Below are 72,089 nucleotides of genomic sequence, written 5' to 3'. Positions count from 1 at the left end.
ATCTTCACAAAAACAACCAGCTTAGTAGCAGATTGGTCTTCATAGCCATCTGAATTTCCCACACTGGGGTTCTTTTACTGGCAAGAAATTATGATTAGTATTATCAAAAATATCAGCCCCTAATTTAGATGACTTTAAAATGAATTGTGCTGTGGTCTTTAGAAATGCTGTGAATGAAAATACAGTGAATGAAAAATATCAGCAAAATCCAGCCACTGACATCCTGAGCACTTTAAGTCAGTCAGCAAACCTCTGCCTCAATGTAGGCATTTAACAGACAGAAGTATGTAGAGAACTAATTGTGAATGTATTGTTGGAAATGATGTAAAGTTACTTTAGTAAGAACATTTTTACAAAGAGCAAATGTTTCTGTTAATCTAAATAACTATCATTTAACTTAGTCCTAAGTCACAATAGTGCCTCCCCTCACTTCTCTGGCTTTCTGAGTCTTTGTTTCTAGCTGCTCATCGTTGGTTTGTCTTCTAAGTAAAACATTTTAATGATTTGCTGGCCATCTCTCAGAAAATACCTTGTCCCGTTTTCTATCTAGAGAACTAACCAAAACAAGATGGAGTAGGGGACCTCACAATTGCATAGTCAGAGTTGGGTCTTAGAATACAGAAAGAAATATCCAAAACCTTAGGAGTGCATGAGACAGAGAAGTTCAGAGTTGAAAATTCTTGAATTTTGTGTACAGAACTGCTATAGAACTGAAGCTATTTGATGAATAATGCAAGTTCTGCTTGCATTAATGCAACTAAAGACATCTGTAAACAGTGTTAAAAATTCCTCCTGAGAAGATGGCCTTGTTGGGCATCATTGGAACAAGAAGCCCTTAGGTCTGAGGGTGCTGATGCCATACTGTAGGGGAGTGGGTGAGTGGGCAGGGGGAATCGTCATAGAGGAAGAGGGAAGCCATAGGATAGAGGGTTTCAGAAGGGGAAACCTAGAAAAGGGAAAATATTTGAAATGTAAATAAAGAAAATATACAATGGGGGAAAAAGGGAACACACACACACACAAAATAAGAATTCTGCCTGAAATTCTTATGTTACATGAACCATCTATCTAACAAATACTGCATTGGTAGCAGAAAAAATGGAACTAAAAAAATTAATGTCGCCCATTTTATTAAAATATATCATCCACTCCAGAAAGCAATTCTATACCCTTTGTCATTATTCAAATCTGTAGCAAACAAAAGTCCCATATCACATGTATCACCAAGATTTTGAAGACTATAGACCTGCTATAACACAAGTACACTGCGAGGAAATTGCATGTATATTTGCACTGCCGGGAGGTCACCCTGAGGAGAGCTTCAGGGGGATATCTAGGCTGATGAGACAGCCCAGAGGGTAAAGGCACTCACTGCCAAGAATGATAACTTAAGTTCAGTCCCTGGGCCCTGCTTGCTGGAAGGAGGAGAGAACTGAATGTCCCACATTGTCTTCTGTCTGACTTCCACATCAGTGTCATAGCATACACGCCCACCTCCAAATAAGTAAATAAGAAGAGAGACCGCATTAGAAATCAACATTACTGAAGAGATTTTCACTAGCAAAGTGTAAAAAAAAAGGAGAGAATTTTTTTATCTGTGTCGTAAAAGAAAAACAGGACAAATCAAATTCTCGCAAGCCAAAGATGACTTCTCTTGAAAAAGCTATTTGTAAATGGGAAACATTAAATGCTATTTTTATTTATTACTGATACTTTACAGTTTTGAGACTTGGCCATTGTCATAAGCATCAAAACAAGCATACTTAAATTTTCATCTTTTTTCATCGTCAGATCAACAGAAAAACTCAACAGGAGAAAACAAACTCGCCAAAAGTAGATGTTCTTTTTTGATTAAGTTTCAACATGAAATACCAATACTATAGAAAAGTAGTAACACAAGTTACATGAACATGAGTTACATGCTCAGCATTCCAGCAACCACCACAACTGAAAATACCCAGCTCACCAAATCCTGAATATTCTCATATACAAAAAAAAAAAAAAAAAAAAGCCCACGGAATGCCAGCTGTCATTGTCTTGGCAGAGATTGTATTGCTTTTTCTCCTGCCAAGCCCACACACCTCCTATGCCTCTCTTGGTTGTTTGTACAAGTGAACCAACCTTCCCTACAATTCTCCCTGCTGTCTATGGGGTAGAATTCTTATGAATATTCCTACCTATCTGTGCTTCTGTGAAAATAACCTAAAATTATCCCTAAATTATTGGGCCTTACTCCTACCCCCTTAATTCTAAAGGTAATATAAAAGAGATTCTGTGGCAGAGAAGGAATTACTGAACACCACATGGTAGCTTCAGCCCCAGGGATTACACTCACTTGTACTGGGATAGGAGTGTCAGCTGCAGGTATGAAAGGCAACAGCTCTCTTCACTATCCCTAGGAGTACAGGATGCCAAAGCCAGACAAAATCCCATCTTTCTTCTCAAATATCTTCATAAGGATCTTCTTATCAGTGAGAGTATGATTTCATTTTCATATTGTATGAAGAATTTCTATAGACTATAATTCCATGTTTTCTACTGACGCTCTATTAAAAGAGCCAAAGAGGAAAGAAAATTTAAATATCTAAATTTCCCTTGCAAAAGACAGTATTTCGAACACGAAGAAAGGCATGGATTAACTTCTTTTGTCTGTCTTGTTTGTCTGCTGGTATGTTCGTGAGAGCTTGCACATTGTTAATGTGCAAATGTACAAAGTACATGTTCTGAGAATATTTTTATCTCGTAAATATTCTCCCATATGTAATTGTGATGTATGTCAATTTTTTAAAACTAATTTCAAAGACTACATGACTATATTCACATCTTCTAATCTTAAAGAGCAAAAAGGAGAAAAAATGAGTGATTCTCTGTTGAATTCTGATTGCCGATCAGATTTATCATGGATCACATTCTCAGACAGTTGTTATAGGTCAGAAAATCTTCACTCTTACAAGAATCTATATTTAAGAATATAAGGACCATGGGAACGATCTCTCTCATTTTCTCACCCCCTCAAGAAAAATTGGAAAAAGTAGTCACAGGTATCAGGAAAACTGTACTGACACTCTCCAGTTTGAAGGCAGCCATCTGGCCTGGAGGAAATCAAGTCTCCAGCAGAAAGAAGGTACAGGTAGCAGCCCACCAGGAGGGAGTGATCTCCCAGCAGTGCTTTCACTTCTGAGCACAGAAGTAAAGTCTCCACCTTCTCTCTGGAAGGGAACAGCTAGGAGCACACAGGGCATATGATCAGGGAAGCTGCTGGGACAGGAGTCTTCTGGTCACCATTTGCACCAGGGTGCCAGGCAGTTCTACAGCCTTCTATGCACAGACCCTGCCAGAAGAGAGTTGGTCTCCCAAGAGTACAGACACAACCTTACAGGCCCACAGAAGGAAAAAGCTCCAGCCAGAGACAGCAAGAGCAGCTAATGCCAGAGATAACCAGATGGCAAAAGGCAAGCACAAGGACCCTACCAAGGCTACTTGGCAATATCAGAACCCAGTTCTCCCACCACAGCAAGTCCCGGATACCCCAACACACCAGAAAAGTAAGAGTTGGATTTAAAATTGTATCTCATGATGCTGATAGAGGGCTTCAAGAAGGACTTAAATAATTCCCTTAAAGAAATACAGGAGAACATGGGTTAACAGGTAAAAGCCCTTAAAGGGGAAACACAAAAATCCCTTAATGAAGTACAGAAGATCATGGTTCAACAGGCAGAAGCCCTTAAAGAGGAAACAGAAAAATCCCTTAAAGAATTACAGGATCTATAATCTTCTGTTATGTTTCCCCTGCTCTATCCTTCAGCTCTATTGGCCTGGGCCTTGAAAACCCTTAAGCCTACCCATCTTCTTCACATATCCACTTGGTCCAAAAGAAGTCTCTTAGTTATTTTTCTTCCACCGCATTACAGAATAAAGCTTGACCAACTGCACAGATATCTCAATGACTGCGTTACAGGAAGAACACACACCTGCCTGACCCTCTTCTTTGGAGTTTTTGAGATACAAGATAAGTCTTGTAACATACACCCATGACATCCAGAGGCATCAAATCCCCAGAACTGAAGCTGAAGGAAGTTCTGAGCTGCCCAACATGGATGCTGAGGTTGAACTTGGTCCTCTGGGCGAGCCATGTTCTCTCTTAACTGATCTCTCCAAACACAGGTCTTCTCACTTAGCGAATGGCTCCAATTTCCTCTATGGTTATTGTGAGCTCCCTGCATCTCTTTGGTTAAAGGAAAAAGCATGCTTCCCAATCCTCCTTTTCCATTCCCTGGATCAAAAAAAATAAATACTTATGTGTTATTCTCCCCTAAAGATTTCCTTTGGAAAATTTCTGTCTCGGGGACCGGCTCATATCAACTATATTGGGTGTGGATCCCAGCTCTGCAGAGATGCCAGTTGAAGAGACGTACCTACCATAGTTTATCTATCTCTTCTCCACTTTAAGGCTTAGCCAGCATTCTAAAGTCTAAGAGAAGTCCTGCGTACTTTGTGTTATACATATTTGGAATAATTATGTTTAAAAGATTTGTTTGTAGCTACAAACTTTGGATTGTTCTAAATCACATTTGCTAAATTAATCACCCTTCCTTCAACTATTAAGGATACCATAATATCTAACTCCTCTGTATTCTAATATAAAGGTCATGTATTTGAATATTTTGGTTTAATAGTTTATGCAAATTTCAAACTTTCATTTCTGGTTTTTATTAGCTAAAATAGACAATTGATGCTAAGTTCCTCATAAGTTCATTATATGCACAGGAACTGAGTCTTGCCCCATGAGTTCAAGTTTTCTTTCAATAGACAGATATTGTTTCTATTTCTTTATTTTATTGTTATGTGTATATGATCTGTATGCAAATATAGTCATGCATGCCATGCTGCACATGTAGAGGTCAAAAGACAACTTTTGGAAGACGGTTTCCTCCTTCCACCTATACACAGGCTCAGGAGGTGAGCTCAGGTCATCAGGCCTGTGCCATCAGCAAGTATCTTACCTGATGAGCCTCTTCTCTTTATTATTCATTTATTTATTTATTTATATCCCAAATGTTGACTCTGCCTCCCAGTCCCCCTCACAGAGTTCCTCCCCTGCACCCCCTTTGCCTCTGAAAGGGCAGCCCCCTCTTATTACCCAACCCTGGGGCATCTCAGAGGCCAGACATGGCAACCCTCTGCTACATATGTGCTTGAGGCCTTAGTCCAGCCCATGTATGTTCTGTGATTGGTGGCTCAGTCTCTGGGAGCTCCCAGGGGTCCCAGGGGGTGACACTGTTGGCCTTCCCATGGGGTTACCATCTCCAGAGGGCCTTCCGATCCTTCCCCTAACTCTTCCACAGGAGTCCCTGACCTCTGTTCAATGTTAGTCTGTGGGTATCTGCATCTGTCTTACTCAGCTGCTGAGCACAGCCTATCAGAGGGCTGCTATGCTAAGCTCCTGTCTGCAAGCACAATATAGCATCATTAATAGCATGAGGGAATGGTGCCTACCCATAGAATGAGTCTCAAAATGGGGCAGTCACTGGTCTGGATTAAGAAGAAGATGAGCCTGTTCTTAATATCATACTTTACTTTGAGAAGTAAGTACAACTTATGGCAAACAAAGTATGACTCTTCATAGCCACAAATTTGCAGTGGACGCTGAGGGCAAACACTGAGCTCATCTCTTTGCAGAAAAAAAAAAAAATGAAACTAACAGTGTGACTTTTAGGAAGGCACGGAATTTCTCTAGAGCTCACTGATACATCTCTTCAACTCTTTTCAGTAACAGATCTAAGTTACATTTCCCAGTGTTCTTTGCAATTATATGTGACCTTGTGGCTCATTTTTAATCAATAGAACATGAGCAAATGTGATATGTTCTTTGTGTAGCTATCCCATGAAAGTTTTGAGTCTCTGCTCCTCTGTCTTTTCTCTTTTGGCTGATAGAATGTAGGTGAGTCTTGGGAAGACTCATTCTAGCAGTCCTGATCAATAGACAAAATACATGTACCTTCTAAATAAGTCTCAGCATCTTTTCTTCTTTTCAAAGACATCACATGCTGCCTAGACAACTCTGGCTCTGCCATTGCTCATACCCCTGAGAATCCCAAGTTAGCTGGACCATCAGGAGCGACCCCATGCCTGCATGCCCTCCAGACTACTTGGATTTTTTTTTTTTTATTTTCATAAAGTACCACACTGTGCCTGTGGTGTCTCATTGTCTGAATGGTTACTGAAGGGAAAATTCTTTTTTTTTTCCTGAGACAGGGTTTCTCTGTGTAGCCCTGGCTGTCCTGGAACCCACTCTGTAGACCAGGCTGGCCTCGAACTCAGAAATCCACCTCTGCCTCCCAAGTGCTGGGATTAAAGGCATGTGCCACCACTGCCTGGAGGGGAGAATTCTATATGCTAAATCAGAGGATGACTCTTAACCTCTCTCCATAGTTGCTGACTTCAAATTATCAGAGATAAAACATCAATCTATCTCTACGTGAGTATGTGTACATGGGCATGTGTCTATCTGTCTGTCTGTCTGCCTGCCTGCCTATCTGTGTCTCTGTGTGTGTGTATCTATATTTGTCTCTGTCTCTGGCCATGTCTGTGTCTATGTTGGTCTGTAACTGTCTGTCTGTGTTTGTGTCTATGTCTGTGCACACATACATGATGAGGCTACATATGTACCATGGCATGCATGAGAAAGTAAGAGGACTACTTTGTGAAATCAGTTCTCTCTTTCCATCTTTATATGTGTTCCAGAGATTGAATTCATTTGCCATAGTTGTGCAGCCAGGGCCTTGGCCCTCTGAGCCATCCCAGTAAGCCATGATTCTTATAATCAACCAATACCTCATTTCATAATGCTGTGCTTTGTCATTTGAGCCTCCAATAGGAATAACTTTAGAGAGGGATCTTTTGAAGAGAAATTCTATACATATGATTCTTCAAAAATAAATCCCACTCCAAGACCAAATTCGCTTGCTTCATGCACATTACGACCTTAACTACTGTGTCTGCACAGACCTGTCTTTTGTGCTCCTGTCTTTTCTTGTGTCTCTTGCCCAAGAGAGTGTTTCTTCTGAGTCCAGCTTCCCTGTGTACTTTTTATTAATCAACTATTTCCTATGCCCTCTGTTACTTATGCTCTCTGTTCTGTCTGGGTTAGGTTTTACATTCTGGCCTATTTGATAAGAGTACAGCTTCTACTCTGTGGTAGAGATATGCCAGAGCATGGATTCACATAATGGAAGTATGTCATGATATGGTATATATTATTTTCCATGAATTAACTCTTTATTTGGAGAAACATAATGCTTCCCCATAACATAATAGAGAATATATTTTTCTGATTACTCAGAATATTTGAAATAGGAAAACAAAATGTGATGATAAACTCTAGGTCTATAACTTTCAACTTGAAGTTTTAACAAGCAAAAAATTTCCCTGTTGTGAAAGGGATTTAGCTTAGTAAAAAGAGCAAGATATAGTTGCTTGTGCTACAGAAATTCAGCCTCCAAAGGGACTTAGAGCATCTTTGCCTTCGGTTTTCTCCCTAGCCCTACCTATAATTTTTGTTCAATATTTATTTACTCATTAATAGTAGTAGTAGTAGTAGTAGTAGTAGTAGTAGTAGTAGTAGTATGTGTGTGTGTGTGTGTGTGTGTGCAGCTACACATGTAACAGCACTCTTGGATAATCATAGGACAACTTCAGAGCTCCTTCCATTATAGGTTCTTTTTTTTTTTTTTTTTTTTTTTGGTTTTTTGGATTTGCTTTTTTCGAGACAGGGTTTCTCTGTGTAGCCCACGCTGTCCTGGAACTCACTCTGTAGACCAGGCTGGCCTCAGAAATCCACCTGCCTCTGCCTCCCAGAGTGCTGGGATTACAGGCGTGCACCACCACCACCCGGCTTCCATTATAGGTTCTAAGGATTGAACTCAAGTTTTCAGGTTTGTAAGGTGCAGCAAGAGCTTTTAACCACAGAAACATCTTGTTGGCTAATCTTACACTTTAATATTGTTGTTGCTGTTGTTATTGACTTCTTAAATGTACTTCTTTTACTTTTGAGACAATATGTCATTTCCCCCTTCATTTCCCTTCTAAACCCTCCTGTACAGTCCCTGGTTCTGCTTCATTTATTTCCTCTTTTTCATAATTGTTACATACATCTATGCATGCACATACATATTCTTAAATACAACCTGCTTGGTTGTATATAATGTTACTTATTTGTTTGTGTGTGTGTGTGTGTATTTTTTTCAAGGCTGACCATTTGGCACTGGATAACCAATTATGTTCTTCTCCGGGCAAAACTGTATCTTCCACTCTTGGCATTCCCTAGTTACCTCTAGTTCTTTGTGTAGGACTGAGACCTTCATCTGCTTTAGCATGTCGATTGTCCTGTGAACAAGAGCGTGCTCATATTTAGGCAGTTGTGTTGACTTATAGTCATAGCTCCTGACATTACTAGAAGACTCAGTTTCATAGCAGGCTCCCCTATCCTTCCTTTTTTACCCCTCTTTAGGGATGTTCCCTGAGCCTTAAATATGGGACTTCTTCTGTAGATGTATCCATCAATTGGGACTGGGCTTCCTAACTCTGTGTCTTGGTTGTGATTTCTGTAATGGTCTCTCTCTGATACAAAGAGAAGTTCCGAAGACTACAACTATCTGTAGATATAAAGACAAATATTCGGAATGTAGTTAGGAATCAGGCTGCTTTCGCAGAGTGGTGGCCTCCACGTTCCATGACTTCATTCCCCTTGAACACTTGGCGAGGTTTTCATTACCAGGTATGATTTCCCTCTAGTTGAATGAGTCTTAAGTCCAACTTAAAGAGCTGTTGTTTTCTGCCAAGTTATGCATGACTATGCCACTACTACACCATAGGAACAAGATGGTTCCTGTAGTTTATAGGTCTCATAGCTGGGTACGATAATTAGTTGCCTTCCTCCATTGGAACCTTAAATGGAAACTCCTAGAACCATGAAACCTAGTCCTCAAGGAGGAAGTACTCAGGTCATTTCTAGCACAGGGTCATGCTGGCTCTAAATTAATTATCCATTAACATTAACTATGTATATAATATTGGGCAAATTCAGCCTTTCACTAAAAGGTATTTCTACTGCCACAAATTGTCTAGAGGACCAATTATGATAATGTGTTTAGAATATCCTAACATATGAGCTATCAGATGATACGCACTTAGTGAGAGAATATGTCATTCTCTTTCTTGATCTGATCTTCCTGCAGATAATTGAAACTGAATCAGAGCTAAGCCTGACCACGAAAAATAGATCATATCCAACTGCAGGTAAGAAAGCTAAGCTGTTCTCACCACGTGTGTATAAGCAACAGGACAGACTGCCTTACTGGATGAGTAACTGAACCATGTACAAATCTCTGCTTTGACCATCCCAGCATTTTTGTTGTAAAATCAAGCCCCACATTAATGAATTTATCCTTATTTCAGGATATGGAAGTATAGACTCATAACCATTTGAGTTTTTCTAAACACATCGCAGTTCCTGAATGACAATAAAAATATAATTTTATTAACAATAGTTATAGTCTTAGTTTATGATTGTCTCCCCAACTAGCTCCTAACTTATGTTAACCTGTTTATACTAGTCTAAGTTCTGCTACATGGCTAGTTACCTCTCCTCTATTTTATACCTCAGACTTCCTCCAAGTCTGAGCAGCAAATCTTCCTGCGCCCGCACGACTCTTTCCCAGGGTTCCTATCTTTCCCGGAACTCCCACCTTCTACTTCCTGCCTTTGCCGATAGGCCGTCAGCTTTTCATTTCTACAATCGTAGGTTACCTTAGGCAGGCAAGGAAAGACAAAGATGCATCTTTACACAGAGCGTATAAACATTATCCCTACAGACTGCCCAGAATGCTTCTTCATTCCTTTTAAGATCATTAGAATTCCTGCATCTCCTCACTTCCAGAAGATCCTGCTATACCACTCCTGGACATATACCCAGAGGATTCCCCACCATGTAATAAGGATACATGCTCTACTATGTTCATAGCAGCCCTATTTATAATTGCCAGACGTGGAAAGAACCCAGGTATCCCTCAACAGAAGAGTGGATGCAAAAAAAATGTGGTATATCTACACAATGGAGTACGATTCAGCCATTAGAAACAATGAATTCATGAAATTCTTAGGCAAATGGATGGAGCTAGAAAACATCATACTAAGTGAGGTAACCCAGACTCAAAAGGTGAATCATGGTATGCACTCACTAATAAGTGGTTATTAACCTAGAAAACTGGAATACCCAAAACATAATCCACACACCAAATGAGGTACAAGAAGAAAGGAGGAGTGGCCCCTTGTTCTGGAAAGACTCAGTGAAGCAGTATTCGGCAAAACCAGAACGGGGAAGTGGGAAGGGGTGGGTGGGAGGACAGGGGGAGAGAAGGGAGCTTGCGGGACTTTCGGGGAGTGGGGGGCTAGAAAAGGGGAAATCATTTGAAATGTAAATAAAAAATATATCGAATAAAAAAATCTCAATTTTAACAAATTAAAAAAAAAAAAAAAGAATTCCTGCTTCTGTTTGTCAAAGTGAAAGCAATGACCAGGAAGGTTAAAAACAAACTGTGCTGCAAGATGCTTTCTCTTTACTGACCTCTAAACGGACACTAAAATAACACAAGAAGATAATTTTTTCAAACAATGTGGATATGAGTAACATTATAAGCAGTCTCTTTCAACCATCCTTAGGTCCCTTGGCCTAGTTCTCATAGGATCCAACTAGAATCCATCAAAATCAACAGGAGCCTCTGTTTAGACCAGAAAGGAAGTGACTGGGATCTTTTAGCAGTTCAAGCTACGTTAAGGTAAAAGTGATATACAGCTTTAGTCACATGCCTTTCGTGTTTTCTTGCTCTGAGTTACCATAGATATGTCACGGCAGGTCTCTGTGGCATGCTGTGTATATACGCTTGGACACTCATTTCTATCCCCAAAGCAGAATCATCTCATCATATTACCTTCTAAAAAGCCTCAAAAGTATTACAGAGTAGGGTCCCCGCTCTTACAGACCCAAGCAATGCCAGGAGAATGAATGTCTTACTGGCTTATTACAGCCTGTGACTTTCAGCCACCCATGTAACGTATAGTAATTCAAAACACGGGAAAATCAAAAAATAAAGCCAAATCACTAGACTTTTATTTTAATCTAAGAGACTGTGTCTTTTTCAATTTAGTTTGTAACCATAAGCACTTCATTGAGTTCCTATCTTATACAAAAGCATTAAGGGCTATAATCAAATTATCAGTTTAAACATCGTACTAGTGAATTCAAGATTAGAAAATTAAGCTCCAGAGTGACTCCATTAGTCCAGCTCTGTTATCTTATCACATGATGCTTATCTAACCCTAGAACTTTAAGTTAAAGATATTCATTCCTCAGAGGAAAGAGAAACTAAGCAAGAATATGGCCCCTTTAGAAAATTCCATCACATTCTCTCCAGTCCCGACATCCGATAGAAAAACTCAGGTTGCTAATTAAGTGCCTACCACTCTGAAGAGTTCCTGCTTAATTAATACATTTTCACAGTGGCCCATGTGACACAACCTCTCAAATCTTTCCCCAACCTTTAAAAGGCAGTTGGCATTCTAGTCCCAGGTTTTCCTTATTTATTCTGACAGTTAATGAATCTTCCTTGTCTCAGAGTCTCAACTAATGAATGTCATATATAAATATTATTTTCCAATTGCTTTTTTCAACTCTGGTGTCAAAATCTCGGCTTGATACATCCTAGGTAAGTGTTCTATCACTGAGCCTCACCCTAGCCAAACTACTGCTGATCACAGAGAATTAACTCTAAAAGCTTGTGGTTAGAACATGCAGACGACCAGATAAGGGTAAATGGACTGACTCTCAAAGTGTCCTTGATCATGACCCCATCTTTGTGTTGATGTCAAACACCATTACACAAATACACACAGATACACACATGCACTCACCCATACACACACACACACACACACACACGTGCACACACACATGCACATACAAACATACATACACACAAAAATATACACACAAACACACTTGCACACACATACACACATGCACAAGTAAAAATTACAGACACCTGTGCACATGTACACATACTCATATACACATACAGACATGCATGCACATACATACACAAATACACACATACACAAGCATACACACACATAGACATATGCACACACACACACACACACACACACACACACACACTTAGCTAAGAGTACCCCTTGTGTTTTTTTTCACATAGTTGAATTCATTTTTGTAACCACTTACGGTAGGATTGCCCAGCTGATATGATATACTTACATCACTATAAAAGCTTGAATCTCTTCTCAGTATTTCTACAAATTTCTAAGTGCTATATGATGTCCTCACTCTCCTCTGGCTCACTCTGCAGCTCCTGCTGACTTCATTAAGTTTGTGACCTTTCTAACCATTCCATTCCACTAAATCCATGCACACTAGGGGCAGAAGTGACTCCCGCTACTTGGAATTGAGGCCCGACATAACTTTCCACCTACACAAAAGATGACAGGAGAAAGGAGCAGAGGACTTGCTAGTAGAGACCCTGGTTTTTATAGTAGCTAGAAACTGAAGAACAAAAAGGGAAAACACAGCCTTGGCACTGGACGCTAAGCTAAGCCCCGGAATGGGCCCTCGGTGCTCCCACTCCCCTATGGAGCCTTCGGTGCTCCCGCTCCCCTATGGACCATACTGTAAGGCAGACTGCAGAAAGGAAGCTCAGGTGCTTAGATGGAAGCAATTATGAAATAACTCAAAGAGCCTGCAGCAGTCATGCACAGACAGTTTCCACACATTTTCTCTCATAAGCAGGCTCTGGATCTAAAACAACAACAACAAACAAGTACAGGGGGGACTCTTGGGGGACAGAGAGAGAACAGCAGAAGTTAGAAAGGACAAAGGGGACAAGTCAAGTGAATATAAATAAAGTGGATTATATCCACGCAAGATCTTACTATTGTATCTTCTCCTTTTTTGCTTGGCTTATCTGTGAATCATAACTATCTTCATTATAGTCTGTGAATTTGCTTATTCTTCCCATTTCCAAATGTGCAGACGATACAGAGTTCTTATCTGTGTGGGCCTGACTCCTCTCTGTAATAAGAGCTACACAAAGAAGAAGATTATGGCTTATTCATGTCACATCTATAGAGCCTCTGGCTTAACTTGGGGAATGTACTATATGTTCACACTAACTTAGAGAACAGATAAGTAGAGAGAAAACTCAGGAGCAAGCACAGGGAGGTTCAAACTAGCCACTTGTAATATTACAGACAAGTTGGCTTCCCTGATATCCTCATACAGAAAAATAAGCATAAAAACGCATCACCCATAACTGCTGAGAAAATTAAATCATGCTTGCAATATGTCTATATAACGGCTATTGAAGAAATTTCTCAATATCTCTTTTTTTTTCTACCCCATTCCCTATAAACATTATTTTAGATGATAAATTATGTAACAGGCAATGAAGGAAATACTATAGAAGTGTACTTACAAAAAACAAGAAAGATAAATTTTAGTAAATTATAAGAATCCCTAAACCAACAAATTTTGGCAAAGTACTAACACTAGAATAAAAGAATAGAGAGAGATTAAATGTAACAGAAGATTATAAGTCTAGAAAACAAGAGTGATGATTTCCACTACGGAATAGAAAATAAGCACACACCATATGTCCACCATTTAAATTTCTTTTCCAAACTTCCAGAAATATAAGTAACTATGGTAACAGTTACATGCATAACAGTAGCTATGGTAAACTACAGTCTACCTACTCTGAACTTGTTAATTAGTAGGAACCTTATTTATGCTCTGTTAGAACTTCATCAGCAATTCCAGTAAGTAATCGTCCAAATGAGTTGCAAGCCCTGAGCTCGTCCTAAACAATTTAATGATAACAACATAAAAAGAAATTGCTGAAACTCAAAGAGAGGCAGAGATTTCTTTGGTGCTTAGCTGATTACTATTTTTCCACTCATTACTGACATAGTTTGATAGCTATTATATAGACATGTTGCAATCACGATTTAATTTCCTCAGCAGTTACAGATGAAGTATTTTTATGCTTGTTTTCTATATGAGGATATTACTAGGCTTCCCCGTGTGAAATGCCCACTGAACCTCTTTGATGAAGTCTGAGGGCTGGAAATACAGAAACTGATCTAAAGATCAGAGCAAAGTGGAGGGTGAAACATCACCTCTGTCCACAGATAACAATAGATTGAGAGAAACATCTTAGCCACTAATCTCTTCCTCATTGCTAGAGGAATACAACTCATGGCGATGTGTTTCCACTGATGGAGATGGTTCCCTTGTAGATGAGCTGCAGTGTTAACTATGTCTCTATTAATACAATCTATTGTACTCAGATTTAGACAGAGGATGCCATGGAAGCTTTGATATATGGATTTTTCTAAGTGACTAACTTTATTATTGTACATGCATAAGTTTCATTTTAATGTTCATAGGTGGAAAAAATAAAACTTTTGGGGGGAATATACTAAATATAGACAATAAATGGTTTCTTGTTACATTTTCATGCATACATATATAACATACTTTGAGCATAGTCACACTCATACCATCTTATCCCCTCTTCTACACTTGGGTAGAATTCTTTTCTCAAATAAATCACTTATGTGATTATTCAGTGAAAAACATTTTTCATTTATCAATATAAACAATAATTATTAAATTTTTAAATATTTGAACAAGAAGACCCCTATGTCCTACTTAACTTATTCTGAAGAAGATAACAGACATGGAAGTAAATGAGCAAACAAGATCATTACAGAAAATTATCATGATTCAAACTGTCATAAAGAAACCAAACAGGGTTTTATCTCATAAGGATCCTGAAAAACAAAAAGGGAAAAAAGAAAAAATGAATACCAGGCAGCCTCCCTAACTGAGTGGAGACTCGAAGGTTGAAGATCTACCAGGAGAAAATAGAAGAGAAAAGCCTTTTGGCAGGAAAAACAACAACAATAATAAAAGCAATAGCAGCAACAACAACAGTAGCAACAGCAGCAACAACAGCAGCAACAGCAGCAACAACAGCAGCAACAGCAGCAACAACAAAAGCAACAGCAGCAACAACAACAGCAGCAGCAACAGCAACAACAACAGTAGCAACAGCAGCAGCAACAGCAGCAACAACAACAGCAACAGCAGTAGCAACAGTAGCAGCAACAACAACAACAGCAACAACAACAGCAACAGCAGCAGCAACAGTAGCAACAACAACAACAGCAACAATAGCAGCAACAACAATAACAGCATCAACAGTAGCAGCAACAACAACAGCAGCAACAGTAGCAGCAGCAGCAACAACAACAGCAGCAACAGTAGCAGCAGCAGCAACAACAGCAGGAGCAACAGTAGCAGCAGCAGCAACAACAACAACAGCAACAGTAGCAGCAACAACAGCAGCAACAGTAGCAGCAACAATAGCAGCAACAACAACAGCAGCAGCAACAACAACAGTGGCAGCAACAACAGCAGCAACAATGACAGCAGCAGAAACAGCAACAGCAGTAACAACAATGACAGCAGTAGCAGCAACAACAGCAGCAGAAGAAGCTTCTGAAAATGTCATGCTCAGAAACATCTCAAAGTAATCCAGGAACTTTAGAGAATGTGGCTGGGATGAAGAATGGGAGAAGTGGGGTCTGAGCTAATGTGCAAAGAGGAAGAATTCAGGGAACGTGTAAGGATGATGGCTGGTGACAAGCACCGAGAATGACAACCTGTTGTAAACAGATGACCACAACACCTATAGGACCCCTTCTGAATCCTCTATGCTAGTCTATTGACCTATAGGTCTGTTTTTGTGGCAGCACCGTGATGCTTTTGTTCCTGTGGCTCTGCAGTATAATCTGAGAGCAACAGCAGCAGCAACAGTAGTGCCAAGAACACAGAGACAGTGAGAAAACTGGAAACAGCTTTTAAAAATGAAACTAGATCTTTACCTTCTGTTGGCACAACAATCAATTCAAAATGAATCAAAGTCCTTATTGAAGACCTGAAATTCTGAAACTGCTAGAGAAAATATGGTCAAAACAAAACCTTCAAGATACATTCATAGGCAAGTACTTTATTAAAGAAAAGTACGATAGCACAGGAAACAATCTCAAGAAATAACAAGCAAAATTACTCAATATTTAAAAGCTCCTGGGCAGTAAAGGAAACAATCACTAGAATAAAGAAAACGGTGAAGAATGATAAAGAGTCTTCGGCATCTATAAATTATACAGGGAATCAAATTCTATAATGTGTAAAAGTTAAACATCAAATAGCGCATTTCAATAAGCTACGGCCCTAAGCAAACAATCCTCAAAATAAATACCAATAAGTATGGATACCCTGGTCCTTCTTAGAAGGGGAAACAAAATACCCACAGAAGGAGATAGAGAGACAAAGTGTGGAGCAGAGACTAAGGGAAAGACCATCCAGAGACTGCCCCACCTAGAGATCCATCTCATATATAGTTACAAAACCCAGACACTATTGTCGATGCCCACAGTATCCGACTGGAGCCGGATATAGCTGTCACCTAGGAGTTCTGCTAGTGCATGACAAATACAAAGGGGGACACTCTCAGATAGCCATTGAACTGAGCACAGGATCCCCAGTGGGGGAGCTAGAGAAAAGACCCAAGGAGCTGAAGGGGTTTGCAGCGCCATAGGAGGAACAACAATATGAGCCACACAGTACTCCCAGAGCTCCCAGGGACAAAACCATCAACCAGATAGTACACATAGTATTACCCATGGCTCCAGATGCATAGGCAGCAGAGGATGGCCTTGGACATCAAAGGGAAGAGAGGCCCCTGGTCCTGGAAAGGCTCAGTGCAGCAGTGTAGGGGAATACCAAGGTAGGGAATCTGGAGGGGGTTGATTGGGGAACAGGGGGAGGGGAGATGGCTTATGGGACTTTCGGGGGGGGGGGGGATCCAGTAAAGGGGAAATCATTTGAAATATAAATAAAGAATATATCTAATTTAAAAAAAAAGTTAAAGATCAAATAGCGCAAATCATTTGATTAACAGTGAGCTATAGCCCTAAGCAAACAATCCTCAAAATAAATACTAATAGCCAATAAATATTTTGGAAAGTATTCAACACCCTTAGCCATCAAGAAAACGCAAATTAAAACAACTTTGAGATTCCATCTTACTATAATCAGAATGTGTCTCATCAAGAAAACAAATGACAGCTAATGTGAATGAGGACATAAAGAGGAATCCTTTAGTCACTGCTGGTGAAATAAAAATAAAACTGTTAAGAGCACTTGGCTGCTTTTCCAAAGAACCTGGGTCCAGGTCCCAACGCGTCCATGGCAGCTCAAATTGTCTGCAACTCCAATTCCAGGGGATCTGATACCCTTTCTGGCCTCTGTAAGACAGATACACATTGGTACACAAATACACATGTAGGCAAAACACACACACACACACACACACACTAACTTTAAAATAGAACTACCGTCTGATCAAGCAATACCACTCTGGTATGTACCCAAAGGGTTCTAAGTCAGCATATTATAGAGCTACACTCATAACCATTTTATTGTAGCACAATTCGTAATTGACAAAATATAGAACAAGCATAACAATCCATTAATAAATGGAGTATATATATATATATCAGAATTTTATTCAGCAGTAAACAAGAATAAAATTACAACATATGCCTCAATGAGGATAAAACTGGAAATCATTATGTTTAGCAAAATAAGCCAGACCCAGACAAATATCTCATGTTTTCTCTCATATACACACACAGACACAGAGACACACACACAGACACATACAGAGACACACAAAGAGAGACACACACATACACACAGACTCACACAGACACACACAGACTCACACAGACACACACAGACACACACAGACACAGACACACATACAGACACACCCACACAGACATATACACAGACACACACACATACACACACACACACACACACACACACACACACACATGCACCTTTAAAAGACATTCTGACTTAGTACATCTTAAAGAGTCTAATGATCTTTCTCATAGATTTTAGGTATAACAAATAACCTATTTCAACAAAATTTTAATGTTTTGAATTCTTGTTTCCATTGTATACGTACTTCCTAGTGTGTTTTTTTACAAAGCATACCTGTGCCTTTCATGAACAGACTGTATGATGTAAAGTAAGAAAAACATAAACTATTAGAGCGTGAGTTGACTTCTGTATATAGAAAACATTTTCCAGTAAGAGTCCCAGAATAATCATTCTGCCAGGTCATCTGCATATGAAAAAGAGAAATATATTTGTGTGTCCCATATATGTCTGGTAGCTGTTACTCTTTCTCTTTCTCTGCATATTATTTCAGAACAATTACTTAAAGTATTTTATTAATAAAAATACATTTAAAGCTAGGGGACTAGAGATCTAATTTTTATTTTTATTTCCCTAAAGTCTTTTTTGTTTCTTTTCATTCCTCACATGAATTCCATTTTCAATTATGTTAATATACCCAGAAGACCTAGATACAGTTCCCAGCACAAAATAATAAAACATATTCAAAATGATAAACTAAAAAATATTGATTTTTCCCCTATAAAAACACAGTTTAATCTAATAAATAATTGGGGTTCTGTTGATGCCAGGATCTTCAAAGTAACATTTAACTAGCTGTTTGTGAAGAAGATACACAGAGGAGGGAGGCAAATAGGCTATCTACAGATCTTCACCTTCACCTCTAGCTCAGCAACAGACTATCAGCAGTGGCCCCGCCTACCACAGCTGTGGCCCCGCCTACCACAGCTGTGGCCCCGCCTACCACAGCTGTGGCCCCGCCTACCACAGCTGTGGGCGAACCTTCCTCATTGCACCCATCTCCAGGGGAACACACAGAGCTTCTCTTCCAACCTCCCTTCCCCCACTCAGCCCTTCATCCTACCCCACCCAGAATCCCAACAGGCATTCCTAAGGAACCCACCAGATACACAGGCCAGGAAACAGGTATTTACAAAATCTTTGTGGGATAAATATTCCAATGCCAATGAGAGCAGGAGAGCAATGATGTCATAGGTAGATCTCCCTATGGGAGCCAGAATACCTCCCCTGAAAGGCTTCGATGGTGGGTCTAGTTTCTATTCTCATTTTATCTTTTAAAACCACAAGGTGAGTTGGGGAAGCCAACAAGAGTATGCAGAAGTATAGATGGCTGTTGTTCAAGGCAATGGCCCATTGTTTCAACTATTTCTCCAGGTCCTTCTATTCCAGGTATCAAGAGAAGTCATGATTGGCAAATAGACAGTACAATCAGTGCTTTCAGTAAATCAATAAAGTAATGGGTCTTTCCTGCCTTATTCTACTTCGCAAGTGAGATAACTTCAGACCTCCACCTCTCCCTCCTCTCCTCAAATGCCCTGCCTGTCCAGTCTCATCCCTGGCTCTGCAGCAGATGTGGCCTCTCCCTCTTCTCTGCCCCCTTTCCCAGGACACTAAGCCCATCCTGATGGAACACAGCTTTCCTGTCATGTAGACCCCTTGGTCACCATCCTAGCCCTTCCACATTGCTAAGTATCAGCTCCAAATGCCTAGAAACACATTTTACAGGGAATCCACAGTGGTCACACCTAGCAGGATCCCAGAAGCATCCCCTCTGAGGCCTCACAACTACCACATTCTCCTAAGACTCAAAGAGGTAGCAGAAACCAGAGAACTAAACACTCACCTAACAAAGACAAAGCCATGTATCAGAGCCTAGGAAACAATCATACCAAACCCAGATGTCTAGACACCTGCTTAAAATCACAACAAATAACAATCAGAGCAATACATCCTGACTTGAGCCCAGAGAGAAAGCCTTGAGAAAGCCTTGAGAAATTCAACACAGCTGAAGCATGAGACAAGGACCCTAAATGGCCTTTATGAATATGATAGACGTCCCTAAAGGGGAAATGAATAAGTACCCAAAAGAAATCTATGATTACACAAACACACAGTGAACGGACATAAAAAAAAATTAAATTAAAAAAAAAACAAAAAACAGGTCAAGACCTGAAAGTGGGAATAGAATTGATAAAGAAAACCCAAACTGAGAGAAACTTGGAAATGAAAAATTTAGGAACTCAGAGTTCCTAAGTACTTCAGAGGTAAGCCTCACCAACAGAAACCAAGAGATGGAAGAGAGAATCTCAGGCATTGAAGACAAAACAGAAGAAATGGATACTTTGATCAAAGAAAATATTAACCTAAAAAAAATCCTGCCACAAAACATCCAGGAAATGTGGAATACTATGAAAAGACCAAATCTAAGAATAATAGGAATAGAGGAAGAAGAAGAAACCCAGGTCAAATGCACAGAAAAATATTTTCAACCAAATCATAAAAGAAGAAAATGTTTCCATTGGAAAGAAGGTGGTGCCTATCAAGGTACAAGAAGCATAGAGAATACCTAACAGAATAGACCAGGAAAGAAATTCCCCACAACACACAACAAATAAAACACTAAACATTCAGGACAAACAAAGAATATTAAAAGCCACAAAGGAAAAGGATCAAATTACATACAAAGGTGGGTCTATTAGAACTGTACCTGACTTTTCAGGGAAATCTCTAAAAATCCAGAAGGGCCTGGATAAATGTTCTACAGACTCTAAAAGAACACCACATTGTCTGAAATGAGTTACACATAATCAACTTGTTAGTCAGAGGATCCCAGGGGAACCCTTAAGCAAACCAGGCTGTTACAAAGGCTCTAGGTTTCCATATCCTCCACAAGTAGGGGTCTCACTAGGGTCACCTTCATAGACTTCACAGAGGCTCCCCCATTCGGCAATCCAGTTATTCCCAGAGATGCCCACTATTGATTGCCTTCCACCCCCAGCCCTCTACCACACCTGATTCCCATCCTCATTCCTCTTTTCACCCCCCTCCCACCCAGTTCTCTCCCCTATCTACCTCCAATGTCTATTTTATTTCCCCTTCATAGTGTGATTCATGGATCCTCCCTTGGATCCTTCTTACTTAGGTTCTTTGAATCTATGGATTTCCACGTGGTTACCCTGTCCTTTATAGCTAATAATCCACTTTTAAGTGAGTACATACCATGCATGTCTTTCTGGGTCTGCATTACTTCACTCAGGATGATTATTTTCTAAAAGATCTATCCACTTGCCTGCAAAATTCATGCTGCCTTTGTTTTTGATAGCTGAATAGTATTTCGTTGTGTAGATATACCACATTTTCTTTATCCATTCTTCAGTTGGGGGACATATAGGTTGTTTCTAGTGTCAGGCTATTATGAACAAAGCTGCTATGAAGATAGATGAGCAAGTGTCCTTGTGTTATAGTGGAGCATCTTTTGGGTATATGCCCAGGAGTGGTATGCCTGGGGCTTGTTTTCAGAAGAAGGCATCTGGCCCCACTACAAATGGTTGTGAGCCACCATGTGGTTGCTCAGAATTGAACTCAGGACCCCTGGAATTGCAGTTAGCTCTCCCAACCACTGAGCCATCTCTCCAGCCCAACTGTACCCCATTTTTAACTGGGTTATTTAGTTTGTTAGTGCCTAATTTCATGTGTTCTTTATAGATTTTGGATATTAGTCCCCTGTTGAATGTAGGGTTGGTGAAGATATTTTCCCATTTTCCTGTAGCCTGGTGGGACTTGCTATGGAGAAAGGAAGGCGTCAACCCACCCACAAAACTGTCAATCCAAAATGTGTCCTGCCTACAAGATGTTCAGGGATAAAGATGGAGCAGAGATTGAGGGAATGACCAACCAATGACAGGCCCAACTTGAGCCCCGCCCCATGGGAGAGAACACTGTTAACGATGCTCTATGACTTGCAGATAGGACCTAACATAACCGTCTTCTCTGAGGCTCCATCTAGCAGCTGATGGAAACAGATGCAGAGACCCAGAGTCAAGCACTAGACGCACCTTGGGGAGTCTTGTGGAAGAGAGGGGACAGACTGAAGCATCCAGAGGGGTGAAGGGCACCACAAGAAGACCTACAGAGTCAACTAACCTGGGCCCATGGAGGCTCACAGAGACTGAAGCAGCAAGCAAAGAGCAGGCAGGGGCTGCACCTCGGCCCCTACACATTTGTAGTAGATATGCGGCCCATCTTCATGGGCGTCCCCTAACAACTGGAGCAGAGGCTGCCTCTGACTCAGTTGTCTGCCATTGGACCCCCATCCCCTACCTGGACCACCTAATTGGGCCTCAGTGGGAAATGTGCTTAAGCCTATGGGGACTGATTGTCCCAGGGTGGGGTTGTAACCAAGGTGGGGGAAGGTAATGGAGAGAGAGAGAGATTTGTAAGGGTGCGACTGGGAGGAGAGGAGGGATGGGCAGCAGAGATCAGGACATAAAACGTAGACATTAAAGTCCAGTTCTTCCTCCCAGCCCCATGCTCCCAGAAATAAGACTTAGACTCAAAATATATTTATAAATACCTTGGCTATATAGCTAGGCTCTTCTCTGACTAGATCATAACTAAAACTATCCCTTTATTTTAACCTACATTCTACCATGTTACCTGTGGCCAGTTATCATGGAAAGATATCCTCACATCTTACTCAGGTAAATCTTTCCATTCTATCCCAGAATTCTTTCTGCCTCCTGGATGTCCCACCTTCTATTTCCTGCCTAAGCCATAGGTCATGGGCTTTTTAATTGACAGGTAATACATCAATTCAAAACACAAGATATATTCTCTCTATAGTAAATGAATGAATGAATAAATGAATTAAATAAATACAAAATAAATAAATAAATAAATAAATAAATAGCTATGGTTTACTCTACACAAACCGACAGCAAGGCGGTTTGTTGAAAATAAGACATGCACAACCCATTGAGCATGAAGTTGAGTTGGTGCCTACTTCGGACCTTCACTCTTACTGGCTAATCTTCCTGGTACCAGAAGGTATTCTGCAGACTACCAAAAGACTACCAAAACATAAACATCAATTCAACTACAAACCCTTCAATGTGCAGTCAAACCCTTGCCCTGTCAACAAGATACGTCAGTGCAATAGTGTCACAAACCTTGTGGGAGTAACCAATCAAAATCTGATTTGATATATGGTCTGCTCCATGAGATGGATCCATAACTGCTTATGTGACAAAGAACTTAAAACTAGATGCTCTAGACACTTAGGGGAAAAAATAAATATTACCATTCTCTAAAAGGGATGTAGCAATGAAATTATTCTTAAAGACTTTCCACTATACTCAGATCTGTGCCTTGCTCGATCATCATGAGAGAGGCTTCCTCCTGCAGAAGATAGGAACAAACATGGAGATCTACAACCAGGCAATATAAATTGCTATATGAAGAAGCCAAGAGATACACAAAGACTGTTGTTAGTAAAATTTGTTTGTTTTGTTTCTCCTGAAACAAAGACATGATTGCAAGGTGATCATAACAACTCGTAATGATAAGAAAATAGCTATAGTCGATAGTTGCTCCAGCGTGGGGAAATCAGGGGGGGGGGTAGGTGGGAGTGGGTTGGGTAGAGAGGCATCTTTTTGGAGGCAAGGGGAGGGAGGATGAGTTGGGGGTTTTCTGGGAGGGGGATTAATGGAAAAGGATATAACATTTGAAATGTAAACGAAGAATATATTCAATAAAAAAAAGAAGATACCCATAACAACCTTTTTGAAACAAAGGTACAGTTGCAAGATGGTTACTGTAAATTTTAGGCTGTACTTAATTCCCAGAAATCTGAGCCTAATTATTTATTAATAATTAGATCATAAGCTTTATTAGCCTGTTCTGTGACTAGTTCTTGACTTAGTTATCGCTTTCATTCTAAGCTTAGTTCAGCTGCATGACTCCTTTCTCCTTACATCTGTCTCCTCAGAGGTCCAGGGGCGAATCTCCCTCATCTCCGATTATTTCCTAGAATGCTCTCTAAGCCGCCCATCTCCTGTCTCCTGCTTTAGCTCATTGGCCATAGGTTTACTTTATTGATAATGTTTATACACAGTTCACAAGAGATTCTCTCTGGGGGTTATTAGTTTTTTGAAACAAAGACATGATTGCCAGACAGGGAAAAGGCAGTGCAGAACTGTTTGTAGTTAAGGTTGTAGGTGGGTGTTTGGTCAGGGGACTGAGGTGACTATCTTAACACACCAAAGCAAATGTGGCACCCAGATTCTCCCAGCATCTCTTTCCTCTGCCCTCAACAGTGCACCTTCTAGCCCAGGGGCTAGGCTGCCCTTCCCCCAGATGCTCTTCCCTATATAATTCATTTTTATATCCCCTCTATCTCCCCTTCTGTCTCTGTCTCTATCTCTGAGCCTGTGTTCTTTCTCTTCCTCTCCTCTCTCCCATGATGACTCCCTTGGCCTCCTTCTTGGGGCCAGTGAATTCACCCAAGAGCAGCTTCCCCAAAAACATGCATTTGATATAATGCAATCTGGCTTGAACTGGCTCACTTCACTGGCAGAGAAATAACTTGTCAGTGGGGCAAAACCCAACCCTTTACAAACAGTTTCATCAGAAACAGGAATGAACCTGGTTTGTCTTTGCTATAAGATGGCTTTTATGAGCCGAAGATGGAGAGAGGATGGTTCTTCACTACAAGGCAAGACTCTATCTGAAAGCGAAACAAAACAAAATAAGCACTGCTTAATGGAACAAGTAAGGTTTGGCGTGCATCAGATCCATTCTTTCACAGGGAGCAAATATGAAGGACATGAAATCCTTTCCAGGAAATGGAAAGTTATGGCACCTCACCTCCCCAGCGGGGCCCAATCCTCAGGGTCCTGAGGAAAAGAAAACTTGTGCTTCAAGCATAAGTCCTCACCAATCACACATTCCTGGCATTCCGCACTGATGGACAGTTCCAGCTGCTACAGCTGAAGAGCAGAGGATCTCTTCCTGCTCCCAAGCTGCCCTCTTCTGAATCAAGCTCTACTCCTAAATTCTGCCACGTTCTGCTGTAAACATCTTATTAGCATGTACTGTTTCCTCTGTGTTCGTGATCAACTTGATTCTGACACTGAATACAACCTGAGACCTCTGTGTGGCTCAAACAAATAGCTTATAAGGATAAACTATGAGAAGAAAAAGGAGGATATTTAATATTGTACATTTGTAATAATTTCTACAGTGATTTCTATGTACTTAGTATAATTTATCAAGGTATCTTAAAATATACTTGCAATTTTATTGTATTGGTCTAGGTACATTTTATCTGTATATTAAAATATACTCAATTACTTTTCCTAATTTAAACTCTTAATGGGTACAACAGGCTCTTAGAATAAAGGATATCCAATTTTCCATTTCACACACAGATTTCGTGGTACTTTAAAGACTGATGGTAGTATCTTCCATTTGTCATTTTTCTGTAATGTTCTTGCAATTATGAATATAGGTTAATGTGGGGATAAAGATTTTTATCTATGAACAAAGCTATGAATTATGCTGGCTGGTCTAAACCATTACATGTAGGTACAGCTTCTTCATTATTTACTTCTCTACAAAGGTTCTGTATCAGCTTCTTGGAGTTGTTTTGTCATGGGAAAAGTGTAGCATGTGAATGCCTTTGGGACAGGTTTTCCTCAAGACTTATACGATCTAAAAATATTCAGCATATGTGAGTCTAATTAAAGTCTCCAACTGTAGTCTGCAAATACAATACAGTTCCTAATCTTTCTCTTCTACTATCTTCCAAAGAGGTGGATGGCTAAACAACACATCAAGTTTTCCTAATAGTAAAAAAAAAAAAAAAAAAAAAAAAAAAAAAAATCCATCTGTCACCATTTGCACCAGGGAGCCAGGCAGTTCCACAGCCTTCTGTGCACAGCCCAATAGGAGAGAGTGATCTCCCAGCAGAGCTTTCACTTCTGAGCTCAGAGGGGAAATCTCCACCTTCTCTCTGGAGGGGAACAGCTAGGAGCACACACAGCATAAGATCAGGGGAGCTGCTGGGACAGGAGTCTTCTGGTTACCATTTGCACCAGGGTGCTGGGCAGTTCCACAGCCTTCTGTGCACAGACCCTGACAGAAGAGAGTTGGTCTCCCAGGAGTACAGACTCAGGCTTACAGGCCCACAGGAGGGACAAGCTCCAGCCAGAGACAGCAAAACCAACTAACACCAGAGATAACGAGATGGTGAAAGGCAAGTGCAAGAACCCTACCAACAGAAATCATGGCTTCTTAGCAATATCAGAACCCAGTTCTCCCACCACAGCAAGTCCCAGATACCCCAACACACCAGAAAAGCAAGAGTTGAATTTAAAATCGTATCTCATGATGCTGATAGAGGGCTTCAAGAAGGACTTAAATAACTCCCTTAAAGAAATACAGGAGAACATGGGTCAACAGGTAGAAGCCCTTAAAGAGGAAACACAAAAATCCCTTAAAGAATTGCAGGAAAACACAAACAAACAAGTGAAGGAACTGAACAAAACCATCCAGGATCTAAAACTGGAATTAGAAACAATGAAGAAATCACAAAGGTAGACGTCTCTGGAGATAGAAAACCTTGGAAAGAATTCAGGAGTCTTAGATGCAAGCATCAACAACAGAATACAAGAGAAACAAGAAAGAATCCCAGGTGCTGAAGATACCATAGAAAGCATTGACTCAACAGTCAAAAAAAATGCAAAATGCATACAGCTTGTAATCCAAAAAAATCCAGGACACAATGAGAAGACCAAATCTAAGGATTATAGGTATAGAAGAAAGCGAAGATTTACAACTTAAAGGGACAGTAAATATCTTCAACAAAATTATAGAAAAAAATAAAAAATAAAAAAAAAAACTTCCCTAACCTAAAGAAAGAGATGCCCATGAGCATACAAGAAGCCTACAGAACTCCAAACAGGCTGGACCAGAAGAGAAAGTTCTCCTGTCACATAATAATCAAACACCAAATGCACTAAACAAAGAAAGAATATTAAAAGCAGTAAGGGAAAAAGGTCAAGTAACATACATATCAGAATTATGTCAGACTTCTCACCAGAGACAATGAAAGCTAGAAGATCATGGGCAAATGTCATACAAACCCTAAGAGAATGCAAATGCCAGCCCAGACTACTATACCCAGCAAAACTCTCAATCACCATAGATGGAGAAACCAAGATATCCCATGATAAAACCAAATTTACACAATATCTTTCCACAAATACATCCCTACAAAGGATAATAGATAGAAAACACCAACACAAGGAGGGAAACTACACCTTAGGAAAAGCAAGAAAGTAATCTTCTTCCAACAAATCCAAAAGAAGATAACCACACAAACATAAAAATAACACCAAAAATAACAGGAAGCAACAATCACTATTCCTTAATATCTCTTAACATCAATGGACTCAATTTCCCAATAAAAAGACATAGACTAACAGAAATATTTTTCATGTAAATCTTCAATTTTATCAGAAAATGTTTGTAATTCCTCTTCCAATTAATTTAGTAATGTTTTCATGTCTACCATTTTATCTGTATTATTTTCCATAATAATCTTCCATTTTAAAATGTTTCCTATATATTTCAGCAATTTTATCAGAAATATTTTCCATGTAAATCTTCAATTTTATCAGAAAATGTTTATAATTCCACTTTTAATCAACTTAGAAATATTTTTATGCCTACCATTCTATCTGTATAATTTTCCATGAAATAGTCAATTTTAACATGTTTTTCTGCATATTTCTTCAATTTTATCAGAGATATTTTCCATGTAGACCTTCAATTTTATCAGAAAAACTTTATAACTCCACTCAATTAACTTAGAAATATTTTTATGCCTACCATTCTATCTGTATAATTTTCCATGAGTCAATTTTAACATGTTTTTCTACATATTTCTTCAATTTTATAAAAAATATTTTTCATGTAAATCTTCAATTTTATCAGAAAATGTTTATAATTCCACTTTCAATCAGTTTAGAAATATTTGATGCCTACTATTTTATGTGTAATTTTCCATAAAAATCTTCAATTTTAACATGTTATTCTATATTTTTTACAATTTTATTAGAAATATTTTCCATGTAAATTTTCAATTCTATCATAAATGTTTCTACTTACTTTTTCAATTAATTTAGCAATATTCTTTATGTCTCCCATTTTACTCTTTAATTTTCCATGAAAATTGTCAATTTTAACTTTTTTTTATATTTTTTCAATTTTGTCAGAAATATTTTCCATGTAAATCTTCAATTTTATCACAAAATGTTTTTACTTCCTTTTTCAATTAAAAAAAAGAATGAACAAATTAAAAAAAGAACAGTGCCCCTGCAAACAAATAAATATGCTTTAATTATGAAAAAAATCCAGAAATATTTTCCCATAATACTTCAAAGAAACTGTTGTCAGTTTTCTCTTTATTTGCATATTCCTCATGAATTATGACTTTGTTAATTTAATACGCATCCATGTATCTGTTTCATTATGTGCCTCTGTAGGAACACATTAGCATTACATGACTCCTTTGACTATCAGGCTTATAATACTAATAGAACATTAAAAATTTTATTACTTCTCTGCTTATTATTTTATTGTTCTGCTGGGGAAATCAAACTTATGACCTCATGTATGCTAGGCCAGTCTGTTCCCACAGAGCTGTCCTCAACAAGCGTGCACTTCCCTTTGTTCCTTATCTCTGTGACTACACGTCTTACAGTTCACATTTACCATTTTCCAGAATTCCATACTTTAACCATGACAGAAGGTGATTCAAGAAAGCTGATTTGGCCCCTGGTCCAATAGTATAAAAAGCAAAGTAAATTTTTACCATTTTAGATTTAAAGGAAAGTCTACCTTTTTCATTCATTTCAACAGGAGGCCTATAAGATAAAAAGGTAAACTTCAATTTGATTTAACTAAAACATATTTATTATGTCATACTTTAAGTAGCATTTTATCTATTATTTACAGATATTATATGCCTTAATAATCATATTATTAGAACTGCTACTATTTAGTGCAGCATAATTTGTTAGCAATAACAACTCTCAAATATTATGAGTGAACAGCTGGACTACTGAGCTTGGGCATGATCTGAAAATGGTTCAAAGATTTTCAACAAAACATGCAAACAAAGAAGGTAAAGTGCTTGCTATGAAAGTGTAAGAGCCTAAATTTAATTCTCACAACACACACACACACACATACACACACACACACACACACACACACACACACACAGGCTGAGACTTCTCCATTAGAACAGTGAGGGAGTCCTGTAAGCTTTCCATAGGATAGCAAGTATATTTACAGGGGCTGGAAGACATGTCTATAGACATAGGTAGTTACCAGGAAGTTAGAGCTATTTTTTTGTGGATAGAGTCAGGCGCGGAGTGGGTTGTTTTCCATACCAGGACATATTGTTTCTGCAGGTGAAGCAGACAGGATAGGCTGGAACCAAGAAATTCTTTATGGCTAGAGGCTATCTATTGCCCAGTACTACCTGACTCAGTTCTTCATGACCTAAGGCTAGTAGCCAACAGATGGCATCTGAGGTGAAACACCTGAGTTTGACCTCTGCCCTGCACTCACAGATACACACACATGCACACACACAACATACACATGAAAAGAAATGCAAGAAAAAAAGGTCCACATATTTCTTTTTTTCTGTCACAAGTGCCAACAAAGGTCAGAAAAGGGCATCAGATCCCCTATAGCTAAGGTGTGAGCCGCCTGACATGGTGCTGGAATAGAACTTGGGTCCTCTGGGAAAGTGGGGAGCAATTTGAACTATTGTGTCATCTCTCCAGCTCCTTGTATTTCTTGATAATAGAGAAGATGCCCACAATTTACAGAAGAGAAACTGTAAAAAATATCAAAAAAATATAAGCAAGCTATGGCATTTACAACTGGGGAACTGGATGTGTTAGTTAGACTTATTAAAATTTCAAATTTCATCATCACCTTTAAATGGGTATTCCCCAAACCACATCAGCAAACATTTCTTAACAGTCGTTAGAAAAACAATAAATGAATTTTCCAGGGGGTGGGGGGGAGGCTTCTTATCCCATGGTGTGAGTGTGTGTGTGTGTGTGTGTGTGTGTGTGTTCATATTTTAAGGCTCCAACTCAGGTCCTCATGATTAAAAAGCAAATAGAGAGGCAAAAGTCATCTCCTCGGCACTATCATTCCCTTCCCTACTCCTATCTTCAATTTATTTGCGTTGGTTTAAGAGGAGGAAACACCAGCTTGAGTTGAGGCTGTAAGGATTTGTAGTTTTAAGCAAAATAAAGAACTGAGGATAGCGCTCACTCCCGCAGCACATATACTAAAATTGGAACAATACAGGGAAGATTAGCAGGGCCCCTGTGCAAGGATGACATGCAAATCTGTAAAGTGTTCCATATTTTTCCCATTATTTGCCTATCTGTTCAATAGAGTACTTGAAGTTCAAACCAGAGCAATTAGACAACAAAAGGAGATCAAAGGGATACTATTTAGAAAGGAAGAAGTCATCCCTTCTCGGCCTTTTGGCTAAGATCAAGTGTAGAAAGGAAGAAGTCAAAATATCACTATTTGCAGATGATAGGACAGGATACTTAAGTGATCCCAAAAACTCCACCAGAGAACTCATAAAGCTGAAAAACAACTTCAGCAAAGTGGGTGCATATAAAATTAACTCAAATAAATCAGTACCATTCCTCTACTCAAAGGATAAACAGGCTGAGAAAGAAATTAGGGAAATGATACCCTACACAATAGTCACAAATAATATAAAATAACTTGGTGTGACTCTAACCAAGCAAGTGAAAGATCTGTATGACAAGAACTTCAAATCCCTGAAGAAAGAAATTGAAGACGATCTCAGAAGATGGAAAGATCTCCCATGCTCATGGATTGGCAGGATTAATATAGTAAAAATGGCCATCTTGCCAAAAGCAATCTATAGATTCAATGCAATCCCCATCAAAATTGCAACTCAATTCTTCATAGAGTTAGAAAGAGCAATTCTCAACTTCATTTGGAATAACAAAAAACCCAGAATAGTAAAAACTATTCTCAACAATAAAAGAACTTCTAGCCAGGCAATGGTGGCACAGGCTTTTAATCCCAGCACTTGGGAGGCAGAGGCAGGCAGATTTCTGAGTTCGAGGCCAGCCTGGTCTACAGAGTGAGTTCTAGGACAGCCAGGGCTACACAGAGAAATCCTGTCTCAAAAAAACCAAAAAAAAAAAAAAAAAAAAAAAAGAAAAGCTTCTGTAAGGCAACAGGACAAAATGGCAACCCACAGATTGGGAAAAGATCTTTACCACTCCTATATCCAATAGAGGGCTAATACCCAATATATACAAAGAACTTAAGAAGTTAGACTCCAGAGAACTAAATAACCCTATTTAAAAATGGGATACAGAGCTAAACAAAGAATTCTCAAATGGGGAATCTAGAATGGCTGAGAAGCACTTAAAGAAAAGTTCGACATCCTTAGTCATCAGGGAAATGCAAATCAAAACAACCCTGACATTCTACCTCACACCAGTCTGAATCGCTAAGATCAAAAACTCAGGGGACAGAAGATGCTGGTGTAGATGTGGAGAAAGGAACACTCGTCCATTTTTGATGGGATTGCAAGCTTGTACAACCACTCTGGAAATCAGTCTGATGGTTCCTCAGAAATTGGACATAGTATTACCTGAGGATCCTGCTATACCATTCCTGGGCATATACCCAAAAGATACTCCAACATCTAACAACGACACATGCTCCACTATGTTCAAAGCAGCCTTATTTATAATAGCCAGAAGCTGGAAATAACCCAGATGTCCTTCAACAGAGGAATGGATACAGAAAATGTGGTACATTTACACAATGGATTACTACTCAGTTGTTAAAAACAATGACTTCATGAAATTTACAGTCAAATGGATGGAACTAGAAAATATCATTCTGAGTGAGATAACTCAGTAACAAAAAAGCACATATGGTATATACTCACTGATAAGTGGATATTGGGCAAAAACCTCGGAATACCCAAGATACACAGACCATATGAAGCTTAAGAAGAAGGAAGACCAAAGTGTGGATGTTTCAGTCCTACTTAGAATGGGAAGCAAAATAATCACGGGAAGTGGAGGATGGGAAGGACTTGGGAGGAAGAAGGGAGGAGGAGAGGGAAGGGGGACAGGGTCAGGTAGAGGAGGAGACAGGGGAGATGTACAGAGGGTCAGGAAATTGAACAGAGATGTGTAGCAATGGTGGATGGGTAACTGGGGGTAGCCACCAGAAAGTCCCAGAAGCCGGGAAAGCAAGAGGCTCCCAGAACCCAACAGGGATGGCATTATCTGGAATACCCAAGAATGGGGAAAGAGAACCTGTAAGACCATATCCAGAGGATGGACACCGCCCCCGACTGAGGGATGGGGCCACCCACCCATCTACAAAATTTTAATCCAGAATTTCTCCTGTCTAAAGGGAATAAAGGGACAAAGAGTAGAGCAGAGACAGAAGGAAAGGCCATCCAGAGACTTCCCCACCTGGGGACCCATCCCATATGCAGCCACCAAACCAAGACACTATTGCTGATGCCAAGAAGTGCTTGCCGACAGGAGCCTGGTATGGCTGCCCCCTGGGAGGCTCTTCCAGAGCCTAACCAAGACAGATGTGGATGTTCACAGCCAACCATCAGACTGAGCACAGAAACCCCAGTGTAGGAGGGAGGGGAAGGACTGAAGGAGCTGACAGGGAATGCTAGTGCAGTGAGATGGGGTGGGTGGGTGGGTGGGTGGGTGGGGGAGCACCCTCAAAGAAGCAGTGGGAGGGGAATGGGATAGGAGGTTTTGGAGGGGAAACTAGGAACAAACAGATAACATTTGAAATGTAAGTAAGTAAAATAGCCAAGAAGAAAAAGAATTTGAGGATGGAAAATACAAGTTATATCCTTCTATTGGTGGAGCATCCGACATCTAAGTAGACACTCAAATATTTTAGCCTATGTGAATGAGGCACTGGGAGCGTTGTAGTTGAACTGTTGTATAATATAATTGACCATAGCTAATAACAACCTGAAAGAACTCTTAAAAAAAAATCACTGAGAATAGATGGTATTCTCATACCCTTCAAAAGAATAAAACCTAAGCATATCAAGTATATATTAAATTTAGGCATTCTACAATGTATATCTGCTTCATAGCATTGTGTTGTCATGATAAATATATGTAATTATCATTTCTAAGTTAAATTTTTACAGAATGGTAACAGAATTTTAAAAGTTCACATTTCTCACTACTATTTATTATTCAAACAATTTTTTTTTGTTTTCTAACATAAGTACTTTAAACACAAAGTAATGCTGAAATGGAAACATTAATTACCCTGATTTGATCAATACGTGTTGCATTCCTGTACTGAAATATCATATTTTAATCCATAAATATGTACAAATATTTTTTTAAAAAAGAGGGGGTGTTTCTTATCCTGTGTATTAAGATACTTGTTGGAAGAAATGAAGATGTCAAACTACTTTGGTTTAATCATTAAACTGTGTATACTTGTATTAAGTTGCCTTTCCCATAAATTTGAAGGAAAGGAAATTCTCCTTACTAGCTTTGTTTTAAAAGTGTATATTGCTATATAAGCTAGGCAGGGTTTTAGGCTGTATTAAAACAGGAGACAAGATGTGTCCTTTATAAGCAGCACTTCATAGATGGCGGCCGGCAGGAGGCTGATGAAGGAGTTTCAAGAGATCCGCAAATGTGGTATGAAATCTTTCCTAACACCCAGGCTGATGAAGCTAATTTACTGACTTGGCAAGAGCTTAATGTTCCTGTCAGCCCTCCGTATGATGCCTTCAGAACTGAAATCAACTCTTCAGCAGTGCATCCATTCAAACCAACCAACATCACATTTAAAACAAAGATCTACCACCCTGACATCGATGAGAGAAGGGCCAGGTCTGTCTGCCAGTAATTAGTGCAGAAACATGGAAGCCAGCCACCAAGACTGACCAAGTAACCCAGTCCCTCACAGCGCTGGTGAACGGCCCCCAGCCTGAGTACCCACTCCGGCTGATCTAGCTTAAGAATACTCTATGGGCCGTAGAAAATTCTATATGAATACTTTAGAATTTACAAAAAACAAAAATGGGGGAAAATCGCCCTGTGGACATGAGTGATTCCAGCAAGTTTGAGCAGAGACCCAGTGCAGTTCATTCAGATACCTCACAAAGCACGCATCTGGAAAATTGACACGTGCCACCAACTGGCGTCTGCTTGTGACAGGAACTTTCTACAATTTTCTTAATCAAGTGGTCTAGGTAACCTGTAAAGAAGGATTATAGAATTCAGATGTACTGAGAGAGAGAGAGAGAGGGAGAGAGAGAGAGAGAGAGAGAGAGAGAGAGAGAGAGAGAGAGAGAGAGAGAGAGAGGTACCACCTCATGCAATTTCGGCCTTTTTATACATTAATTTCTAAGACTATACATGGAAATAAGGCACAGTTGACCGCAGAGGAAACCAAAGCTCAAGGTTTCAAAGCAGGACCTGAAAAGAGAGACTGTGGAAAAGTTAAATGTATGATTTAAATAAATATAAGCTGGGGTGATTTGCATAACAATTGGCTTCCATTTTTGCTTTGGCCAGTTTTGTGGAAAAGGGGATTGTGGTGATTTGCGTCTGTGTTTATGTGAAGTCTGGCTAGCTGTGCAGTGGCTGTATCAGAAGCCGGTCTTCTGGGCTGACTCTCTGGATTTCCTTTGAACTCTTTTTCAACATTATGCTGTGCAACAGCTTGTCTTTGTGTTGGTAGAAGGGGAAGGAAAAACAAGGGAAACTAGGCTTTCGTTTCTAAATTAAAGCTCTGCTGGGCTGATTGCTCAAGTGGCTTTTCAAAGGCAAAACAAGTGGGGACATTAAAATTCTTGTTTCTGTAGGTCCGCGAACTGAGCCCGCCACCACCGCCACCTTATTTTTTTTTTTTTTTCTCGCATTTTCGATACCAAATAGAGCAGGTTTCAGTGTATCTTACAGACACATTAACCTGTCTCAGGCTTTTGTTTTTCTCCCCAATTTGATTGGTATTTAGAGAAGATAACGGAAAATGAAATGCAAACATCCAGACTGGGAATATGATGAGGGGTCTTTTGTCATTGAATTTCTGAACCTGGATCGTCTGAGTCCTCCACCTTCCACATTTTTCTTGACTTTGAGCCCAAGGTTCAGAAGTTAAACCCTCTAAGTCCAGCCCTTTTGATACTACCCTATGCTGCCCCTACCGTTAGATGGAGAAACTGCAGGTAAAGGTTAAAAAAATCGAGAAGGCGATCGGGGAGGGTAAGAATTTAACTACCTGCGTCCAGATGCTTAAAGTTTTGTTTTAACTGAAGAAAACAAAACAAAACCTCACTCTTGTTCTCGAATGAGTGAGCTGCCTCTGAGTAACTATGAAGTTCAAGAACCACCCGAGAGAACACAGCTCGATCTCCCTTCCCCCATCTCCTTCCACGGGATGGAAAGGACGTCCTCCTGAAACATTGCCTGAGCCAGTTCTTTTACAACACACTTTCTCATTTGGGTCTAAGGGATTTCTTCCTACCCTTTCTCTCGACGTGAGGCCGAGTCATACTGGCACTTCAGGTAGACAGGAACGGTAACACTCTTGTGCTCGCACGCACCCATAGGACCATCCCTGTCTCAGTACACACAGTAGGAAGACCCTAGAAGATAGTTGGAGGGACATGCTTTTGAGGGCACTGATGGACAGCTATAGAAAACGAGGAGGAAGTCGAGGGGGAGAGCATCTGTTCCCCTCGTGGTGGCGTGGAGTGCGAACACCGCACGCGTCCGGGTGACAGCTGGCAGTGTCCGCAGCAGGACCCCGATGCGCCGGCTGCGGAAAGGCAGCGCTGCGGGCCTGGAGGGCGGCGCAGAGGGCGGCGCTGGCGGCGTGAAAGGCGCCTTTGTGCGAGCCGGTGTGTAGCACCGGGGGGTCGGGGTGGAGGGGCGAGGAGAGAGCAGGACCTGGAAGCAAGGGCTAGAGGCGTCCCACACTCCCTGCCGTCGGGTCTCCAGCAGCACAGGAGGGTCGCGCGGTGGCGTGGGGACCGGCGCTGCGGAGGGGCGGGAGTGGGAAGAGAACAGTTTGGAGGAAGTTGGGGAGAGGGACCTGTCTCCCCGCCCTCTCCGCCTAGGTGACAGAGGGGCCCCGCTGGCTGGCAGGGTGCGAGCACTGCCCCGGAGCGCAGCTCACTCCGGAGCCGGCTTCTGGAGAGCCGCCCCCGGGTGGAGCCGCCCGCCCGCCCGCCGCCCACCTCGGGCAGAGTGGCGGGCGCGGCGTGGCCTCCCTCCTGCGCCCCGGCCGCGTGCCTTGCGGCTTATTTTCCCAGCTGGCAAGCGTCGCGCTTCAGACAAGGGAATGCCTGTGGTGAGTTGTTTATTTTGTTGAAGTTTGCGGTGGGCCGGGAGGACGTGGGGGGCGGATGGCAGGCAGCGGCCGGCACTGTTTGGTTTAGGTCTTGGTCCACCTGTGTGGTATAAATCTGCCAGGCTCCGGGCTGTGGGGTCCAGGGTGAGAAAGCCCTGGGGCTCCAAAAGCTCCTGGCCACGTTTAATTCGCAATGCCTGGAACCGACTAGAGGCTAAGGAAGGCTGCTCCCCAACCCCCAGCTTTCCGTGGACGCTCCCTAAGGGACAGTCGCCTCCCACGACCTGGGAACAGCTGGCCACTGAAGTTTCCCCATTCCTTGGGGGTAATGGAGCTGAAGCTTTAACGTGAAAGGAACCCAAGAAAACCGATGGGGGGGGGATCATCGTGGGGGCGGGGGTGGTGTGAAGTTCTTTCAGGGGTGTTGTTGGGTCGGCCTGCTTCTGCAAACTGGGATCCTGTGTTGGCCAATTTCCCAAACTAGACTGGTGAAAGGCTGGCAGCGGGCTCCTAAGGGAGCCCATAGGAACCCCTGGGGCTGATGTTAGCACAGCCGCCTCGGCTTCGTTTGCCTGGAAGAAAAGCCTAAATACATTAGCGAGAGGGTAAAGCTTTTAAGGCCTTCTTGGGAGTGAGTGGCTGGCTAATGAGAGGTTAATTTTGTTTCGAAGGGAAGGCTGCGCTGCTTTCCTGAGATAAATGGACAGGAAGCACATTACCTCCAAGCACTGGCAAGCGGCTCCCAAATGCTTTTTGCACCTGCCGCTTCTAGCCCTGAGAGCCAGAGCCCTACTGGAGTCTGTTAGGGATCAAGGGGCCCGGAATGTAACCCCTTGCGCTCTTCGTGGTCTCTCTCTCTCTCTTTCCTTCTCCAGGGACTCGGCGTTCACACGGAGCCCTGGGGCTCTTCTCTTACACCTAGGTCCTGCGTGTTCGGGAGCTGGGGGGCATCCTGATCCCGCTGTGCCCCGTCCAGGTGCAGAAGGGTTAAGAATGACGTAAGTACAAGCCAGGAGGTCCATGCTGCTGGACTCTGGGCTGCCCCAGCCCCTTATTTTCAAACACTGTGGAACAACGAGCAGCAGGGGAGCCCTTACTCCGGAATGGGTTACACAAATCGCTTATTGCAGGCTTCTCTGTCCTGGGTGAGCTGCATGGGTAACCTCATGTTAGGTTTCTGGGTATGGAGGTACAGTATCTGGGGAACAGTTAAGAGACTATATAAGGATTTGGGAAATGAAACTGCATCATGTTTAGAATCTATTAACGTTTCTGGCATCAGTTTTAATTACCCAATTGCATGCCCACGTTGTCTATGCTTTGCCGGGTCTCTTAGATGTACTGTTCTGGTCTCACCACTCCTCGAAAACAAAGAGGAAGAGAGAACGAACAGAATGCAGATGGCCACACACAGGTGGATTTTTGGGTTGCTCAAGTTTCCGGTCAATCTCACTTTTTTCCTAATTAAAATGTAAATCTTTTATAATCCTCACATTTGTTCTAGCTTCCTCCCTGGGTTTTTCTTTGTCCTGTCCCAAATTCTGCTTAAACGCGCTGCAGAATGGCAGGGCCTGAAGAGCGGCGGCCACATAAACAACCGTCCAACATGGTCTTGATTTCCAAGCTCATTTCAAATCTTGCTAACATCCAGATTCACCCCAGACTGTGTCAACGGACCCAATGTCATGAATATAGGAACCACCTTGTACTTTGTTTTTGTTTAAGAAAAAAAATCCTCTAGCAGCTGAACACTTACGCTGTAATAAAAAGTGAATTGTTAGGCATACATGTCTTAAGCTTGTCAAATTTTACAACAGAGGAGCAATAAAACACCTTAGAGATGATTCCCCAACCCCCAACCCCAACAGTTTTTTTTTCTTGGCATCAGGATTCAGAGCTACTCGAGGGCGCCCTCTACTGATAAGAATATCTAGATCCCTCTTGTATTTAAAAAAAAAAAAAACAAGATAGTGCAGAAAAAGCAAAGTCATCAGCAGAAAGACTCCAAATTGAATATACTAATCTTTAAGCTTTTGTTTAACGTAAGGTACATTTGGTGATATAATCAAATACGGAGGTAAGAAAACTCTACATTTTGCTGTTAATCAGCTGTCTAAAAGCACTTAAAATCTTTATGTATAAGAACATTTTGCCTGCATGTATGTCTGTGCACCATGCGTGTGTTTGGTGCCTGTGAACGTGAAGGGGATTCGGATGCCCTGGAACTGGACTTGCAGACAATTGTGAGCTGCCAGTGGGCACTGAGGAGTGAATCCCAGGTCTTTGGGAAGAGCAGCCACTGCTGTTAACCACTCAACCTTCCCTGGAGCTCCAAGCTAAAAGAACTTTTAAGAAGAGTGTCATGTGATCACTCTTTAAAAGAAAGATGCTTAACAATATTTTCTGAACTGTATTTCATGGATTGTGTGTAGTAACTGCAAGATGGGGAAAATGTTTGTCCTGGTAGCAGTTAGTATATACCAAACTATCAGATTCTTCCAGCCCTTCCCCCTGAAAAGTCATCTCTCCGGGCAACTCCAAAGCTATTATTAAGCATATTAAAGATAGACATAAGGCTTGGATTATATCTTGAGTAGTGAAAGGCATGTTAACCACTTGAATCATCATGGTCTGTAATAAGTAATGAAAAGTTACAGTAAAAACAGATAGGTCTCCTTCATTAGGGACCTGGTGGTTTGAGGAATTCAGTGTGTCTACTGAGTAAGATGGGGAAACTCAAGGCTTCCCCCCCCCCCAATTATCCTTGTCCATTGATCAGCACACTGTAACATGTGGAGTATTAATGTGTCTGTGGTTGATAGGAGATTCCTAATTAGAGATTCTGAGTAATGCAGCAGGTAAAATTGCAAACTGTAATTTAGATTGCGCTAAGTGCATTTTAAATGCCAGTCCTCAACAGTTTGGAGAATGGCAGAGGCAGAGAGAACGTGGCTCCTTTCGCCACTCTCCAGAGGAGATACCACTTCACACTAACTGATAACAAATTGGAGCCTATCGCCAACTCCACAAGTGCTTTCTTTCTGTCTCCGTTTACTAGTCCTTTTCCTTGGAGATAGTTTGAGGGGTTTTGCCCTAGGTTTTAGAGGACAACTCAGGTTGAAACAGACCTACCATTGGATTAATTTAATAGACTGGAAACTTGTGGAAAAGCCACCGAGCAACAAGAAATCATGGCATAATTGTTCTGCATAAAAACTCACCACTCTCATTAATCTAATTACCTTGTAACCGAACACGTTGAAGTTCGCCCAATCCCTGACTCCCGCTCTCCGCTTTGAAGCTGGGAAAAATGTCAAAGAAACCAAAACACCAGAGCCTCGCGCAGCTGCCAGCGAATTCCGCTGGGAGCTCGCTGGTACCTTCGCAGTCCACCCATCTGCTATGGACCTCGGTGTCATCTGAGTATCTAACGCGGCTCGGCTGACTTGTTTTGCCAGGAGACCCCAACAAAGTTTGCTACGAGGTCCAGCAGTTGCGATTGGCTCAGACGGGGGTGGGAGTTGGGGGTTGGGGGGACCTGCTACACAGAGCTTGGGAAAGCTCTGGCTTCCTGCAAGTGGCTGAAGCCTTCAGGGATAGGACAAGGGGTTGGGGAGGCCCATTAAAAACAACGAATAACAATAATAATAATAAAAAAATACCTAGGAGGAAGCTGAGCCTGAAGCTCATTAATTCAAGGAAAGGTTAAAGGCCGGTTCTCCTGGAACGCGGGCCAAACGAGAGTTGCTGTCGCCATTTCTATTGGGTACCAGAAAACCGTGATCGCGGAAAGGGTTGGAGGAGAAAAAGCACAAGGAAGCCGGCAGGAGGGAGGCTGGGCCCTGGAGAAGCTGCCCCACCCGCGGGCGGCGGACACGGAACTTGAGTGAGACGCGAGGGCGGGAGGCACGCTCGCAGCCAATGGAGAGTGGAGGAGGAGGTTGTCCGGGGGCGGGGCCTCAGAGGATTGGTGGGAGCCTGGCGGGGCGGGGCTAAAGTGCGGGGCTGAGATTGATTGACCGCGCAGGCCGCGTTGCGGAGCTCTCCCGGCCACAGCCTGCTACGGCTGGTGAGGGTCCTTCCGATCCACGCACGTCGAGGCCACGCCAGCGGGGGCTCAGCCGCCCTCGGGTTCCCGGCTGCTGTCGGCGCTCGCTCACGGTCTTTGTATCTTTTCCTCCCGCCTCTTCCCGCCTGCTCCCCCCACGTCCGGCCGTCTCGATGTCTCTGCTCCCCGTTGCCGCCTCCCTCGGCTCTCGACGCCCTGCTCACCGCGGCGGTGGCCGCCGGTCTCGAACGCTGGCCTGAAAGGAGGAAGAGGAGGAAGCGAGGCGTGCGCCCCGGCCCATGCCGCAGCCCGAGGCCCGGCCCAGCCACTGCGCCCGCGCCGCCGCCCTCGCAGGAGCGCACGAGACCTGCATGGACGGGCATGGGCGTGAGAGCAGCACTTTCCTGCGCCGCCGCCCCCGCCGCCGCCGGGGCTGAGCAGTACCGCCGCCCCGGGCTCTGGCCGCCGTCGCCCCCGCCGCCGCCGCTGTTGCTGCTGCTGCTGCTGCTCAGCCTTGGGCTGCTCCACGCAGGTAGGCGCCGGCCGGGTGGGGAGCGGGCCGCGCGGGCTTTGTTCTGCGTCCGGAACAGCACGGCCCTAGCGGGCGAGCAGGGCGCTCACCGTTGCGGGTTCACGCTCCTGCCCTCCGCTCCCGCGACAGCCGGTGGTCGGGGGCCGCGTGCGGGACAGACACCCCGGGGCTTTATTGCTCTGGGCTGGTGTGTTTACTGTAGCCCGCTGCGGATCGGGTTTCCGCCACCCTGGTCGCCCGCGAGCGGAGACGGGGAGCCCCGTGCTGTTCCTCCTCTGCAGGTAGGGGTGGCGGCAAGGCCGGGAAATCGCACACGGTGCAAAGATTTTCTTCACCCGAGTTTGGGGGGTAAATTCGAGAGAAACTTCAGTTAGCCACCGGGATCTCTTTCGGTTTTGCCAAGGCTGCTTTAAGCGCAGTTTGGCAAATTGGAGATGTGCTTTGAGCCTTGTGGTAGCCTTGTGTTTTCAGTTCCTAGTGGGCTTGACAGATGCTTGCTGAGGTGTGGAGGTCAGCGAAGGCCCCTGCAGCACTGAGGAATGTGCCCTTCGGATATACCTGAACCTGACCCTTGAGACACCTATTTTTGTTTTCTTTACTAGAAAATGCCAGATCTTTTTAAAACTTTGCCTAGAGCGTGAATTTAAAAAGATCATTGTTTTACATAGATTTCTTGAGAGGCCCCTTCCTCCTTTGTTCGGATGACTTAACGCTCTAATCTGGAGAATTCTAGTTTAATATCACTCATCTGTACTGAAAACTTTTTACTTGATAAGATAGACCAACCTTGCTAGGAGGTCTTTTAAGTCGTGGAATAAAAAGGCACTGAAGAGACAACTCTTCGAGGTGTTCTAACAGCTGCATTGTAACTGTGTCACTTGGGGAAATGAACTAAAATGTAATAGCCAGTTGTGGAATAATTAAGGCTTTAAATTAGTAGCTTTAGATAGAACCTTAGAAAAATGTCTGCATGCGGTTTCATGGAAACTTTTTGTATTCAGGAGTGTTAGAGTGAGAAATAGGTAACCATTATGTCAAACTGCGCGTTTCATGAAAGGGAAGCTGAAAGGCTGGCTGGCGCTTCTCGGCCGCTTGGATATTGGTTGCTGTGGAATCCTGACAGGTTGGGGTGTAGTTCCTGAAGATTCCCTTGCTGCCCTGTGAAAGGCACGAGGAACTGGACTAAAGGTTTACCGAATTAAGGTGCTTTGGTTAAAGAATTTGGAACAGGATGTCCCTTTCAGTAACTCAGTCTACACTCAAATTTAGATTGAACCCAAGGCTCTCATTACTGTGAACAACTTGTGGAAGTAGAGCTGCTGCTTTTGGGAGATCTCTTTGAAGTGTGGTTCTATTTGAAATGCAGGGGTTCTTTTCCAGACCAGGGAACCTAGCAAGTGCTCCTTGCAGATGGACGGCCATATGTTTTACGTCCGAGTCCGTATCATTTGCCTCTGTGCCCCATATGGCTCTGTAGTTCCGTCACTTCAGCTTCCACAGAGCTCATTTCCTTTACGATAACCTGGCAATTGTGCCGTCGTCCTGGTGTGAAGGAAGCTGTCTTGCTTATGTTCATTAAAAAATAATGAAAGGAAAACTCTAGACCATGAATCCTTTAGCACTTACAGGAACTGACTGAAAGTACACCCAACGTTAGTTGACCTGACACCAAAACAGGACAGTTTTTCTTTGTGAGTGCATCTTCTGAATTCTGCCTTTGGGAAATGGCCTGTCTATTTTCGCATGTATTTTATCTTATGATTTTATTTGCAGTTCGTGAGTGAATATCAAATACAGGCTTACTCATACACTCAGTGGCCTCCTTGGCCACATCCTAGAGAGTGTTTCTGCTCTGCATTGCCTTGGCATTTTGACAGGAGGCTTACATTACCGCTTCTAACAGGCAAAGTGTGCATTGTCATTATAAATTCATGAAGCTTGGATATTTCTGGGTGTATGCTACAAATTAGTCATTATACCGGAGCCTGTGATGGAACTGAAAATGCTGACCTCAAAGCATTTCTCTTCGGTTAGCCCTCCTCCCTCAGAGCCTCTCCACAGCCAAGGGTTGTTGGGCCCCTCATCCAAAGCAAGAGAGCTGTTTTGTATGTGATTTCTCAAAGCAGTCAGCACCTACCCATCATTAAAAAAAAAAAAAAAAAAAGATAACGACTGAGAGTGGGGGTTGGAAACAAAAGAACACTGGGAGTAAATGCTGCATCTTCTCTCCCTCTTAAACACAGGGATTCTGTATCTCCGTGCTGTCCTTACTTTTGATATTTTATGACTATTTGAAATAATTATAAGTAACTGTGTGCTCAGATAGCTTTTATAGACCATAAAAAGAACAAATAGGCCCCACAAGTGTAGCGGAAAGTTGTGGTGCTGTCATCATTTGAGGTCCAAGAGCTGCCTGTTAGGGAGTGATGCTGGCCCTGCTCCCACAGGTTTTGTGCTTGTTGTATATCTTATTTAAAAGAAGAGCCGTGTTGTTGTCGCCCACTGCTTTTTCAGCTCTCAGCAGCTGACCTCAACACTAGTTAGTCGTATACAGTCCCACCAGAACAAGGCAAGACTTTCGATGCCCCTTTCCCTTGATACACGGCTTGAAGGCTCGTGGGATAGTGAATTGGTTCCATTGTTTTGTTCTTCAGTAAAAGTAGTTGAAAGTAAACACATTTGTTTTGGAGAAAGGAATCCTGTAAATCGAGCTGCCTTTGTCAGTGCTGCCTTGAACAAGCCTTGCTTGAATGGACCAAACGCATGAAGATGACTTTGTGATTTTTTTTTAAAGTTGTCTAATTAATGTTAGAAGTCCATAGCTCCAAAAAAGTAAAATAATTTAATCTTCTCTATTCTGGTAAACACGAAAACAAAGACTCAACTGGGTCTTTGAAATCTCACCACAGTAACAGATTGTTCCCCTCCCACACTTCTCTCCAGCTAACACCAAAATAAGTTTACCATTTAATTAAAATTTAAAAACATTAAGGTACCTTTCAAATCAATATAGAGATTATTAAATGGTGTCTTTCATCAGGTGAAGTTTTAATTACTGACATTCTGAAGTTTATTGTATCCACATATTGTAATATTTTAAAAATAACCCACAGACTAATCAGGCATGGTGGCATACACCTGTACTCCAGCTTTCTGGACGCTGATACTAGAAAGATTCCAACTTCAAGGTCAGCCTGGGCTGCAATTCAATGACACCTGCCTTGTCTCAGAAGAAAAACAAAACTAGGCCCTGGAGAGATGGCTTGTCAGTGAGGAGGCTGCTCTTCCAGAGGATCCCAGTGTGATTCCCAGTGTCCACGGGGTGGCTCAGCCATCCATATCTCTAGTTCCAGGAACTCTGGCCCCATCATCTCCCTGGCCCCCTGCAGGCACCGGGCATGCGTGTGGTGCACAGACAAGTGTGCAAGCAAAACACAAAATACTAAACGCACACACACAACCAGCCAAAGCCAGTGGGTGATCCAATGATGTCAACCCCTGCCACCAATACAAAACGTGAGACATACTATTCCTAGAAAACCACACAGCGGTTACAACTTCTTCCACATTCTCTAGAAGACCATGGTGCTAAGCTGAGAAGTTAGGTCTTCCATAAGTAGTGTTGAACACCTACAAGGAACTAAGTAACAAATAAATGTTGCAGTTCATTATACAATTTGAAATAAAAGGCCAGTGTTTCTCTTCTGTTAACCCTTTTCGAAACAATATATAATTGATTGGTATTCATGACTAACCTAGTGTTTTCTTTTGTCCCTTTTCTCTTGTGCTTTGAGACATTTCATGAATTGCTACATAAGAGACAAATGACAGATAATGTGGATTTTTTTTTAATACAGGACTTTTTATACTTGGGTTTTTATTTTTTAACATTTTCTCTAAACTGTTAATTGAGTTAAGAGGGAAAGTAAGTTGTGTATATTCACACACACACACACACACACACACACACGGAATTCTTGGCTTGTAGTTCTCTGATTCCACTTTGAAAAACAATGTTGATGTTACATACTTTTTTAGTTGTCTTGTGCTTGTGGTTTGCTTGAGATTTGTGTGGCAGACATGTTAATAGAAAAGTAACATCAGATCTCGGTCAAGTGAATCATCTTTTTAGCTGAGTACTTAGGTCTTAGAGAAGCAACAGTGTTGTGACTGGGTGCACTGATGCAGCTTATTAGTAATGATGTACTTTAGGAAAAGTAGAGCGACTTACTACTTGAATTTGATTTTCTTACCCTGTAGCCATACAAAACCAGGTAAAGATACTTTAAACAAACTATAATTTAGAATTTTAGCCTTTCTTCGGGTGTGTAGACTTTAATCATAGCTATGCGTATAGTCTATCTCTCCCACTGCTTTCCAAAGCAAATTACTCATAGGGCTTTCAAAATCAAAACAGCCCATATCTTTGACTTTGCTTTGGAGCAGAAGAATCTTTGTCAAAATAGCAACAAGAAACAATATTTCATTTGCAATTTTAACCTGGAGGCATTTCTAGACTAGACTCCTGTTCAGTTACCAAAGCCAAATCTTCAAAGCTTCAGTTAACTGTATCCAGTTTTTCTTCTGATGGCTTAATTTGAGAGACATAATACCACAATATAACCTTATTTGTCTTCACAAATGTCTTAAAATGGGAGTATATGAGATAGAACAGAGAGGTCCTAGGGAGAATAGCATCTTCTCACGCTGCCCAGGAAGTGATGTCACAGTTGCAAGCTTGATCGTGCCTTCTTTCCCGTAGGTGATTGCCAGCAGCCTGCCCAATGTCGAATCCAGAAGTGCACCACAGACTTCGTGTCCCTCACATCACACCTGAACTCTGCCGCCGATGGCTTTGACTCCGAGTTTTGCAAGGCACTCCGTGCCTATGCTGGCTGCACCCAGAGAACCTCTAAAGCCTGCCGAGGCAACCTGGTGTACCATTCCGCTGTGCTAGGTATCAGTGATCTCATGAGCCAGAGGAACTGTTCCAAGGATGGACCCACATCTTCCACCAACCCGGAAGTGACCCATGACCCCTGTAACTACCACAGCCATGGGGGAGTCAGAGAACACAGGGGAGGGGACCAGAGACCTCCCAATTACCTTTTCTGTGGTTTGTTTGGAGACCCTCACCTTCGAACTTTCAAGGATCACTTCCAGACATGCAAAGTGGAAGGGGCCTGGCCACTCATAGACAACAATTATCTTTCGGTTCAAGTGACGAACGTGCCTGTGGTCCCTGGATCCAGCGCAACTGCTACGAACAAGGCAAGTGTGCGACCCCCTTTCCATTCAAGTTGTTCGGTCCTTCAGACGACTTATAAAATGTGTTGTTATAAAAGCCCAGTTTAGAGGAACCATTTGTATATCTTCTTGGAAAGTTATTAACAGGGTTGGTAAAGGTTTAAAATTACTTAATGAGAGATTTTTCTCTGGCATGTAAGATGTGGGTCTAAACTTAACTGGACAATGATAGGAAGGATAAAACATAAACAGTGAAATCAAGTTCTCAGGGAGAAAAGGCGGGCCTGTTTAATGAGAAAAATGTGTCCCTCCCCAGAGCTGTCTTGTGAGAGCGTGTGTGTGTGTGTGTGTGTGTGTGTGTGTTGTGAGAGAGAGAGAGAGAGAGAGAGAGAGAGAGACTGTTCCCCAAGAAATTCAGATTCATCAGATGACGAAAGTGGGTGTTCTGAATAAAGAAAACTGTGAAGCCTGGGGCAGTGGCCCATCAGGAAACGTACTTTATTGGAGATTTAGAAGCTATAGTAAATGTTATGGCCATAAGCCAGGCTTCCCAGTGGCAAACCCACATTGGTGCTTTAGTTACTAACCTTTTGGTAACCAAGGAAGTTAAGGATTGGCTGTTACAGAGCAGTGCTGTGTAAGCCCTGTATAATCTCACACCCTCTTTCAAAAGTTTAAGTCAGAAGCTAAGAAGAAGGTTGTCAAAATAAGTTAAGCTTACCCCGGAGCCAGTGTCTGTGCGCCTTGTTTGGTCATTTTGAAGAAATTGATCATGTATAGGGAGAGACCTTTGATGGCAGCTTCAGGGTACTGGTGTCTTCCTGCAAGGTAGAAGAGGGTGTCCAGAGAGTCTGCAAGTACCAGTCAGTGCTACTTAACTTACCTTTCGTAAATAAAGTCAAAGGAGTTTCTCCTAGTGTCCAACTAACCCCCTCCTTCCCTGTCTTCCCCAGCCACAAACTCCACAGATGACTGTCTCATCTAGCTTTAATTTCCTGTATTTATTATAGCTGCTCTTTAGTTGTCATAGACTAAATATGATTGACAAGGATCGAGCTTTTGAAGCCCTGTGGCTGTTCCTTTGACCCCCGACTTTGCCTCCAAGTGTGTGGCATATTTTTAAGTGAGTTTGAATTATTTTATTTGGCATTTTGTGAAGGGAATTTTACAACACCTCAGGAGATATCTGGAGACACCCAGGAGTGTCACAAATCTAAAAATAGAAGCCATTGCTCTTGAGCACAGAGAGCTGTCCCAGCGCAGCAGACTCTTTAGGGGATCTCCAAAATATTTATACTTCAGCCCTGTAAAATGTCAGGCTTGCCTCTTGCCTCAGCCAATTCCACATCTCAAAATAAAGCTTTCTTTCTCTGGCTCTATATGTTTATCAATAACTTTTCTTTCATAGATCTCAGACTATGGGGTTGGTAAAAGTTAGATTATAAAGACATATGACTAGAAGGCTGGTGAGATGGCTCAGCAGTTGAGAGAACTGCTCTTGTTCAGCTACCAGTGCCAACTTGACGACTCACAGCCATGTGGCTCAAGGCCCTAAACCTGATGCCCTCTTCTAGATTCTGAAGACACTTGCATATATTTGCACACACATGATATGATACACGTGAACTCAAGGCAGATACACACTCACACAGCAATAAAAAAACTCAACGTATATAATGATGATGAAGTTGTAAGTTAGACCATTGCCAAACTGGTAAGAGCCAAAGTCTTTGTTCTTTCAAAATGGAGGAAAACTCTGACAGGAATTCCAGAGGGCAGCTGGAGTGTGTGTGTGTGTGTGTGTGTGTGTGTTTGGAAAGGTTTTCTTTACATGAATATCAGCACACAGCAGTCTTCTTCTTTTTCTCTCTGTGACAAGTACCAGAGGAGAAGCAGCAAAAGGAGAGAAGGGTCATTTGGGTTTCAGTCCTAGCTTGACTGAATCCAGAGCCTCAGGCAAGACAAAGATACATGCATCAGATTGTCCAGAGAGGGGGAAAGAGATGAAAGATTGCAAGGGGGGACTAAGGACAAGGTGTAACTTTCTGGGGAGGTGGCCAGCTCCTTCCACCTGCTTTCCACCCCCTCCCCAAATTGTGTCCTATATCTTACCCCACCAGGGGTCAGATATCGGAAGCTAGAACGCTTCCAATAAATGGTGGGGTACCAACCCAGTCTTCGGCAGGTATACTTCATTTTCTTTCTGAGAATTGCTGGACCTACCCAGACCAGTGTTAAGTGAGTCCTCGCTATACAAAGCTCCAAAGCCTGCTTACTGCATCAGTGTAGGTAAAGAGTAAAACTATGCCCCGTGGACGGCCAAGGCTGAAGTGTTACATTTAAACATCCACAGTCTCACTGTGAGAAATGCTACACCCTGGGTCTTTCACTCAGTGTGAGGTCACTAAGGCTTCTGAGAACCTGTTTTCTGGAGCCAGCCACCTGCAAGTTGAACTTAGTGAGGTCTCTCTTCCAAACATATCTCCCACCTGTCACCAAAGGACACTGAAACAGATAAAGTAAGATGAAGTCACTACTCGGGGACATTATTAACTACCGTTTTTTTTTTTTTGTTTGTTTGTTTTTTTGTTTTTTTTGCCTCATCTGAGCAGTGAGTGAGTTAAGGCAGGTAGACCTATAATCTACTGTGCCTTTAACTCTTCTTATCCGCTCTTCTCGACACGCACTGGCTCTCCCCTCCCCATGGGAAAAGGAGGACTTGTTTTCAGGGTGGTCACGGTGTGCACAAGTATGCTTTCTCAGGGCCTGCGTGTGTTTGTTTATACCCTCTCTCACTGAGAGAGACTACGAGTGGACCAGCTTGCCAGGTAGATATGTTCCCCAAGGTGGGAAGCGGAGGCAAGTGTTTCATCTCCCCACCCTGGGGCTGCAAGAGTTTCTGGCACACCTACACACACCACCTCATCTCAGATAGACATCTTCCCCACCTTTGGCTTTGAGAGGCAGCTGCAGGCATGCAGGCACTGAGAATGTGAATGTAGGGGTGGGGGTGGCTGGAATGGCAATAGAACTGGCACTAAAAAGAGTTTCCTGTCGGGGAGGAGGCAGTCACGCCTTGTCAGCTCCAGAGAAGCACTTGGCTGTGGCTGTCCTGCACCCCACGTGCCCCAGAGCAGCCAGGTGACCTCTCCTGGGGACGCCTGGCATAGGACCTTTGCTTCCCATTTTCTTTGCCACTCTCAGACTCAGCTTACCTTCCATGCCTTGGGTTTCTGTTGTTAAACAAAGGTCCTTAGGATATTCAAATGCGTGGTCACAGAAGCTGGTTAGAAAGTAAACGTTTTGATCCTTTGGGATGTGCCCGGGTATTAAAGTTACTGAGACTTAGTGGTGGAGGGAGTTATTTCCTCAGACATACAACGAATGAAAATGAAAGTACACAGTTTTTAAATCCTCAATCTCAGGCTAGGAAAATGGCTCAGTGGATAAAGCACCTGCAGGTAAACCTCACAACCTGAGGTTAGCTCCTGGAACTAAAGCGGTAGGGGAGACCAGACTCTACAAACTGCCCTGATTCTCAACATGAGCTCTCCATGCACACACACACACACACACACACACACACAAAATGAACTGATAAAATATAATTTAAAAACTAAAAGTAAGTCAGTTTCTCAAATACTTTTCAGTTTAAATACTTTGTTACCTACCTAACAATGGCTGTATTTTTTAGTAATGATTTTCACAAGTATTCTTTTGCTTTATTTTTTCCCTTTAATTTGTATGTAATCATATTCTTTCCCACTTTTTTGGCTTTCTATAAAATACTTAAATCTCATGTAAACAAGTTAGAAGTAGGGAGGATTAGGAACCACACATCCTGGACTCATCCTAGAGCCAGAGAAAGGGTTTGCTGTACAGCAGGTTGCCTTTAAGAAAAGGGTTGTTCCTTGAGCCGGGTGACTGGTGGCCACGGAGGACACCTGTAGTTATTGCAGTGGCCACCAGCTCCTGCTGTCCTCTGGGCGGCACCCAGTGCCTAGCCAAAGCAATTTCGTAATATCTATACATCTCAATTTCGTAATATCTGTACATCTCAATTTCGTAGTATCTATACATCTCAATTTCGTAATATCTATACATCTCAAATTCTTCAGCTGTTTTCTTGGAAGGTCTGAGAGTTTCCATCAGACAAAGAGCTTGGTTCTCTTTCTTTTTGGTTAATGTCTTTCTTGAAGTGTATAGCCTAAGGTCTCCATTCTAATAAAACCCTCCAGTGCTTGGTTGCACTAGAGCTGTTGTGCACTAGAACCACTCCTTCCTGAGAGCCTTCAGACGCTTGCACGGCAGGAGTGGCCATGCAGATCATTCTGGATCATTGTTGCTTAGCCACGCCTGCATTGCAGAAGGTCTCTGCTGTCATTTTAAATGCATCTCCAGATCAAGGTTTGGAAATCTGTCCTCTCTTGACCTCACACCTTAGAATATTTTTTTCTTATAGCCAAGTTTCTACAATGATTTGTTTTAATAACTGTGGATACCTGTGGACTACACAGTACTGACCTTTTATTTTTATCAATGAAGATAGATAGATGTCCCTCTTTTGCTCTGGCTGAATCATGCTTAGATGTATGGGCCCTGTTCATAAATGTGACGGTAGGCATGGTGGCGCGGGGTCTAATTTTAGAAGTATCAAATCATTGAAATCTGAGATTTGCTTTTGTGAATATACATATATATATATACATATACATATATACACATATATATACATATATATGTATATATATACACATATATGTATGTGTGTGTGTGTGTATATATATATATATGAATGATAATTATAGCCATTTGTTCCTTATGATCCTTCTTAACTACAAAGATGCTAGTTTATAGTTGTAGTTCCCTTGGTGTAATAATTTCTGATAAAAAATGTCATTAAGTTGGTGCTGCTGTGTTTGTTTGTTTTATTTAAATCGTCATGTAGATGTAGGGGTGAATGTAGCCTCTGCATTGTCTGGGCACATACCTGAAATGCACAGCATCAGGAAAGGGTGGGTTTGTGTGTAGACCCAGCTGTCTTCAGAGCTTATTGGTAGAATGCATTGATTCCCAGAGACATTAGTTAGCAGGTTGACACAGGTGTCAGGAAGCAATACAGACAGAGCAGCTGCTGTGGCGGTGTCACGGGTCATCATCACCCAAGGCGGACGCCTCCTGCCTTGCATGCTCCTGGGATTTGGCGCTTTGACTTCCCATCTCCCACAGTCACCCATCTTAATTACCTTTCAGGGTCCCATCTAATTTTTAAAACCCTCGTTAAGTCATGTGTTAGACATTTTTGTCACTGCTGAATTGTTGTTTTAGAAATAGCACTGAAATGGTAAAGAATGGGTTTTAGAAGAACAATCGAGCTCTGCTTCTGGGTGGGACCGGGTCTGCTTTCCGTCTCAATTTCCAGAAGGGCTGTTATTTGTACTGGATTATAAGGTGTTAGCCGCAGGAACTACTGTGCGTGCGGTGTAGTTTCAGTAAACTGCCTGGAGGCAGAAAGCTTTCCAAGTGCGTGTTGGGGAAGAAAGGGGAAAGGAGGATTGTCACTGGGTGCCTGGTGTGTACAGTGGAAGAGCTTTTGTAAGACAGCTGGGCTCTGGTGCTGTTCTTCATGCTGTGTTTTTCAATATCGCTTTGGTTTTTCCACACGAGTTAAAATACTCTGGATAAGAAGTTCTTTGCCACCTTTTAATCCTCCTGACACTGCCCACTCCCAGAGTCCCAGATGTCCTTGGAAGGAGGCAACCTTCTAAAATCCCCCTTGGTAAGTGAAATTAAACAGGTTTGTCCGAGCCAGGCAGGATTCCTTGTGTAGTGTAGGCCTCTGCTCCTGCAAAGCAAACCCACAGTCCTCCACAGTTGAAGGCAGGGGCAGGAAGCCAAGTCTGATAGGCAACTGAGAGTCAGAACTTGTTACCCTGTCAAGTTTCCAAGTCAGTCTCTCTCTCTCTCTCTCTCTCTCTCTCTCTCTCTCTCTCTCTCTCTCTCTCTCTCTCTCTCTCTGCCCTGTTCAGTTTTCTTTGAGTCAACCTTTTGAGGGAAAGGGTGGAGAAGGAAATGCTGGATGGTTGGTTGGTTGGTGTTCCCTTGTGTTGTTGCTGCCGCTGGCTTCAATTACTGCGCACCACTTTCTGCCTCTGTGGAATGTGGCCGGAGACTTACCTAACTGTGTGCAACAACGAGAATGAAACGTTGAAATAATTAAACTGCAACAAAGAAACAAAGAAAATGTTCTCTTCCCTGGTTCATCCTTATTTGTTTTGATTATCCTAAAACTTGCTCTTCCAGTGTTTGGGTTTTGTGTTCTTGTGGGTGGGTTATTTAAGGAAGTGCTCAGCCCGAGTGGGAAGGAGCAAGAGCTACACACCTAAGAGATTAAACTAGACAGCCTTGGAGTGAACCTGTGGAACTGTGGATCCTAAATAGAACTCAGGTGAAGCCAGCTGCTAGAGAATGGGAGCTTTCTGCTCCACTTAGCTGATTATTTGAATACTTGGGGCTGTGGCGTTGGGGGGGGGGAGGGTGTTAGCTAATTCTGGTAGGTTTCTCTTTGTTGGCACACTGTCTGCACTGTAGATGGAATGGATACTACAGCATTTAGACAGGAACTTCTCATCTTCCCTGCACGCGCTGGGGCTCACTCTGGACCTACAGGCGTTTGTCGGGTACTGATGTCTTCCCCTCTTCCTGCCCAGGCACGAGGATATTTTTGGCTGGTTACTGAGTTTTTAAAACACATGATCATCAATTCTGACAGTTTGAATCCTTTTCCTTTTTTGGCTTTGGGAACTTGAAATTGAACTTAGAGCTGTCGAGATCTGTGTGTATTGTGAAGAAGTTGAGGATTTTTTCCCCTTCCTAATACGGAGAAGTAATCAGAGGCCATGGGTTCCTACGCTCCCTCAGTTTAGAACCTACAATAGAACCTAGACCCTGAGCCTGCAGGATCTGTAGCCCTGCCCTTTATCCAGAGAGGCTGGAATATCCCTGGAAACTGGGACCTGCTGTGACAGATTCTGCCTAGCTGAGGGCTACTGCCCCCCCAGCACAGCTCGCAACGTTTAAAGTGTTTTTAGCCTCTGATCTGAAAAAGTGGCAACCTTAGTCTATAATAGTTCTCGGCCTCCTCAGAGTGCAAAATCTGAACCCGAAATTTTGGAGTTTTTGAAGTTGCTGAGACGTGCAGGCCTGGAGGGCCTGCCTCCTCACGCTCGCACAGTGTTACTCTGGCGTGGAGAAGGAAGTTGGCTAACTTCCCCGGTGTGCGCCTATTTATGCTTCCCGCCTTCCTTGTTTTAATTATATAGAAACTGGGTTTTGAAAGTCGGCGTTCCTGTGCTTGTCCGTTCCGTGTGTTATCCCTGGGCCAGATTTCTTTCGTCCTCGGAGCTTTTCCCAGCCACTGGGCTTGGTGCCTCCCTGGACCACCCTAGCAGCCTTCAGCAGTGGGTGGGTGTCCTTCTGCTGCCAAGTACCCCGTCAGCGGCCAAAGCAGCCCCTGTTCTCGCTTGTGTTCATTACCTAGGGCAGCTCTGAGGGCTGCATCCTGCCGTAAGTGCTCTGAACATAGAGTTCTGTGGAAGCGAACATGCTTGATACCTGTTTTGGAGACATATATAACCTTAGTCTTACGTAAACCCTAAAAGGAATCTAGGGTAAGGTTTTCAATATGCTGCTCACCTTATAAACGTATGTTGTCTTCACTGTTAGTATATCCTAACCAATAAAAGCATTTAACAGCGTATACTTCTACAATTCTTAGCCTTCCTGTGAGTGTAATATTTGATGTTAGCTAAATAGTGATTGTAAAATTGCTTTCCAGTTTATGAAGTTTCCAGTTTCCCAACAGAGCCAATGCTTTTCCCTGATGCTTTTGGGAAAATTGTCAGTGACAGCATGTATCTCCCAGCCAGCATTTAGCACAGTCCGTATAAAATCTTATCTGGGTTCTGCATCAAATCGTTCAGACAGGAAGTTAATCTAAACGAGCGTGTGTGAATTTTTCGTCCAGTTTCACAAAAATGAAAGATAGAGTTACCCTCGTTTTTATATAACTGAAGGTCAGTTCCCTCCTTGCCTGCACAGAAGAGGCCTGCCCCAGCTACAGTCCACACTCTGGTGACCCTGGAAATAAAGTTGGGCACAATCGAGGGCCTCCGCCTCCAGAGCCCCTCACTGAGCTTCTCTACATTGAGAGGAGTTGGCCTCGTGAGGAGAATCTGGGTGTGTCCAGGATGGAGACAAAGCCAGTGGATGAAGTGTGTGCTGTTGTTAGAATGGTCTTGTTATTGTGCCTAGAGGACTGAGGGGGAAAGCCGGATTCCACTTCCATGTATAGGCCTGAGGTTCTTTGCACTTGTGGTGCTAAGTGGTCTGACTGAACCCTGGTAACTGTTTCTTCCACAATGTATTTAGTGCTACAGAATATACAGAGAACAGACTGCAAAGCCTTTGGGGAGTTGTGTTTTAAACCTGAGTGTGGTGCTTTCCACACTGGGGAGTTTTCTCTGTATCCTGGTGAGTCAGGGCCTAGATTTTCCTCATGACTTGTTCAATTCCATTTCATGTAGTTCTTTTCCTTGCTGGCTGGAAAGAGAGGCAGACAAGGCCTCTTAACCAGGGGCACCCAACCAAGTGGGTTGTGACCCTCATGAGCATCTCCAGCACCTTTTTCACAGGCCATGGACCACTGGGAAGCACAGATATTTCTATTATGATTCATAACAGTAGCAAAATTACAGTTATGAAGTAGCAGCAAATAATTTTATGATTGGGGTCACCACAACACAAGGAACTATATTAAAGGGTCACAGCATTAGGAAGGTTGAGAACCACTGCTCCTCATTTTACAACAGCCCTTAAGTTCTTTTTGCCTTTTACATGTAGAAAGGTTGATTTGTAGCCGCTATCCCTCTCCTCCTCGTAGACCGTGTGGGTGGTGAGCCCAGGAGGGAGATTAAAAATGAATGAGGAAAGCTAGAGTAGTTTGTCTAAGGTTGGGTCAAGAGGAACTACATGGAAGAGCTTTAACAAAAGACATTGATGTTTAAAATGCACAGAAATACCACCCATCAATTATAAATGGCGTGGCATGAACAGATGTGACAAATTGAGTTATTACTGACTGCGTATGGATTGGTTGGGTGGGGTGGCAAGCGAGCTGCATCGCTGGTGTTTTACAATTTTTTAAGTGCTGAATGAAACCTGTGAACAATTTGAATACCCACTTTAGGATTGTGATGGCTGCTATATGAAGATTCTTAGCGTTTGGAATTTGCAAAACTTCCAGTGAAATTCTGTGTACTTTTGAAGTGAGAATCATTACGGATGAACAGCTTTCCTTCTCTGGAGAGGTAGACAGTCTAAAATGGATTTCATGCTGTTCACAGCTGAGTGCTTGCCTGTTGAGAACTTGTGCTGTAATTGTTCTGAGGAATGGCATTGCATTACAAAACTCAAGTCATGTGAAACCGCCACCCAGAGTTTTTTCTACATCGCACTGTTCAATACACACTTCAACTACTACAAGGGACTCCTCAGGAACCCTTTCCCATGCTCTGAGTTCTTTCAGCCCCTCAGCATGTTAATTCAGCAGATAATTCTATACACATGCCCAAATGAGGAATAGCATTGTAATTTTATCAGACAGAAAGTCTCTTCAAGTAAAATGGGTAGACACAATCCATGAGGTAGAGTATTTGCTAGGTAGCGGTCCTAGAGAACACGAGTTTCCCATGCGCCCTGGACCACAGAGGGTAAGTGAGTGAGCGGTGTTTAAGACGAGAGCTCAGTTCCAGAGTTGGAATTGCTGGGCCTAAGGAAAACAGCAGGCTTGGTTAAATGTGAAACTGGCCCGCTCATCTTAGCATTGACTCCTGCGTGTCTCTGTCGGTTTGCAAGTGGATAACTCTGCTTTGTTGCCCCAACAGAAGTGAATTCCTTTTCTCTCTTCCTAATGTGAACAGAATGTTCACAGTTCTTGCATGTGATGCCAAGTCGGTTTAAACAAGTTTGTTAAACCAGAAAGACACATTACTGAGTTGTTGGGTTTTCTCAGTTTTCAAATGTGTTACAGTTGAGAGGATCCCAATTTAACTCATGAGGATCACGACTATGTAAAACAGTGTTACAGACTTTTATTTTACCCACCTGTGTTGGTTAAACTTCAGCGTTTTCTAGCCCTACCCCCAGTGCTTTCAGGTACAGAATTTACTTGAATTTAATCTTTTCACCTCCTAGTAATCCCAGCTTGTCTTAAAAAAAAAAAAAAAGGACTTGTCAAATTGACTTTAGAGCCACCAAATAAATCTGTTTTATAGTCTCCTCAGATACCCACCTCAGAACGCCCCACAGGGGAAGGTCCATGGTTAGAGTGAGCAGTTCTCCTGAAGTCATCTCTGGTCACCTTCTCTGGATTGTAAAGAAGGTGTTGAAATGTGAGAAGGGCTGGTCGCCCTGAAATCAAATTGTGGCTCCGGGTAATTAGGAGAGAAAGCCCAGGGTTTTCACAGCACATTGTCTGGCTTTTGGCTGCAGCTGCAAACAACGGATATGAACTTAAGCAGTTGCTGCAGTGCAGCTGGCTCAGATCTGGGCTTTGTAACTGGCTGAAGTCAAATGAAATGGCTGGAAAATTCCAGTCAAGTAACACCAGTGGGAACATGTGGAATTAAATAGTGTGAGCAAATGCTTGGGGAAAAACTTCAGACTGGAGCTTGAGGGTGGCAGTCAGGATTTGGGGGGCATTTCTGGCCTTTTAAACAAGGGCCCATTGTTTTGGTTAGTTTCCTTGCAGGAGCTCAGCCTCGTGCCATCGGAGTTTGTTACAGTGTGTGGCTTGTCTACCTTCTCTACACAAGCCACCCAGTCCTTTATTCTTTTTTTTTTTTTAATTAAAAGGCAGATTAAACAGTTACTGCATAACTGACAAAAAGCTGACTCTGGAAGGCTATGTCAGATGGTGCCCGGGGAGTGGTACCCAGAACCCTGTTCCTTCCTGGTCACCCTCTCTCATCAGACACTGGCGGCAGAAGTATAGGTTCATTTGCTACAGTTTTTATAAATGTTATAATAAAAAGATTCTGCAAGGAAGAAAAGCAGTCTTCCTAAGGAAGGTTTTGTATTTATCAATGGGTAGATTTTTCCCCCCTCCCTGAACTATTTGCTTCATTTGAAAAATTAATAGCTTACTGGGAAAAGCTGTGAAGGAGTCAGGCCCCTGGTGGCGTTTGGGGAAAACATCTCCTGTTACTAGGTTTGGGGCATGTTATCTCTACCAGTGCTTGAGAGCTATGCTTGCCAAATAATTCCCTGTCACAGGGATTAAGCTGTGATACAAAACATTTGATTAAGAGACTTGGAGAAATCTCTCCTGAGGCACATGATTGGTAGTTGTGGCAGTTACCCCCTCCCCGCAAGGAGCCTCTGTTTTCTCTCTCAGTAGTTATATTAATAGTGATGAGGCATGCAAAACGGAGATCGTCCAGTGAATGGTCTCTGTAGAAGGCAGGGCTCTGTTAGATATATCATTAATTAAGTCCCTACAAGCTTCTGTACATCTTGGCAAGGAACCCCCACCCCCCCAACCCCCACCCCAACTGTGCAGTACCTTGGTTAGTTTTAGGAGGAGACAAATAAATGGCCCTTTCCCAAGCCTCCGCTCCAAAGCAGGCGGAGAGAACCGTGCTGTGGAGTGGTACACGCCCACGCCCACTCCCCCGTCCCGCCCACGCCCCCCCAGCTGTGTTAACTTGTTCGCCTTCCACCCCACAGATCACGATTATCTTCAAGGCGCAGCCCGAGTGCACGGATCAGAAGGTCTACCAAGCCGTGACAGACGACCTGCCGGCCGCCTTTGTGGACGGCACGACCAGCGGCGGGGACAGCGACGTGAAGAGCCTTCACATCGTGGAGAAGGAGAGTGGCCGCTACGTAGAGATGCATGCCCGCTACATCGGCACCACAGTGTTTGTGCGACAGCTGGGCCGCTACCTAACCCTCGCCATCCGGATGCCCGAGGACCTGGCCATGTCCTACGAGGAAAGCCAGGACTTGCAGCTGTGTGTGAATGGCTGTCCTGTGAGTGAATGCATCGATGACGGACAAGGCCAGGTGTCTGCTATCCTGGGGCACAGCCTGCCTCACACCACCTCAGTGCAGGCCTGGCCTGGCTACACACTGGAGACCGCCAGCACCCAATGCCACGAGAAGATGCCGGTGAAGGACATCTATTTCCAGTCGTGTGTCTTTGACCTGCTCACCACTGGTGATGCCAACTTCACTGCTGCGGCCCACAGTGCCTTGGAGGATGTGGAGGCGCTGCACCCCCGGAAGGAACGCTGGCACATCTTCCCCAGCAGCCGCGGGGGGAGCAGTGATTTGCCCGTTGGTCTTGGACTCACGTGCTTAACCCTTATTATGTTTTTGTAGTTGTTTGTTGTTTTTGTTTCGTTTTTCTAGATTTCTTTTTTTTTGTCTATAACAAAATTTTAAATATATATTGTCATAATATATTGAGTGAAAAAGTATATATGTATATACCATGTATATGACAGATGTTTGTCCTGGAACACCAGATTGTACATTATGTGTTTGGCTGTTTTCACATATGTTGGTTATAGTGTTTTTTGATTGTATCAATTTTGTTTTACCGTTTTGTGAAATGTTTTATAATGTCCCTGCCTAGGGACCTCTTAGAAAGCACTTTATTTTTTATATATTAAATATTTATGTGTGTACCTGGTTAACATGTACAGTGCACATATGTAGACACCAACCACGGCGATCCACGTGGAGGTGACTAGTTTGTAGCCCCTCCTCCTGCACTTCCCATTGCTACTGAGTTGCCAAGGTACTCGGTTCCTGATGGAGCTGTCTCCCTCCTTTTGAAGTGTCCATTTGAGAGGAAAGTTGTCCCCTCACTTGTAAGTACTTTTGATTCTGAAAATGTGGTTCTCACTAAAGAGCCCTGTTCCTCAGTCTGCTTTTTCAGAACGTGAGGACATCAGTGCTACACCTGCAGTCATGTGTACTTGAGCACTGAGGCTCTGTGCGGCTGACCTTCTGAAGCTGCTGTTTCTTGTGGACCAGTCTGGAGGTGGCCATCTCAAGTAAATACCAGGCGTCTTGCTATCTACTCCCAGCTAGTAACTCTTTCTCACCCTCCATCCTGTTTAAATTGTAGTGTCCCCTCCATTAAGCAAAACAAGATCACCAACTCAGAAGAGATCATGTCCTGCCCTCTTTCGTAATTTGTAAACTTAGGTTCTTTCTCCTGGGCTGCTTGGGGTGCCAGCAGTGCTCCCCACCCCCGGCCTCCCCTCAGGCGGTTAGTGCTCCTCTGCTATCGAGGTCCAGGAGTACGACCCAAAGAACAGAAAATCTATCTCGGTGTGTATTAGTACATACTTGCCCGAGGATGCTTTTGAGCCCTGATGTTCATAACTTGGCATTTCACTCCCCAAGTAACCTCCATCTTTTCAGCTCCCTGCCATCTTAACAGCTGTAGTTGAATGTTAATAGGTACCTGCCAGTTAGTGAAACCCTCATCAGGTAAAAATCTCTCCTTGCCTCTTCATTGTATTGCTGGCACCAGCTATAAAGGGGACGTAACAGAAGACAGTGAGAGTAGCAAAGTGAACTCCTGAATAAGTAGGTTTGTATTATTATATCTTAATGTGTTTGGTTCCAAGAAGTTGATACGATTCCTGTTTTAATATTTAAGGTTTGCGCTAATTCGAGCAAGAGATACGAACCTTACATAATGTCCTTGGGACAAGGCCATGCCTTTTGACATGTCCTATTGGCCATAGGACTGACAGACAAAGGCTGGCAGCAAACAGAGGGAATCTTTTGTGAAGCTGTGTTTTTTAGAGAAGGAATATTGCCAGTGGGTGAGATCGTGTGCCCATCCAGAGGTGGCAGATTCTCACCTTGGGGACAGTTATCAAGGCACCGCCCTTTGTATTCTTAAAGGTTGAACTCCAGAGAGTTAGGATCTAGCCCTGTAAAGGAAAGTCCTTCTAAGAAAGCTGCATTAGGACTGACCAACCCTGGCCAAAAAAGCATGGCCGCTTCTGTTCACCTACAGGGCCATGCGCCAAGATCAGAAGCAGTCCATAGCTGGGAACTTGTGATTGAGTCGAACAAGGAAGGGAAAAGGTTGGATACTTTTAACCACTATTTTTGTGCAAATATAAAAGTAAAAACAATAGAAGTTTCTACAGTATCTGCCCTTAGAGTGTGTGATTGATATAGCTTTTATCCTTTTGAGGACAAAGCCACCATGTCTACCCCTAGTTTGGAAAAGAAAGTTTGCTGGTTTAGCTGTATCGTGTAGCTGGTGAGGGTTGCCGTGAGGTGTAGTGCAGCGGTAGCGTTAGTCATAGTGTGATGGGCGTTCTCCCTATGCGTCCTTCACAGTTCCCACAGGTAACTTTTAGAAATCGAGTACTTCTGTAGAGAAGGGCCAGGTTTTCTTTAGGGTTTCTAAGGAACATACTGCTTGAACTTGTTTTATGAAGTCCATAGCCAGAAGAATTTCAGACCGTACTGCCAAACAAATAGGCTATAGCTTTTCACGGGTCTCCTGGGAGAGCTTAAACTTGGAGCAAAACACTGATTTTTCACAGATCTTCCCCATGTCTCTCTTAGGAAAGACTCAAAAACACGTTGCCCCGCTCCGCTGTGCTTGCCCCCCCCCCCAACCCCTGCATTGTGCCGAGTCTTTTCAGAGAAACCTGTAGATGTGGTTCATAGATATATGAGTAAGTCTCTGTGTAAAAACGATGAGTGTGTAGTGTGTAAATACGTTAAATTATTATGCTAGAAAAATAAAAGTTACAGACCCTGCTGTCCGATGTTTATTCTGTGGCTACAGCGACACCTGCTGGAAGCGCGGAGGAACCGCTGCAGGAGAAAAGAGTGAATAAAATCCTACTTACTTTTGATGCGATGTACCTCCTGCCCCCCTAGCTCACTTGACTGCGACTGTAGTCTCTCTTTTATTACCTTTAAGCAATTACAAATAAAACAGTGTCCGACTGGTCCTAATGAGTAGCCTTGCCCCTTATGGACACTGCACGCCGGGTCTTTCGAAGGCCAACTAGAAATCAGCAACTTAACCATGCTGAAAATATGTGGGAGGCAGGACTGGCTTCCTGTCTTTGTCTTTGAAGACTTGCAAACCCCTCATTTCTTAGGTGTTTTATAAGAGATGTCATGTGACTGTACATTATCTGTGTTGAAGAAATAGAGGGTAGGAAGATTTGGGAAAGATACGGGCTCAGGAAAGCACCTGCTACTGCCAGGTGAGATGCAAAATGGTTAAGCCTGGGTGAAGGACTGAGCCAGAGTTCTTGAGTCGAGAGCTTTCTGTGTGTTTGCAGTTGAGAGCACATGAGGGGGAAATTTTATGTCAGCTGGATCATGTGCGCTACAGAAACCAGAGACCCGGTTCCTGGGTGCTGTGTACCTGCATGTATAAACGAAGTATACACTTCCACATTACGTTCACATCAGATCCCCAGTTTTCCAGAGACTGCGGGAGAAGGTTTCCACTTTCTTAAACATGAATTTGAGTTTTCTGGAACTCAAAAATCTAAGAATCCTGTATGTTGCCTGATTAATTTTATTTTTTTAAAAAATATATATTTATTGGTAGCTATTTTATTGCCTAGAGTGGGCCAAGGTAAGACAGTCTTTGATCATTTTAGATTTACCCTGTGTCCTGTAACCAAATGTTAATTTCTGTGGCAATCAAGGAACAGCTCTCCACCCCCAAGAAAGTAAAAATTATTTTCTTTCTTGGCAGGGGTGGTGAGTTCACTGAAATAAGGCAGTATAATACAAGGCCTACAAGATCATTAGCTCCAATCAAATTGGAAATTTTGGGTGACATTTGGGGTGCAGGAAAGAGAGTAAAGATTACCTAGGAAAGCTGGAAGAACACAACAGATAGGAAAAAACGTGCAGATCAAAATGGCGGGCATGGATGCCTTCTGGTTGTTTTGAGCTGCAGGGCTATTAAAGGCTCTGTTTATATAGTCTACTCGGGAGGTAGTGTGCCCTCATGGTTAAGATGGTGGGCCAGGAGAATGCCAAGTGTGGAACTTAAGTCCACCTCCTTTATCCACTGTGCCTCCTTGTGCATTATAAGTCATGTCTAGACTTCCTTGTTCTCATAGTTATCCCAAGAATTCTAACATCACACCTCAAACATTCCTGTAAGAAGCAAATTTACTACTCTATCTCAATCTCCTAGCATAGTGCTTGACTGTTTACCAGTCTTTACACTGCTTGAAACTGTACCTAGATGTACCGTCGCTATGTTCACCTTAGGGAACTGGCAGGCCCAAGGGATGCATACAACTATATTTAGTTTTAAGCTACCATGAAGATTCAAGGGTTTAGGGTTGGGCCAAAGTTCTGAAGAAAGTCTGGTCAGCCTGGAAGGAAACAATTACATCACAGCTTCCAGAAAAGCACCTGAGACCAAATCAAAATTAGGCACAGTGAGTGCCTTCTGCTTCCTCTCTCATGTAACTGTTCCTAGACTGTCAGCACGAATTTACTGAGGCCTTCACTATAACAGGAACACTAACGTTTGAGTGGTCATTTGCCCTGGGTTGGTCTTCAGCGATTGTGAATAGTCTGAAAATAAGAAGAGTGAGAAAAATGGCTACCAAGAGAGTTGGCCATGTGTGTGTGCACCACTGTTCCAGTGGAGGAGCATGGGACTTTCTCAGGGACTTGCCTTAGACGGAGCGGCAAGAGACATACTTAACCAGTGTCTCACACTCAAGGCAAAAGGATCTTCGATCCAGACCATTTTAGTTCTACAAACTAGGCCAGTAGTGATGTCTTCATCTTCTCAGGGTAGAAGCAGAAAAGACCTATTCTAGAAGGCTGAGAGATTTAGACTGGCCTGACCAATCAACGTCCTTTCCCTCTGGCTTTAATATCTCTTTCAGGAGCTGAAGAGATAGCTCAGCAGTGGAAAGTGCTTCTTGCTTTTCCAAAGGACCCAGGTTCAGTTTCCAGAACATACACTTGTCAGATAACAACTATGTATAAATAGCTGCAGGGGATCTGACATCCTCTTCTGGCCTCTATGAACACCTGTACATACTTGTCATCTCCTCATGTGGACAAACACATAAACTTTAAAAAAAATAAAAATGTAAAATAATACATTTTTCACCCAGGCCATAGTGGTACATCCCTTTAATCCCTGCACTCAGGAAGCAGAGGCAGGCAGATCTCTGAGTTCAATGTCAGTCCCATCTACTGAGCAAGATTCAGGGCAACCAGGGCTACACAGAGAAACCATGTCACAAAAACAAACAAACAAAAAACAACAACAACAACAAAAACAGATTTAATGGCCCAGTGGTTAAAAGCTAAAAGCGTGATTACTGTTCCAGAGAACTCAGGTTCAAATCCCAGAACCCACATGGCATCTTACAACTGTCTATAACTCCAAGATCTGACATCCTCACACAGACGCATATGCAGGCAGAACACCAATGTAAATAATAAATATTAATAAATAAATAAAAAAACAAAACGCAACAAAAACATAGTTTTTCAAATGTAAGGGTCGAGAGGGAAGGAGTTACAAGAAGTTGCGGACATGTGTTCAGTAAAAACACAACCAGGAAGATGAGAAACAATAAAAAAGATGTTGACAAGACTAAAAATCTCACTGACAGTAAAAAAGATGACTGCACAGAAAGGTGTAATGGAGGCACAGTTGTAAAGACCTGCAGACAACTAATGAATATACTGAATTACAGAGGCTAAAAGGCAGGAACTGCTTGAGGATTCCAAGGCGGGATTGGGAAGGGACACTTGTCAGTTAGCACGGTTTCCTTTCAAAGGGATCCTCTATCTCCTGGGCTTTAGAGAACCTGATAACTGGCCATGTTGTTTGGTTTCAGTAAGTCTTACATGAACTATTGTCTCCAGCCTTGGTGTAGAGAGGAGAAACTTGCTGTACAGTTCTACATGAGTGCCTCATATAGCCTAAGGACAAGAAGGCAAAACCTGAAAAACAAGGACTCAAGCCCGGGAGCTATTGGGGTGTCACTTCTGTCAAGGCTCTGTTTTGTGGGTACTCTGTGAAACAAAGTCACCTTCAGTTCAGCGAAGGTCACAGAAAACTTCGTAATTCTCAGAGACATTTCCCTGGTTTCATATGAAACTTTTTAAGAATCTTGCCGTAAAAAAGTAATCATTCTTCCTATAGTCTTGCTTATCAAAGACATTTTTGGTTATTATTTTTAACATGAACTACTACTCGGTGGATAAGGTGCTAGCCCACGGTGTACAAAGCTGCCCCAGTGTGAATGAAAGCACATAATCGAGGCTGGAGATGGCTCAGCGGTTAAGAGCACTGACTGTTCCTCCGAAGGTCCTGAGTTCAAATTCAAGCAACCATGGTGACTCACAACCATCCGTAATGAAATCTGACGCCCTCTTCTGGTGTGTCTGAAGACAGCTACAGTGAACTTCCATATAATAAATATTGCTTGCTGTCCTGGCTGCTGTGGGAGAGCAGCAGCCATGGCCCTGTGCTACCCCATGGCCGTGGGCCTCAACAAGGGCCACAGGTGACGATGATGGTCAACAAGCCGAGACACAGCCGGGGCCACAGGCACAGCAGCGTGCTGCAGCCATGAGGAAGGCTGCGGCCAAGAAGGATTGATGAACCCTCCCCCAATAAAAGATTGTTCTTACAAAAAAGTGGTTAATTAATTAATTAACTAACTAATTAATTAAAAAAGAAAAAGAAAGCACCTGCTGGGCGGTGGTGGCGCACGCCTGTGATCCCAACACTCTGGGAGGTAGAGGCAGGCGGATTTCTGAGTTCGAGGCCAGCCTGGTCTGTAGAGTGAGTTACAGGACAGCCAGGGCTACACAGAGAAACCCTGTCTTGAAAAAAACAAATCCAAAAAAAGCAAAAAACAAAAAAAGAAAGAAAAGAAAGAAAAGAAAGAAAGAAAAGAAAGAAAAGAAAGAAAGAAAGAAAGAAAGAAAGAAAGAAAGAAAGAAAGAAAGAAAGAAAGAAAGAAAGAAAGAAAGAAAGAAAGAAAGAAAGAAAGAAAGCAAGCACATAATCATCCTGTTTTCCAAATCGGTGGAGCCAGAAACAAAAGACTGACTACCTAAGATCGACCTGGTCAGTCTCTATACCGTTACCGTTATTTGTATGTTTTCCCCGGGCTGGCCATTTAGTATTTCACAACCAACTGATGTGTTTTTCCCTAGGGAAGACTAATTCTTCTGCTGTCTGTCTTCCTTAGCTGCCTGTAGGGCTTTGAATAGGATTGGTACTTCCTACCCCGCCACCCTGTACATGGAGCAGAACGACTCTCTTTACACCTCTTAATGAGATCACAATACATCACTGAGGGAATTTAGGGCAGTGCCTCAGAGCAGGAACCTGGAGGCGGGAACTGAAGCAGAGGCCCTGGAGGAGCTGCTTACCAGCTTCCTGTCTCTGATTTCCTCAGCCTGCTTTCTTATACCATCCACGACTATGGCCCCAGGTGACAGCACTGTCCCAGGTAGGCTGGGCCTCCACAGCAATCTCTCATCAAGAAAATGGTTGGGGCTGGAGAGATGGCTCAGCGGTTAAGAGCACTGACTGTTCTTCCAGAAGTCCTGAGTTCAATTCCCAGCAATCACATGGTGGCTCACAACCATCTGTAATGGAGATCTGATGCTCTCTTCTGGTGTGTCTTAAGATAGCCACAATATACTCACATAAAATAAGTAAATAAATATTTAAAAGAAAAACATAGTTTGTACTTTACAAAGAAAAAAAGAAAGGAAGGAAGGAAGGAAGGAAGAAAGAAAGAAAGAAAGAAAGAAAGAAAGAAAGAAAGAAAGAAAGAAAGAAAGAAAGAAAGAAAGAAAGAAAGAAAGAAAAAGAAAATGGCCCACCCTCTTGCTTTTAAGCTAATCTAGTAGGGGTATTTTCTCAACTGAAGTTCCCTCTTACAAAGTGACTTTAGCTTGTGTCAAGTTGACAAAAGAAAAATTCTGTGTGACTTTAGTTTTTCATAGCATGTTGGCTCTGGAAAAAAGCAAAAGCACAGAACAGGAATAGTTTCTTAATAACCAAGGGTGATAACAAATACAATTAATGACTACCGCAAGGACCAGCATTATATTATGCTGGCCAAAGTACCGATAGGGCTTATCCAAATTCAAGGACATTCGCTTCACCTTTTGATAGGAAGAAAGTTGTGTATCAAAGCCACACTACAGTAAGTCACATAGGATTAGAGATATTTGGGGATATCTTCAAAAATACCATGTCTGCATGGTAGAAAAGTCACCGTTTCATCTCATCTTAACCTAGCACTAAACTTTAGATGAACTAGATCACCATAGTTCTAACAAGATGGTTCTATCTATAATTTCGTACTGTAAATAAAAGAATATCTCAACTGGAAAGAGACCTCTCACAGTGGTAAGATGAGTATATATTCTGGCTTAGCATGTGCGTGACACACACCCACTCTCTGTATCACAGAGAACAAATCTTCAATGTTCTAGACAAGACAATAAGTACAAATGTCTTCAGACACTTATCTTAGGACATTACATCCTTTCAATTCAACATAAAAACTAATCTGTGAAGATCATTTATTTTGTGATACTGTTTCAGGCTATGTAAGAACATACAAGCCTGAAACCGTGTCTTCTGTGATATTAATCCCAATTAGCATCTAACAAAAGGCAGAAAAATATATCTTCCTTGATATATATTCAGAGAATATATCAACTCGCAGTGACAGTTGATGATGTGTCTTCTATTACTGAGTGACTCTGCATCTCCAAATAACTAGCTGAACAAGGTACTGAGTTAGATTGGACTGGCATGACTTTTTACTTTCATTCAGAAACAGTTTTATATATCTCTTGTGTAGCATTCATCAGGGTTAGGGAGTGAGTGCACCCTGTGTGGGTGAGCATTTGAGGCCTGCTCACAGCCACATCAGGGACCCCAGTACCTCAGACCCACGGGAATGGCAAGACCTTCCCTGGGTCAAACTCAGGAAAATGACAAGGCCCTTACTCCAAGTATGAATGTTGACTTTATGCAGAAAGCATCAACCACAGCTTCCTCCTTTGAAAACAAAAAACAAAACTAACTTTTCCTTCCCAGCCACTTAATTTCCAGAAATAATGACTCTGAGGCTAATGATTTATTAATAAATGTTTGACCATTTCCCAGAATTCTCTCTATCCCTGCCAGATGACCCAATTCTATTTTCTGCCTCAGCTTATTGGCCATAAGCTTTTCAATTGGCAGGTGATGCTTATAAGAGATTTTTCTCTACACTCCTCCCAGATGACTGCAACCTGAGACTACTCCCCTACAGAGGCCCACGACTAAAATTAGCAAACCCACCATCTTCTTCAGCTATATAGAACAAATACATTTAGTCTCCAGGCTGCTGTGTCTCCATCAGAGCAGGCTGTCCACCTGATACCAGCTTTTCTGACCATGTGACTTTCTGTTGCCACCATCAAGTCTTTCCCAAAGTTGCACAGATTGTTGACCAATCTAACGCTCACCTCAGAACATTACATCTTTTTCATTCAACTAAACAAAGACTAATCTGTGAAGACCATTTGTTTAAAGAGACAAAATGTCTCAGTTAAGGTTTCATTTGCTGTGAAGACACCATGACCAAGGCAACTCTTATAAAGTATAAAGGAGAACATTTAATTGGGACTGGTTTACAGTCTTAGAGGTTCAGACCATTATCATCATTGTGGGACGCATGGCAGCATGCAGGTAGGCATGGTGCTGAAGAAGGAGCTAAGAGCTCTGCATCTTCTTCTAAAGGCAACCAGAAGACTGGCTTCCTCGGGCAACGAGGAGAAAGATCTCTTTCACTATGCGTGGAACCTGAGCATACGAGGCAGTCTCCGAAGCCCACCCCCACAGGGACACACTTCCTCTGAGAAGGTCACACCTCCTGACAGTACCACTCCCTATGGGCCCAGCATATTCAAACCACCACACAAGACTACTTTAAAATTTCACTATTTTATCCCCCTAGTGCTCCACATTCAAAACAGAAGCACAAAGTGGCTAGAGAGACAGTTCAGTGGTTAAAAATAAATAAATAAAAACAAAAATAAATGAATGAATGAATGAATGAATGAATGAATAAAAAGCACCTTTGTTGCCCTTAGAGAGGTTTTGGGGTTCAGTTCCCAGCTGTTGCCATAAATTTCCTACCCAAAAAGGCCCGATCAAAGAAAACACAACTCAATGAATAGGAATACAAGCTACACACCCAGGTCTACCACTGCACTTCTGTTTCCCATCTGTGAGATCCCGTATAACTTGCGGTTTCTCCAAGCAAAGGGCTTCTACTCCATCTTCCTTCCATCTCCACTTCCTCAGTCATTCCTCTCTCCTCTTCTCTCCCTTCTCTCCCCAACTTTTCAGCGCCCGCTTCCCTCCTCCTGCCCAATCACCAGCTCTAGCCTTTATTTGAAAAGTTAAGGCTCCTGTGTATGCGATTAACTCCTCCTCTGCAGCCCCTCCCAGGAGTGGAATTAGCATCAAAATTCAAGACCAGGGCAGTGGTGGCGCACGCCTTTGATCCTAGCACTTGGGAGGCAGAGGCAGGTGGATTTCTGAATTCAAGGTCAGCCTGGTCTACAGAGCAAGTTCCAGGACAGCCAGGGCTATACAGAGAAACCCTGTCTGGGGGGGGGGGGGGAGCAGGGCTACCACATGGTAGCTCCCAGTACCCACATGGTGGCTCCTAATCATATATAACTACGGTTCCAGGGAATTCAATCACCTCTTCTGGCCTCTGTAAACACCAGGCATGGACATGGCGCACATACACACATGCAGGCAAACACTTAGACATACAGGTGGATCTCAGAAAATTGGAAATAAATCTACCTGAGAACATGTTACTACCATCTAGGATGTTCAAGGTCCTAGCTTCACTATATGTTTTTTTTTTTCTTTCAACAAGACTAAAATTCATAGAGATGTTTTGAAGCACTGGAAAACTATCTCTAAGCCCTCCTAGCAGGCGAATGTTTTCCCAAAGTTCTATCGTATCGGTTACAAAATGTACTGTCTCCTTTTTTGAAAACAAGCTTTAAAATGCTTATTTATATTTTATGTATATAAGTGTTTGCCTGCCACAGGGGCACGTGCTCCACTATGTTCATAGCGGCCTCATCTGTGATAGCCAGACACTGGAAACAACCCAGATGTTCCACAACAGAAGAATGGATACAGACAATGTGGTTCTTTTACACAATGGAATACTATGCAGCTATTAAGAATGAGGACATCATGAGTTTGGCAGGCAAGTGGATGGAATTGGAAAATATCATCCTGAGTGAGGTAACTCAGACCCAAAAGGAAAGGCATGGTATGTGCTCACTAATGAGTGGATATTAGCCAAAAATACCCAGGATACCCAGGATACAATCCCTAGAACTCAAGAAGGTTAACAAGCTGAAGGACCCAAGTCAGGATGCTTGGATCGATCCCACTTGGGAGGGAGAAGAAAGCAATCGCCGGGACAGAGGGAGGGAGGGACCTGGGTGGGAGAGGGGCAGGGAGGGGAAACGGGGAACATGATCAGATATTGACAGGAGAGGGGTACAGCACTAAATCCCTGAGGGCAGCAGAGTCTAAACAAGCAACCTTGGGAGGTAGGAAGTGGGGGGCACCCTCTAGAATGTAGCAGAGACCTGAGCGGTGAGAGACTCTCAGGTCTGGGGGGGGGGGGCATTTAGATAAAATGCCCTACAGTGGAGAGAGGGAACTTGTAGCATCCACCTCCAGTAGAAAGATGGGGCATCAAGTAAGGGATGGGTTTGCCCTCCACAGTCAAAAACTCTGACCCAGAATTGCTCCTGTCTAAAAGAACTGTAGGAACAAAAATGGGGAAGAGACTGAGGGAAGAGAGGTCCAGTGACTAGCCCAACTTGGGATCCATCTCAAGGGGAGGCTCCAAGGCCTGACACTATTGCTGATGGTATGGTGTGATTACAGACAGGAGCCTAGCATGGCTGCCCTCCAAGAGGCCCAACAAGCAGCTGAAAGCATCAGATATAGATAGCTTCATCCAAACAACGGACAGAAGCCAGGGACCCTTGTAGTTGAATTAGGGAAAGGCTGGAAGAAGCTGAGAAGGAGGGCGACCCCAAAGGAAGACTCCGAGACCTGGACCTCCGAGATCTCTCAGACACTGAGCCACCAACACAGGCAGCACACACCAGCTGGTGTGAGGCCCTCGACACCTACACAGCAGAGGACTGCTTGGTCTGGTCTCAGTGAGAGAAGATGCATCTAACCCTTGAGAGACTTGAGGCCCTGGGGAGTGGGAGGCCTGGTGGGGTAGGGACATCCTCTTGGAGCCCGGGGAGGAGGAATGGTATAAGGAACTGTCAGAGAGCAGACTGGGAGGGGGATAAAGATTGGACTATAAAAAAAAAAGATTAAAGATAATTTAAAGGAGGAGGAGGAAGAGAAGGAGAAGAAGGAAAAGGAGGAGGAGGAGGAGAAGAAAGGAAGAAGAAGAAGAAGAAGAAGAAGAAGAAGAAGAAGAAGAAGAAGAAGAAGAAGAAGAAGAAGAAGAAGAAGAAGAAGCTGCAAATTTCCTGACAAGAATTTCTTGCTGCTTTGCTTTTGGTTCAGTGGAGAGAAGCATTATCCCATAATTCCCATCACTTAAGCAAAGCCCCAACCCTTTCCACTAGCTGTTGCCCCCCATTGTGAGTCTTGATACTTTTTCTTGGTATGCGTGAGCTACTCCCAAGTTTTCCTGATCAATATGATTACAAAACCTGTAACTGGAGACCGGGTCCTTGGAGCACACTGGAATCAATTGTGAACATGTCTGTGGGCCAAGGGCTGCTGTGGCCCAGTGAAGATGTTGTTTCTTTTTTTTTTCCCCACTTTGTGTCTTTTTTTTTGTAATTTTTTTGTATTTGATATATTTTTTATTTACATTACAAATGATTTCCCCTTTTCAGGCCCCCCCACTCCCCGAAAGTCACATAAGTCCCTTCCCTCCCCCTGTTCTCGCATCCACCCCTTCCCACTTCCCTGTTTTGGTTTTGCCCTATACTGCTACACTGAATCTTTCCAGAACCAGGGGCCACTCCTCTGTGCTTCTTGTACCTCATTTGATGTGTGGATTATGTTTTGGGTATTCCAATTTTTTAGGCTAATATCTACTTATTAGTGAGTGTATACCATGATTGATCTTTTGAGACTGTGTTATCTCACTTAGTATGATGTTCTCCAACTCCATCCATTTCTAATGGCTGAATAGTACTCCATTGTGTAGATATACCACATTTTTTTACATCCATTCTTCGGTTGAGGGATACCTGGGTTCTTTCCAGCTTCTGGCTATTATAAATAAGGCTGCTATGAACATAGTGGAGCACGTATCCTTATTACATGCTGGGGAATCCTCTGGGTATATGCCCAGGAGTGGTATAGCAGGGCCCTCCGGAAGTGAGGTGCCCAGTTTTCTGAGGAACTGCCAGACTGATTTCCAGAGTGGTTGCACCAATTTGCAGCCCCACCAGCAGTGGAGGAGTGTTCCTCTTTCTCCACACCCTCTCCAACACCTGCTGTCTCCTGAATTTTTAATCTTAGCCATTCTGACTGGTGTAAGGTGAAATCTCAGGATTGTTTTGATTTGCATTTCCCTGATGACTAATGAAGTTGAGCATTTTTTAAGATGCTTCTCAGCCATCCGAAGTTCTTCAGGTGAAAATTCTTTGTTTAGCTCTGTACCCCATTTTTTAATAGGGTTATTTGGTTTTCTGGAGTCTAA

At 42.7% G+C, this 72,089-nt stretch overlaps 1 protein-coding gene, 1 non-coding gene and 1 pseudogene across 2 annotated transcripts; all 3 read left to right on the top strand.

Moving 5' to 3' along the window:
• Window positions 1–30,281: 30,281 nt before the first annotated feature.
• LOC127674269 (U6 spliceosomal RNA) lies at window positions 30,282–30,388 on the top strand. The gene has a single exon (XR_007975320.1). It is a non-coding gene; the product is annotated as a U6 spliceosomal RNA (small nuclear RNA).
• A 3,289-nt stretch (window positions 30,389–33,677) lies between these two features.
• On the top strand, window positions 33,678–34,218 carry LOC127673753 (ubiquitin-conjugating enzyme E2 L3-like; annotated as a pseudogene).
• Window positions 34,219–40,416: 6,198 nt separating this feature from the next.
• Window positions 40,417–61,084, top strand: Rgmb (repulsive guidance molecule BMP co-receptor b). Its single transcript, XM_052169758.1, has 3 exons — window positions 40,417–40,971; window positions 45,734–46,242; window positions 58,006–61,084. Exons 1-3 carry the CDS (start codon window positions 40,821–40,823, stop codon window positions 58,660–58,662), a joined length of 1,317 nt encoding a protein of 438 aa, XP_052025718.1. The 5' UTR covers window positions 40,417–40,820; the 3' UTR covers window positions 58,663–61,084.
• The last annotated feature ends 11,005 nt before the right edge of the window (window positions 61,085–72,089 follow it).

Source organism: Apodemus sylvaticus, chromosome 23 (genome assembly GCF_947179515.1).
Source record: "Apodemus sylvaticus chromosome 23, mApoSyl1.1, whole genome shotgun sequence".
NCBI lineage: Eukaryota > Metazoa > Chordata > Mammalia > Rodentia > Muridae > Apodemus > Apodemus sylvaticus.
Note: the sequence above shows the minus strand (reverse complement) of the source record. Positions and strands in the feature narration are given on the sequence as shown.

Bases quoted from the DNA above. Each gene is read 5' to 3' on its own strand.
- Rgmb (XM_052169758.1), top strand. From the start codon at position 40,821: ATGGGCGTGAGAGCAGCACTTTCCTGCGCCGCCGCCCCCGCCGCCGCC. The intron at 40,972-45,733 runs GTAGGCGCCGGC...TCTTTCCCGTAG, and splicing joins CCTTGGGCTGCTCCACGCAG to GTGATTGCCAGCAGCCTGCC. The intron at 46,243-58,005 runs GCAAGTGTGCGA...TCCACCCCACAG, and splicing joins GCGCAACTGCTACGAACAAG to ATCACGATTATCTTCAAGGC.